At 35.6% G+C, this 72,089-nt stretch overlaps 1 protein-coding gene across 4 annotated transcripts; it reads left to right on the plus strand.

Moving 5' to 3' along the window:
- Positions 1-29,593: 29,593 nt before the first annotated feature.
- LOC133864474 (phosphatidylserine decarboxylase proenzyme 1, mitochondrial) lies at positions 29,594-52,576 on the plus strand. Of its 4 annotated transcripts, none has more exons than XM_062300816.1 (12): positions 29,594-30,108; positions 31,537-31,625; positions 33,025-33,078; positions 33,222-33,287; positions 33,696-33,756; positions 34,723-34,832; positions 34,939-35,192; positions 36,855-36,961; positions 37,727-37,794; positions 50,790-50,867; positions 51,346-51,477; positions 52,261-52,576. In XM_062300816.1, exons 1-12 carry the CDS (start codon positions 29,949-29,951, stop codon positions 52,420-52,422), a joined length of 1,341 nt encoding a protein of 446 aa, XP_062156800.1. In that variant the 5' UTR covers positions 29,594-29,948; the 3' UTR covers positions 52,423-52,576. The 4 variants fall into 4 exon arrangements, 3 of the variants coding, with proteins under 3 accessions (XP_062156800.1, XP_062156801.1, XP_062156802.1); XM_062300817.1 differs by having other exon boundaries at positions 51,346-51,468; XR_009899515.1 differs by lacking the exons at positions 51,346-51,477; positions 52,261-52,576 and adding an exon at positions 49,942-50,566 and having other exon boundaries at positions 50,762-50,835.
- Positions 52,577-72,089: the final 19,513 nt, after the last annotated feature.

Below are 72,089 nucleotides of genomic sequence, written 5' to 3' on the forward strand. Positions count from 1 at the left end.
ATATGGTGCTACAATATTTTCAAAATTTGATATGAAAAATGATTTCTGGCAAATCCAAATTGATGAGAAAGATAGGTATAAAATTGTTTTTATAGTTCCTTTTGGACACTATGAATGGAATGTTATGCTATTTGGGTTAAAAAAATGCTCCCAATGAATTTCAAAATATTATGAATGAAATTTTTATCCCTTTCACCAGTCTTTCTATTATATGCATTGATGATGTTTTAATTTTCTCAAAAACTATTGAACAGCATTGGAAACATCTTCAAACATTTGTTGAAATAATGAAGAATAATAGATTAGTAGTCCCATTTTATTGGAGTAAATTTATTACAAAATCTGAATTATATAGCTGACACTTTAAATGGCAAGCACTTAACTTTGCAGATTGACATGTTCTTTATATCAGGAATAATGACACCTAGAAGAATTCAAAATCCTAAGCGCCTCACTCCATCGAAGAAAGGAAAGGCTAAGGTTAGTGAGTATGAAGAATTTCCAGCAGAAATTCAACCGAAAATTCCTCAACGGATTGAGTTTCTTAATCCGAATCACACTAATAGTATCATCCTGGAAGAAGTTCTTCAAACTTTTGCCAAATCTTTAGGGGGTAATCCCACTAGTTACCCTATTCATATTCAGATACTATTAGATAATCTAACAAAAATCTCCATGAAAAATCTATGAAAGCCCTCGAATATCATTTAATCTGCAATGAGATTTTGTTACAATCCATTGCTTCTCCTAATGATCAGCCAGCGGCAAAGATCATTAATCGGGCCCGATCTCCCACTGAGATCTACCAGACTCAAAGAATTAGTCCTAAGGAAATGGTAAAAGTCCGACAAAAGGTTCTCGACCTTCCTGGCGAGATCCAAAATCTTATCTTTCATAATCCCTCATATACTAAATATTTTGAAAGATGGATTTAGAGAATGATGTTAATTGTCAATGGAGAAGATAAAGAATAAAAGAAAGTCTATGGCAGAAAGATTGTTAGAGTCTTTGAACCTCATTGTAGCTTTTCTGGATTAATTTATATTCTTGATAAAGATTATGGCATATCCAAGCAACGCATGAATGGAGACTAGGAACATTACGAAATAGGAAGCCCTGAATTAGGAGCACAACTTTTTGAAGAATGATTCTTATCTTATTATCATGTTAAGCATATTGAAGAATTACGTGACTTTCCTCCCATAGTCCATAACACTGTTAAAAATGTACAAAATAATTTACAAAAAAGACATTTGGGTATGGGTCTTAATCAGTCTACTATCCTGAGAATTTGGAATACAGTTTTAGAATTTGATCCAGAAAATTATATGGAAGTCAAACCGGCTCAACACTACATCCTAATTAACCCATCTGATAGTGATCAAGTTGCAGAATTAAGAATGGGATTCCTCTTAAATTGGATGATCCATTAGGAATTATGAATTTATGGCGAACTTTTAAGAAAAAATTCATGATAAATGTTGTCCAGGAATTATCTCCAGGAAGAAAAGTCTTAGCTAAAAGTGATAGAATTATCATTTTCGGAGAAGATGTTTCTTCTCTAGGAATTTGGAAACAACTTCTTCGTCAAAGCAAATATATTTACCAAAATGAGAAATGGTGGAGTCAGATAGACATAAATCCCAGGGATGTTATAGATGAGAGTATTGCATTAGATTCTAATGGCACGGAGAGTTTGGAATACTGTACATACTGTAATGAATGGGGACATGATACATTCACATGCGAATTTACAGAAGACGAATGGAGACCTACATGCACTGACAGTGATTATGATCTGTATGATGGTTATTACAGTGATGATTAAAAGGAAGTAGATTCAGTATTATTTGATGAAAGTGGGAAAAAATGGAGCAGAAACATGAAAGAATATAATAAAGTGAAGAGTATATATGAAAGGGCATGATGTGAGAAAGTGGAAGAATATGACAAAATGCACTAGTGGAGAAAGGCAAGGAATCTGATAATTTATGACAATGTGAAAAAAATACAAAAGACATGATGACATGAAGGACATGAAGACATTATGACATGAAGAACATGAAGGAAGTGAAAATTTATGGAAACACCAGCAGATTATGCACCACCTCTGCAGACACAAAAGACAAAATAATAGACTGACAAAATTTATTAGTATTCAAGAATTATTGCTGCATTTACTGTTCAAGTCTCAGAATCAGTCAGAAAATCATGCCAATTTTAACTGTTCAGAAGACATGCGGAATCTTTTCTACTGCTCGTGAATTATTGATATTTGTATTTTATCTATTCCTTAGCCTATATAAGGCCAGTATGATGTATGAGGAAGACAGAGTGAATTTCACAGAGCAAACTTGAGAGCAAAACACTTCTAGCCTTTCTACTAGCCTTGTAAAATCCCTGCAATTTCCTTTCTTTGTAATCTTCAATTTTCTTGCATCCAGTCCTTGAATCTTGTAACTATTTCAGTTTTGCTTCAATAAATTCAAGTAAGAATGTTTATCTGCTCATCTCGATTTCCACTATATAATTCTCCTTTATTATATGTTGAATTAGAAGTATATTTATTTGTTTATCCTTCAAGAATTTTTACTCATGTTTATGAATTATTTTATTATTCATTTAATTTCATATTTGTTATTTTATTTGCACTACATTCCCACAAGGTGAATTACCCCCTCATTCCATTATTATTTTGCATTGCATTAATTCTCTTAATTATTTCTCTGTCATTCTCTTTATTATCACTTAGGTTGATTTATGTACATAAAATTTTATTCAAATATATTTTACCACTAATGACTAAAGATATTAACATGTTAAAAAATATTTCATCTTCCAAGAAATTATTGTCATTTCTAAACAAATAAAAAACAGAAAAGAAAAACAAATTATGTTCTTAAAACAAGACTTAAAACACAAAAGGATAGAAGAACAATTAAAGGACCTACTATTACAACAAAAAATAAAAAATAAAAATCCAGACAAAATAGAATCAGAAATTTGTACTAATATTCCAAATGCTTTTTGGCATAGAAAAAATCATGTTGTCCAATTACCTTATAAGACAAATTTTGATGAAAAAATAATACCAACAAAAGTTAGGCCTATTCAAATGAATCAAGAATTATTAGAATATTGCAAAAAAGAAATCCAGGATTAACTACAAAAATGACTAATAAGGAAAAGCAAATCACATTGGAGTTGTTCAGCCTTTTATGTTCAGAAAAATACTGAATTAGAAAGAGGAGCCCCTAAATTAGTCATAGACTATAAACAACTAAATGAAGCTTTAAAATGGATAAGATATCCAATTCCTAATAAAAAAGATTTACTTTCAAGATTATATGATGCTACTATATTTTCAAAATTTGATATGAAAAGCGGATTTTGACAAATTCAAATAGATGAAAAGGACAAATATAAAACTGCTTTTACAGTTCCTTTTGGACACTATGAATGGAATGTCATGTCATTTGGGTTAAAAAATGCTCCCAGCAAATTCCAAAATATTATGAATGATATTTTCACTCTTTTTACATAGATGATGTTTTAATTTTTTTTTAAATCCATCGAACAACATTGGAAACATCTACACACCTTTCTCCAAATCATAAAAAATAATGGATTAGTAAATTCACCAACTAAAATTAATTTATTTCAGAATAATATTCATTTCCTTGGCAACAATATTGTTCAAAATACCATTACTCCCATAAATAGGTCTCTACAATTTGCAAATAAATTTCCTGATGAAATAAAAGACAAAAATCAGTTACAAAGATTTCTAGGAAGCTTAAATTATATTTCTGATTATTATGAAAATCTTAGATCATTTGTAAACCTCTTTATTAGGGATTACAAAAGAATCCTCTGCCATGGTCTACTCAACATATAGAAATTGTTAGGCAAATTAAAAAACATGTCAAAATCCTTCCATGTCTAAGCCTCCCTTCTCCCAATACCTTCAAAATTGGCGAAACAGATGCCTCAGAAATGGGATATAGAGGTATCCTTAAACAAAGAACTTCTAATTATAAAGAAAAATTAGTTCGCTATCATTCTGACATATGGAATACTGCACAACAAAATTATAGTACTATCAAAAAAAGAAATTTTAGCTATTGTATTATGCATTCATAAATTTCAAGATGATCTTTTAAATCAAGAATTTCTTGTCCGTGTTGATTGTAAAAGTGCAAAAGATGATTTACAAAAATATGTTAAAAATATCACTTCTAAGCAAATATTTGCCAGATGACAAGCAATTTTAAGCTCTTTTGATTTCAAAATTGAATATATAAAAGGAGAATCAAATAGTGTCCTTGATTTCTTAACCTGTGAATTTCTATAGGGAAAATGAGTAAGCCAGATAGATCCAAAATTCAGAATCCCAGTGATTATTCCATGAATAAACAATTGTCTCAGAATAATCCTTCTTTCACTTCTCCTTCCATGAATAATATTCCTACTCAGAATAAGTTTACTGTTCTAGGAAGTTACAGTCTCAAGAAAGTAGATACATAATTTTATATAGATAAGTTACAGTCTCAATTTAAAAATTTAGATCTAAATAGAATGACTTTAGGAAATGATCAAGGAAAAATGCCTAAGAATAATTACAAAGGAAAATATGCAACGCATACTTTTATAACTCGTAATTGGTATCATAAACCCACACCTCTAGATATACAATTTGAAGAAAGAGAGTTAGGAATAAGAATTGCTTACACAACTGATGCTTTATATGAATGGAATATAGATGGTTTATTAGAATATGAAATTTTGAATGTCTTACATGAAATGATGATGGTAGCAAATGTTTATAAAGGTGCGAAAAGATCAGATCATCAAATAGCAGGTAGTTTAATAACAGGTTTTACATGACAATTAAAAGGATGGTGAGATAATATTTTAACAGGAGAACAAATATCATATTTAAAAACAGCTTATAAAACTAATATTCCTATAAATGTTATAGCAAATGAGAATATTAATCAACCTATAGAAGATGCGGTTAATGCTTTAATATTTTCAACTACAAAACATTTCGTAGGAGATCCTGCAATATATAGAGAAAATATTTATTATAGTTTAGAACATTTAAAATGTCATACTTTAACAGATTTTAGGTGGTATAAAGATGTTTTTCTTTCAAGAATATTAGTTAGAATGAATAATAGAGCCCCTTATTGGAAAGAAAAATTTATAGGAGGATTATCCAAATATTTTGCCCATAAGGTTAGAGAAAAATTAAATAATGATGGTTACAATGATTATTCAAGTCTTACATATGGAGAAATTATTAATGCAATAAAACATATAAGATTAAATTTGTGTAATGATTTAAGACTAACACACCAACTAAAAAAGGATATGAAATCTGCCAACCAAGAATTAGGATTTTTTTTGTGAACAATATGATTTTTCCCCTTTAATAGCACCATTCAGTAAGCAAACACGTAAAAAATATCGTAACAAGAAAAGAAAATCATATAAGAAATATAAGAAATATTATAGATCAAAAAACTCTAAAAAATTTCGGCCAAATAAATTTAAACATAATAAGAAACAACCTATGTGTTATAAATATGGCCAAACTGATCATTATAAAAATAATTGCAAAGTAAAAGACAAAATTAAAGAACTTAATATTGACGATAAATTAAAATCTCAACTCTTAAATATATTATCTGAATTTGATACAGAATTTGAAGAATTATTATAAATTGATGATAATGATACTACATCCCAATAAGAATATTCTGATTCAAGTGAAGAAAATGAAATAGGATTTTGTTTCTGTAAAGATAAGGATATGTGCACCTGTAGAAAAGAAATAAATACTTTAACAAAAGAATAAAGAATAATATTATAACTTATACATCAAATTGAAGATCTAGAAACAAAAATAAAATATTTATCACAAATTAGTCAAAAAGAAAAAATAATTACTAATAGCATAAATTATAATTTTATTGATGTATCTAATAGATTCAAAAAAGAAAAACGTCCTATTACAGTTCAGGATTTACAATCTGAAATAAATAATATAAAATAAGAGATAAAAGTATTAAAACTTGATTTTAAAATCTCTAATGAACAATTAGTACAAGAAATTATAACACTAGAAACAGAAAAACAACAAACAAATAAAATCTTGCAAAATGATAGTGAAATTAAAATTGAAGAGATTCAAGAAAATAATGAAAACAAGCACAATTCAACAGATAATAATTTATTCATTAATCTTATAGATAGGATAATATTTCAAAAATGGTATGTTGAAGTAACATTAATAATTAATGCTGAATTTCAAATTACAACTGTAGCTTTATTAGATTCAGGCATAGATCTGAATTGTATCTAAGAAGGAATTATACCTACAAAATATTATAAAAAAACAGCTGAAAATTGCATCAAGCTAGTGAAAGAAGATTAAATATAGAGTATAAAATATCGAATGCCCATATTTGTAATGATGGAGTTTGTTTTAAAACTTCATTTATTTTAGTAAAAAATATTACCTCTAAGACAATACTAGGAAGTGCATTTTTAAAATTACTTAATCCCTTTGTAAAAACATAAGAAGGTATTAGCACAAATTAGAAATTCTTTGTTTAAAGATACCTCCATATCCTATTTCTGAGGCATCTGTTTCGACAATTTTGAAAGTATTTGGAAAATGGAGACCTAGACATGGAAGGACTTTGACATGTTTTTTAATTTTCCTAACAATTTCTGTATGTTAAGTAGACCATGGAAAATGCTAAACTTTTTCTTCTCTCTAACGCTCTATTCTTAGACCTAGAGTTGAAGCCCCTTCATCTGGCCCCCACTGGGTCTAGAGTTGTGTCTTCTTTCCAGTAAAAAGTGTTAAAAGCTTTTGATTACTGTTTCTTTTGTCTTTCTTCTCGGGTGATCTGATTCAATTGAGAGTAATGGAGGCCTTATCATCTATGTGGGGGAACTTTACTTTGTCAGAACGAGAAGATGCAGAAGTAAAGATCGGGGATGATTGTATTGAGCCCATCTCTTGTAGGGGCCAGTTCTGCCTTGTGGGAAAACTCTTAGCCGACAGAGTGGTCCCAAGAGACTACATTAGGGTCCACATGATGCGTGCATGGAAGACTCTCGGGGCGGTTGTTTTTAAGATGTTGGGAGATAACTTTTTCCTGATGGAGTTTGAAAACTCTTGGGAAAAGATAAATATCCTAGAAGGGTGACCATGGCTTTTTGATGGAAATCTTTTTGCTGTTATGCCTTTTGATGGTCTTACTCCTCCATCCCAATTGGTTTTTGAAAAAGCAGCTTTCTAGGTAAGGATGTATAACCTTCCCTTGGCATGCATGGGTTCGGATATAGGGAAACAAATTGGAGCAACTATGGGAGAAGTTGTAGAAGTTGATCAGAATGATGGGGAGGCCGAATGGGGGGAGTTTCTACGCGTTCGAATTATCATTGATCTTACAAAACCATTAGACAGGGGTCGAAAAATCAATATCAGGAACAAATCTACTTGGGTGAAGTTTAAATATGAGAAGCTGCCTAATTTCTGTTACCACTGTGGTGTGGTGCGCCATAGTAGGAGGGGCTGTGCTACAAAAAGCTTGAAGGGGGAGGGAAGCTTGTCTAGAGATACTCCATTTGGCCCTTGGCTTAGAGTTCCTTCTGTTTTTCGCAGATGGAAGGGGGACTCTGGTTCCGGGGGAAAAGAGAGTTCAAACCTCAGCTCCAAGCCCAAGGTTTCGAACTCAGACGGTGGGCTCATGGCGGCGGAGATGTCCTCGGGCGGTAACGGAGATTCACAGAATTCAAACCCTTCTCCAAGACAGCAGGATCGGCGGGAATCGTTGGAGAAACGTCCGGGATCTTCGGGATCGAGCGTTATGAAGCTTGATCTCCGGGAGATTAATTCCCTTCAGCATTTAATTGACCCAGTAATGGATGGAGCGTTACAGAAGAGGAAAGATCGTATGGCGGATTCTGAGGGAGTTGAAAAGGAAAAAACGGAGTATAAGGGATGCGGAAGAGAAGAAGCTGGGGCCTTAAATGGTCTTCTAATGGGGGGAACGGTTATTTTACCCTCTGACGATGCTTCAGTTAAATTCCAAGAGACGGGTCAAGAACCATTAAAAGGCCATGGGGGTGGGCCTCCTTCTCGGTATGTGGGGAATTGGGATTCAGAATTGGGCCGGATGAAATGGCAGGCTATGGGTGATGGGCTGCACGAAGTCCAGCTTCAATGGGACCCGAAAGCAGCTTCATACTTTCCTTCCGTTGTCCCTAAAAGTTCAAAACAGGAAGCCACGCGTAAGCCTTTTAATTCATTATCCAGAATAGGAAAAGAGGAAGGTTCAGGTGCTACTTTAAAGGACCACAGGGGAAGTACTCGGAAGTCTCTTGGGAGATTTTCTCATGGTCCAAGCAGAAACAGGCAGCAGAAATGGAAGCAACGGAATGGAAAGGTGCTGACGGAGGACTGTCTAGTGGGGACGTCTGAGGTGGGGGGAGAAACTCAGGATGGAAAGAGGAAGCTTGTTGTGCCTAACGACTGTGGAAATTCAAACAAACACTAGTAAGAAGGTACGTTCTCTCCTTTTGAAGCTTGGAATGGAAAATATGTTCGTTGTGGACTGTCGTGGAAAGAGTGGGGGCTTAATTCTCCTATGGAAGCACTCGGCTTTGGTTGAAATTCAGAACTTCAGTTGTGGTCATATCAATGCTGTTGTTAAAGAGCCAAATGGAGGTATTGCATGGAAGTTGTCTTGTTTCTATGGACATCCAGAAGTTCAAATGAGGCCTCAGTCATGGAGTTTGATATTGATAAGGAGAACCAGATTAAATATGAGTTGCAAAATCTCCTTCAGCAGGAAGATTTAAAATGGAGACAAAGAGCAAAGGAAACTTGGCTGCAATCGGGTGATAAGAACACAAAATATTTTCATGCTAATACAAGTCAAAAGCATAGAAGAAATGTGGTGGAAAGCATTATAGATCAATATGGGAGACAATGCTCTACTCAGGGGTCAGTTGAAGAGGCTTTTGTGGATTACTTTCAATCTCTTTTTACGGCTGGAAGAAACCCAGATATAGAGGCTAGCACCAGATTTGTTAAGCGTAAAGTGACGGGGGCTATGAACAGTAAACTTTTAGCAGATTTTACTTTTGATGATATTTCTACTGCCCTAAACCAGATGGCTGCCCTAAAAGCCCCAGGACCAGATGGCTTCACAGCTGGTTTCTTTCAACAGAATTGGGCAACTGTTCATGAGGAGGTTTGCAATGCTATTATTTACTTCTTTCAAACTGGTGTCTTAGATCCCAAGATTAATGCCACAAATATTGCTTTGATTCCTAAAGTTGATTCCCCTAGTAAGGTCACTGACTTCAGACCAATTAGTCTATGTAATGTTATTTATAAACTAATTTCAAAAGTCTTGGCCAACAGACTAAAAGAGATCTTACCAGAAATTATTTCCCCTTCCCAGAGTGTTTTTATTTCTGGGCGTTTGATCACTGACAATATTATTGTAGCATTTGAGATTATGTATTCGATGCAGACCCATATGTGGAGTAAGGTTGGGTTTATGGGGATGAAGCTGGATATGAGCAAGGCTTATGACCGGGTGGAATGGCCTTTTCTGGAAGCTGTAATGTCTAAGCTTGGCTTTCATGATCGATGGACTCATCTAGTTATGACTTGTGATCGGTCGATCTCTTATTCTGTGGTGGTTAATGGCCAATCGGTGGGCAATATAGTTCCTTCGAGGGAAATTCGACAGGGAGATCCAATATCACCCTATCTTTTTCTCCTATGTACTGAAGCTCTGAGTTCTTTGTTAAGCCAAGCAGTGGAAACAGGGGTCATTACAGGGGTCCCTTCTTCGCCTAGAGGCCCCCGAATAAGTCATTTGTTGTTTGCTGATGATAGCCTGCTATTCTGTAAAGCTAAATCCTAGAAATCTATGAAAATGGGTCCGGGCAGAAACTAAATCTCCAAAAGACTGCGATTCTTTTTAGCCGAAATACCTGCGAAGCCAAACGACAGGAGATTCTTAATTCTTCGGGTTTTTCTGAGGTTGAACGGATCGACAAATATCTGGGCCTGTCCTCTTTTATTGGGAAGTCTAAGATTCAGTCTTTCAACAGTATTAAAGACCGGGTGCAGCAACGACTCAATAATTGGAAGATCAAGTTCCTTTCTCAGGCAGGAAAAGAAATCCTTCTAAAAGCGGTGGTGCAGGCAATCCCTACATATAGTATGAGTGTTTTTCTTTTTCCTATCTCTCTATGTAGGGATCTTGAGGGGATGATGCAAAGGTTTTGGTGGGGGCATATGGCAAATGATTCTAGGGTGCATTGGATGAGTTGGAAGAGGATGGGAAGAGCAAAAACTATGGGGGGTCTTGGATTCAGGGACTTGATTATGTTTAACAAAGCACTTCTTGCTAAACAGGGTTGGCGTATTTTGAAGTTTCCACATTCCCTTGTTAGTCAGGTGCTGCGGGGCAAATATTTCCCTCATGATTCTTTTTTGTCGACTGAATTGGGAAATAGACCTTCCTATGTGTGGAAAAGTTTGTTATTTTCAAGGGAGCTGCTTAAAGATGGTTTGGTGTGGAGAATTGGTGATGGGAGCAATGTGAAAATCTGGAAGGATAGGTGGTTACCAACACCTATTACTTATGCTGTTCAATCTCCTCCCAAGGTCATTCCTGAAGATTCTCTTGTAGCAACCCTTATAGATCAAGAGGCTCACACATGGAATTTGGGGCTCATCAACTCCATTTTCTTACCAGATGAGGCTAAGGTAATTGCTTCTATGCCTTTGTGTCCTTCTCTTCCTCCGGATAAACTTGTTTGGCGGGGTACCACAGATGGGATTTTCTCAGTAAGGAGTGCATACCATATGGGCATGGAAAATATTTTTAGGGGGAGGGGAAGTGCTTCTGGTGAATCTTTTGATAACAGAATTTGGAAGACTATTTGGAATTTGGAGGTTCCAAATTCTGTTAAAATGTTCATGTGGCGGGCTTGTAATGACCTTCTCCCAACAAAGTGCAATCTTTTTAAGAGAAAAATGATGGAAGAGTGTATGTGTCCTTGCTGCTACAGAGAAGAGGAGACGGTGGTACATGTCTTATGGTCTTGTCCGGCTGCCCAAGATGTGTGGGGAAGTGGATCTATGATTTTTCAAAAATGTGCTTTTAATCAAGACATGATTATGCAGTTTATGGAATTTTGCTTGGATCGGCTGAAGATGGATGATTTAAACTTAATGGCTGTTATTGCAAGACGAATTTGGTTAAGGCGAAATAAGCTCATTTTTGAGTCATCGTTCTCCCACCCCCAGATTATTTATTCAGAGGCTGTGGCTCACCTTGAGGAGTATCAAAGATGCAATAAAAAGGGGGATTATCTCGCTTCTGTGGAAAATCTGCAGACCATTCCTAGTCCCCAAATAGGCTGGTGCCCCCCTCCTGTTGGTCTTATCAAAGTCAACTGGGATGCCTCTATTAACACCATAAAGGAGTGGGTTGGCATTGGTATTGTGGCAAGAGATCATTCTGGAAATGTCCTTGGAGCAAAGTCCCTTACTAAAAAGGTTGTAGCTGCACCAAAGTTAGCGGAGGCTATGGCAGCTTACGAGGCAGTGATATTTTGTAAAGATGTGGGATTTTATGAGATTATTTTGGAAGGGGACGCAAAACAAGTTGTAGATGAAGTGATCTCAAGATCCCCAAAACATGACGTTTCTGGTCTTTTTGTGAAAGGTATAAACATGGAAATGCAAGGACTAAGAGGAGTTACTATCGCTCATGTCAACAGAGAGGCTAACAATGTTGCTCATCTGCTAGCAAAAGAGGCCTCCACATTAGAGATGGATGGTGTTTGGCTTGAAGAGTGTCCTACTTTTATTTTGAATGTTGTACTTAGGGAGACTTTGTCTTCCTAGATCCCCTCTTGTTGGGATCAATTTGCTTACTTTAATGAAGATTGGCTACTTTGTTCAAAAAAAAAAAGTAGACCATGGAGGAAGATTATTTTGTAATCGCTAATAAAGAGGTTTACAAATGATCTTAAGATTTTCTTAATAATCAAAAATATAATTTAAGCTTCCTAGAAATCTTTGTAACTGATTTTTATCTTTTATTTCATCAGAAAATTTATCTGCAAATTGTAGAGACCCATTTTCATATTGTAGCACAATATATTCTTGAAAGTAAATCTTTTTTATTAGGGATTGGGTATCTAATCCATTTCAATACTTCATTCAAATGATTATAATTTATGACTAATTTTAGGGTTCTTCTTTCTAATTCAACATTTTTCTGGACATAAAAGACTGAACAACTCCAAGGGGATTTACTACTTCTTAATAATCATTTTTGTTATAATTCTTGATTCATTTGAATAAATCTAGCTTTTGTCGGTATTGTTTTCTCGTTAAAATTTGATTCATAAGGTAATTGGACAACATGATTTTCTCTATTCTTATTTGTTTGGAAATGACATTAATTTCTTGGAATATGGAAATATTTGTTCACATGTTAATATCTTTAGTCATTGGTGGTAAAATAAATTTGAATAAAATTTTCTTTTCCATAATTTCAGTGCTAATATCTTCTTCTTTTTTTATAAAAGGATCAAGTAATGTTAAAAATGGGTTTTCCAATATTATCTTAGAGGTAATATTTTTTACTAAAATAAATGTAGTTTTAAAACATATTCCATCATTACAAATATGTGCATTAGGTATTTTATACTCTATATTTAATATTGTTCCACTAGCTTGATACAATTTTTCAGTTGTCTTTTCATAATATTTTGTAAGTATAATTCATTCTTGGATACAATTCATATCTGCATCTAAATCTAATAAAGTTACTGTTGTAATTTGAAATTCAGCATTAATTATTAATGCTACTTCAACATACCATTTTTGAAATATTATCCTATCTATAAGATTAATGAATAAATTATTATCTATTGAATTCTGCTTGTTTTTATTATTTTCTGGAATCTCTTTGATTTTAATTTTATTATCATTTTGCAAGATTTTATTTGTTTGTTGTTTGTTGTTTTTTTTTTTTTTTTTTTTTTTTTTTTTCTGTTTTTAGTGTTATAATTTATTGTACTAATTATTCATTAGTGATTTTAAAATTAAGTTTTAATTCTTTTATCTCTTGTTTTATATTATTTATTTTAGATTGTAAATCTTGAACTGTAATAGGATGTTTTTCTTTTTTGAATCTATTAGATACATTAGTAAAATTGTAATTTATGCTATTAGTAATTATTTTTTCTTTTTGACTAATTTGTGATAAATATTTTATTTTTGTTTTTGGATCTTCAATTTGATCTATAAGTTTTGATATTATTCTTTATTCTTTTATTAAAGTATTTATTTCTTTTCTACAGGTGCACATATCCTTATCTAGTAGAAACAAAATCCTACTTTGTTTTCTTCACTCAAATTAGAATATTCTTCTTGGAATGTAGTATCATTATCATCAATTTATAATAATTCTTCAGATTCTGTATTAGATTCAGATAATATATTTAAGAGTTGAGATTTTAATTTATCATTAATATTAAGTTCTTTAATTTTATCTTTTACTTTGCAATTATTTTTATAATGACTAGTTTGACCATATTTATAACACATAGCTTGTTTCTTATTATGCTTGAATTTATTTGGCCGGAATTTTTTAGAGTTTTTTTATCTATAATATTTTATATATGGTTTATATGATTTTATTTTTTTGTTACGATATTTTTTACGTTTATGCTTAGTGGATGGTCTTATTAAAGGGGGAAAACCATATTGTTCACAAAAAAATCTTAATTTTTGCTTGGCATATTCTTTTTTAATTGGTGTGTTAGTCTTAAATCATTGCACAGATTTAATTCTATATGTTTTATTGCATTAATAATTTCTCCATATGTAAGACTTGTATAATCTTTGTGACCATCATTATTTAATTTTTCTCAAACATTATGGGTAAAATATTTGAGTAATCTTCCAATAAATTTTTCTCTCCAATAAGGGGCTCTATTATCTGTTCTAACTAATAGTCTTAAAAGAAAGACATCCTTATATCACCTAAAATTTGTTAGAGTAGGGCATTTTAAATGTTCTAAACTATCATAAATATTTTCTCTATATACTGCGGGGTATCCGACGAAATATTTTGTAATTGCAAATATTAGAGTATTAACTGCATCTTCTATAGGTTGATTATGCTAATTTGCTATAACATTTCCAGTAATATCAGTTTTATAAGCTATTTTTAAATATGATCTTTGTTCTTCTGTTAAAGTATTATCCCATCCTTTTAATTGTCATGTAAAACATGTTATTAAACTACTTGCCACTTAATGATCTGATCTTTTTACACATTTATAAACATTTGCTACTATCATCATTTCATGTAAGACATTCAAAATTTCATATTCTGATAAACTATCTACATTGCACTCATACAAAGCATCAGCTGTGTAAGCAAAACTTATTCATAGTTCTCTTTCTTCAAATTGTATATCTGGAGGTGTGGGTTTAGGATACCATTGCAAGTTATAGAAGTATGCGTTGCATATTGTCCTTTGTAATTATTCCTAGGCATTCTTCTTTGATCATGTCCCGAAGTCATTCTATTTAGATCTAAATTTTTAAATTGAGACTGTAACTTATCTATGTAAGATTTTGTATCTACTTCTGTTTCTGTTTCTTCATGTGATTTTTTTATGGTCAAAATTTCTTTATTATGATTTGATGTTTCTTTATTATAATTTGAGGTGGATGCATGATTTTTAATTTTTAAAGTATTTAATCTTTTAGAAATTTCTTCTAATAATTATGTATTATCATTTTTTAAAGAAAGCTGTAAATTTGGAGGGCTTTCATATGGTATAAATAAAGGTCTTTCAATTTCTTTTTCTTGATTTTTAATCGTTAATGGGTTTATCTTGTTTCAATTTTTTCTAGTTTTTCACCAAGAACTTTTATATATGTATTTGTAAAATTATTCTGTTGTATAATATTGTCCATATTTTTATTATCATCACTAAGACTTGCTTTTTTAAGAGAAAAATCAACTAATTGCAATCCTCTGTGTGTAAGGGTTATAGATTCATAAGGAGAGTATTCTTCATGAGTACTTTCATTACTTTGTAATTTTATCCAACTATTTTTAACTCTACCGATAGTATTAATTTCTCTAGTGTTAATTTGTTTATAATTATGTTCGGACCAAGGGAATAAATATATATATATATATATATGTTCTCATTTCATTAATTTGATTATACCATTTAGTTCTTATATGATTTTGTTCTATTTGTGAAAATGTATTAAAAAACCATGTTCTCTTATGTTCATATTTTGGAGACATAAAATCTTTTCGTAATTTTTCTTTATTTATTTTATATTCTCGAGTTATCATCATGATTTGTGGATCTTCCATCTGAGATTTAGTTGGAGAATTTGGATTATTTATCTCATTATAATTATTAAGAGGATTATTCATTCCATTAACATTGGCTGCTGAGGCTACAGAATAAAAAGGAGTATCTATAAATTTTCCCTTATTAATTCCTTGTAGATTAGTTTCTAATTGACTTAAACTATATTTAAGAGGGGAAATAGGCTTATTTATTATTTCATTTTATGAGGTAGCTCTTGAACATAATCTTCTATAAGACTAGAAATTTAATCCTATAGTACCATTTTTTCTTTGGGTAACATAATCCAAATCTGTTGCATTATTCTATACTTTTGGTAATAGAACTAAATTTTCTAAAGTCCACTTATTTGGTAAGATTATATCATCCCAACAAATTTGTTTTGGTGTACATATTGTAGAATTTTGTGTGTTACATTATAATAATAAAGTTTGTCTTTTTGGGCTTTCTAACAATGTCTGAAGTTCTAATGTTATTTTCATAAGTTTATAATAAATTTTATAAACAATAGTTAAAGGTTGTGATCCTTTTATCATATTGTAACCATGAGTTTTAATATTTAATTTTAAAGCATGTAGAAGAGTAGGGTTAAATAAGGATAATGAAAAATCGGGTGACAATTAAAATATACAGGGCCTTCATATAAAGATGATTCTATTTATCCTAATAACAAATCTCTACAATTTAAATGTCTACCATCCATTAAACATAATAAGACGCTATTATTTAATCATTGTCTTATTAAAGGTTTAATGTCCACATGGACAAGTCCTATATATATATAAAAGAATATTTTTGCTTATGCTTTTCAATATTATCTTTTGAAAATAATTTAATAGTTTCATATTCTTTATTTAAAGATAAAAAATTAAATGACTTCTAATATTAACAAATGTGTGCAAAAATGTGCAACAAAATATCAAAATGCGGAATTAAAAGAGACAAATATTTTGTTGACAAAGTGGAAAATCAGTTAAGAGAAAAACCACTCTGGAGCAGTCAAACCCAAGATATCCACTATTCAGAAGACAAGACTAGTTACAAAGCAGTAGCACTCACATAACCTTATGCAGTAGTCGTACCTTGAACTCTGACGTGTAACCCAACACGAACGCCTCCCAACTAAGTCTCCTACTTGAAGGGTCTTCAATGGAATCCTTTACCTTAGGGTCAACCCCTAAGATAGACTTCAGTTCAGCATAACAACAACACTTGGCAACGGCTTAACTCAGCACAATAACTCTAGAATATAACTCTCTGAGCACTACCAAATTTTTCCAATTCTCAAGCCTAGGGACCTCTATTTATAGGCTAAAGGTTCAAATGAGTGTCTGGCTTGAAATACCTAGGTGTCATCCGGATGGTAGACATAAGGCGTCCAGACGGACAACTATGCAATCAGCTTTCCAAATTTTGCAGAAATTCTTTTCTGAATTAAGTCGCATCTAGACGGTGTTGCCCTGTCATCTGGACGGTCGTACTTTAGGTTCATGTAATTTCCATATCAAGGCTTCGCGCATCCGGACCATAGGATCTGTCCTCCGGACGGTTGATCTGATGCATGCAATTTTCATATATGAAGCTCGAGCGTCCGGACCATGAGGACTAATGTCCGGACGTCTTGATTTTGAATGCACAACTTGCTTTATGAATGAGCGTGTCCGGACGGGAATTCACATTGTCCGGACGATTGCAGCTGTCTTCCCATATCTATGTTTTGGAAAGAAATCTCATAGCTGATCGAACACTAAGTGGCGTCCGGACTTGCTGCTGAAACGTCCGGACGAATGCAAGCTGGAATAGTTCAAAGCTACTCGACACAGGGGAAGGTTCGGACGAAAAGTTCTTGTCGTCCGGACGGATTATGCTTGGACAGTTGAGCGTCTGGACGGTATAACACGTCGTCCGGACAGATGAACTGGAATGCTAAAATCTTCTTGAACTCTAAAGAGCGGCCGGACGATTTGTTATTACGTTCGAACGAATGCAACCTTGAATAGTTTGAAGTTTCTAGACACTGATGGGCGTCCGGACGGTTTTGCCACCTCGTCCGAACGTAAGTTGCTGACTGATGAGCATCTGGACTCTTAGACTGGGTCGTCCGGATGGAAACATGGGATCTGACTTCTCTGAGTGGGAATCTGTACAGAATCTTACTTGAATACTGAAATAGCCTTCTTGAAGCTTGTGACACTTGCAGCTTGTCATAATAAGGTTATTTCCACATCAGAGAAATAAAACTCTGAATATTTGAAGATTCTGAAATATACGGCATCCCTGTGAAAGCAGCAACATTACATAGAAGTGATTTTGTCCAACAGAATGCAACCAACACAAAAACTAACAAAAGAAAATGTTCTTTCAACTGTTTCAATGTATGTATGTATGTATGTATGTATGTATGTATGTGTATATATATATATATACACTTAGAAGTAAGTAGTAGAAATTGTGGAATAGATGGAGAAATGGTGAGAGTAAGTGAACAGAGTAATAAGCATACATACTTTAAGATCAAAATCTGAATATAAAATTACAAAATATTCAAAGATCATAATAATCTTAAAGTAATGCTTGATTTAAAAACTTGATATGAAAACTTACAAATGAACTTATGGTGCTACCTAGGGTGGCAAACCGATTCACCATTTGGACAGGTGAATTCCTTAAAATAAGATCTTGGGAACTTAATTGGCTTGGGGTGACAAGTTCAAAAGGCATAGATTCTAGACTTAGTTTGGGCTTACTGACCGAAGCCTTTTCTTTCTTCTTATCAGCCATTCTTTCCCTGCAAAAACTTACGGATTAAGAAATCAAGGATTGATTTTTGACTTCCTTTGATGTATTCAATGTCAAAATCAAATATGCTTAAGATTGCTTGCCATCTTGCAAAAATCTGTTTAGATGCAATGTTTTGAACATCTTTTTCTAAAACATGTTTTGCACTTTTACAATCAACTCTTATTAAAAACTTTTGATTTAAAAGATCATCTTGAAACTTTGAAATACATAGTGCTATAGATAAAATCTCCTTCTTAATAGTACTATAATTTCTCTGTGCTGAATTCCAAATTCCTGAATGGAAACGAACAATTTGTTCAGGTTGATTGGAATGAATTTGCTATTTGAGAATACCGCTGTAACCAATATCGGAGGTGTCAGTCTCAACAATCTTAAAGGAATCAATAGTTGGAATGCCAAGACAAGGCAATGTCTGGACATGGAGCTTAATTTCTTTGAAAATGGAAGTATGGACATTAGTCCACGAAGGAGGGCTTGTTTGAAGTCTATTAAATAATGGCTTGCATTTTTTGCGAAGGTTTTGATAGAAATCTGCAACATAGTTAAGAGATCCTAGGAACCTCTAGAGCTGGGTTTTCTCAAGGATTTCATCAGGAAACTTATCAGCAAATTGGATGACTCGGCTGATTGGACTTATTTTTGATTGATGGATATTATATCCAAGAAATCAAATGTTGGTTTGAAATAACTTAATTTTAGTAGCAGAGATTACTAAACCATTAACCTTGATAACTTTAGAAACGAATTCAAATGTTTCCAGTGTTCTTCGATGGACATGGAGAAGATGAGAACATCATCTATGTAAACTATAAAATATTTACTTAGAGGACCGAGAATATCATTCATGATATTCTGAAACTCACTCGGGCCATTCTTAAGGTCAAAGGGCATTACGTTCCATTCATATTGCCCAAAGGGTGTGACAAAAGATGTTTTGTACTTATCCTTCTCATGAATTTGGATTTGACAAAATCCGTTTTTCATGTCAAACTTAGAAAAGATAACAGATCCACTTAGCCTATTGATGAGGTCTCTTTTGTTTGGGATTTGATATCTAATCCATTCCAAGACTTTGTTAAGGGGCTTATAATTGATGATTAATCTTAGAACTCCTCTTTCTAGTTCAGTATTTTTCTAAACATAGAAGGTTGAGCAAGGCCAAGGAGACTTGCTTTTACGAATTATGCATTTGCGCAATAGATATTTTATTTCGTTCTAGCAGAATTCCATAGTCTTTTGGCTCATCTGGATAGGTGTTGCCTTAGTAGTGATTTTTCCTTCGTCAAAATCTTTGACATAAGGAAGACTTACTGTATGCTTTTTCCTATACCAGAAGGCAGTAGGGAGGTCAAAACAAACTTCGCTTTTGGTCCTATCTTCAAAGAGTTGGATTTTCTGTTGGAGGGTTTTTTGACTTAGTTGTTCTTCAATTCTTTTGACCTTAATTTCTTCTTGTAAAAACTCTATTTGTTGAGTTTTTGACTTAATTAAGTTAATAGACTTAGAAATTGAATTGCTTTTGTAAGCATTTAATTGACTTTGGAAATTTCTTTCTTCAAATTGGATATCCGGAGGGGTTAGCCTAGGATACCAATTCTTGGTAAGACTTTTGAGGAAACTTAGGTTTATGTATCCTTTTCAGTTCGAGACTTGAAAGGGCTTTTCAACTTTTCTGATGTTATCATTAGAATCAGATTCCGAAGTGGATTCTGTTTCAGATGAATTCTCAGATGACTCAGGGATGGTAGCAACAACCACAGTGTTGGATGAACTGGGTTGCTCTTGTTTGGTTTTTACCAATTCTTTAAGCATTTCCTCAATCTTTTCAACATACTTATTTTTGTTAACCTTTAAACTTTTCCCTATTTTTAATTCTGGAGGCTTAATTAAAGGTTTCTCTTGCTTAACAGACTTATTATTAAGCTTTTCTTCAATTTTATCCAACTGGTTACCTATGAAGTTTAGGTATTGGTTGGTATAATTATTTTGTTCAATGATCTTTTTTACATCTGTATTCTCAGATGCAAACTTAAAGGGGGAAGCCTTAACCGTTGTTGTACGGTGTTTAACACTATGGTTTCTTGGGGAGGGTGGCTTGAGGAAACAACTGTGTTATCTTCTTTTACCCATTCTTCTTTGGAGATGGTTTTTACGGTGTTTTCAACAGGGTAAAATTCATCCACAAAATCGAAATAGAGAATGTCTGTTTCGACTTGACTTATGTGTTTCTTATAATGACTTAAGATTTCTTTCTTCTGCTCAAGGTTGAACCTTTTGCAGTAAATCTTTCTTCTTTCAAGATTTGCTTCAGACTCAATATCTTCATTAAGTCTTTTATAATCTATCTTGAAAGACTTTCTTAAGGTACATAGTTGGGGGGTCTACGGTTGTTTCAACTATAAAGTCAGATTCCGTAGGGGAGACATTTCCTCCTTGGGATTCTTCCTCTTCTAGTTGGTTGTCTACCGTATAGCAAGGATGGCTTACTTGAGAACTCATTTGTACTCCTTTTAACTTAAGGCTTCTTAAGTCTTTTTCTAGATCTAGATCTATTCGTTTTAGTCCTTCCATTGTGGTTGAACCGACAAACGAATGTCTTGCTGGGGTTTTATTCTTAGTTAGCCTAGACGAACTAGACCTCGGGACTTCTTCTATATGAAGATTTGGCTTAGGTCTGTGACCAAAATCTATCTTAACAGTACCATCTAGATACTGCTTAATATAATCTAGATTATGACTTACATTAACAGGGTTGAAGCTATCATTAGTTAAAGACCACTGTTGGGGTAAACTAATGTCAGTCCACTTAATGGTGTGGGGAACAAGAATGTTCGCAATATCTTGGGTACTTTGAATCAACAGAGTTTGATTCCTAGGACTTTTAAAGATAGCCTGGAAGTTCATGTTGGTTCTAGTACACTTGTAATAGATCCTATAGATTAAAGCTTAGGGTTGAACACCTTCTAGGATTTTGTATCCTGAAGTCTTAATGTTCAAAGTTAAAGCTTTTAACACATGAGGATCACTTAGGCTTACGGTGAAGTCTGGATAACAGTCGAAATGAATCGGACCATTATACAAACTTGACTCAACAAGACCGAGAAGACTATCACTAAACTCAGTGAATCGTGTGTCTCGGAGACCTAACAAGACTGAGGCATTGAGACCTCTTCTTGTTAAGGGCTTAACGGCAACTTGAACTAATTTGATATGGATAAAGTTGTAACCATCAGATCTATGTTTTCTAATGGCCTCAAGGCTAAAGAGCTTGCATATTTCATGCTCTTTGTTTATGGCATAGACTTGTTCAATGGTTTTGACATGATGTTCACTCCGGGAGGATGTCGTCAACCATTTTTTCCTATAAATTTCTTTACTAGGAACCTTAGGGATGTTCCAATCATCGAAGTCGATGAGAGAATCATCGGATTGGTACTCAACTTGTTCTTTGTTGACAATCTCTGGGATCGTAGCTATTAAGGACCTAGAGCTTACAGATGAGTTAGATCTAAACAATCTATTCATTTATACAAGTTTCTGTTTATCAGACTTAAACTTTTACTGTTTTCATCTCTCTACCGCACTTATCTCTGTAAATCAACTAAGTGTCCTAGATCATACACTATGTCTTATTCGTGTGTCCTCCCGACTTACCCGGCCTTCCCTCGACTCTAACTGCGCTGACGGCATGTTGACGGCAGTATCATCTTTCAAATAACCTAGAATCTTAACAGAAAGTAGAATGCAGCAAAAAATAGACAATAACAGTTCAAGACAAATAACCAGCCACTTGGGTGAATGTATAGAATAAACAGGAATGTAACTCAACTGTATGGCTATGAAACCAAAAGGGGGTGGAAGAAGATATACTTAGAAGTAAGTAGTAGAAATGGTGGAATAGATGGAGAAATGGTAAGAGTAAGTGAACAGAGTAATAAGTATACGTACTTCAAGATCAAAATTTGAATATAAAATTACAGAATATTCAAAGATCATAATAATCTTAAAGTAATGCTTGATTTTAAAACTTGATATGAAAACTTACAAATGAGCTTAGATCAGAGTTGCTCTGACTGATACAAGCTTAGACATAATACTTGAAAGAGACATTACAAGTGTTTAGCTTAAGAGAGGTTATGGATTACAAGTGTTTTGGGTTACAAAACTTTTTCGGAACTATCTCTATGATACCACTCAAATGAACTCTACCTTGAACTCTTGGGTTCTGCTTCTTAAATAGACTTAGGAAAGGAGCTTGAGTGCTAGAATTATGGGATGCCAGCATGCTTAGGTTGCTATCCGGAGTGCACCGAAAGCAGATTCTTTTGTTTTTACTTAAGTAATTCGCGCCAAAAGAAAGGCTAAAAGTAGGTGAATAGTGAAAAAGTCACTATTCATGAATAGTACCATGTCTAATGGGTGACAAAACACTGTTTACTTATTTGTCTTTTGTGCCGACAGGTATGGGCACTGTGGTCTTGAGAAATCATACCCATTGTAAGGGTCTTGAGCATTTTGGAACGGATCTATCTGAATTAGGTGAATGGAAGATTCTGCTATAGAGTCTTCATCTTCTTTTTCGTCACTTGCTTCATAAAATTGCTCAGCAAAGGAAAGGGCGAAAGCTTTAAGATCTTTCTTAGTGGGCTTCTTTCCTTTAGAGGAGGTAGGAGATTCCAACTTAGAAGCTGCTTGAGGGAGCTTGGCAACAATCTCAGGAGACTGGGACTGGGTTGCTGGAGCTTGAACTTTGGTTGTTGGGATAGCCATGGCTTTTACTGGGAACTCAACATTTAGGCGGGACTAGATTCTGGAAAAGTCGAACTTATCCCAACACTTAGCAGAGAACTGCTTGGCAATGCAGTTCTGGCTTAGAATATATTGCCATTTCACAATCCACGATACTTTGTAATGGGCAAAGAAGTGGAGTGTTATTGGCAACTGGGCTTATTGTTGTATTAGCTTCTTGACAGTGGAGAAATACCTTATTGCTTCTTGGACTTCTTCAGGGATGATCTCATTAACGTGACCATGAACTTGCCACCATCTGTGAAACTATAAAGGAATTGCTCATTTAAAGCTCTTATCGAAATTAATGGGAGTGGGTATGAGTCTCATTCTGGTGCAACAAGACTTTGTACCAGGCTTCAATGTAGTCATGGTAACTTAACTGGACTCTTTTATTCTCAAGGCTTTTGGAGGCATAAGGGGGGATTCCCCATTCTCTTTGGGAAATGAACTTCATTATGAAGAGAGAATGAAAAATGACTTTGTTTGGTTCTCTCTGACATTTGATCGAGTTGATCTTTATGGACTTAATTTGGAGGAGTACATCTCTATAAAACTTAATAGGCTTTTCTGGGTGGATGGCTAGAAAATGCCAAAGATGGGGGAAAGTAAACTTTGGCAATGGCTTCAGGACTAAAATCTGGCTCAACAAAAAATAGGTTATGACTTGGGATCTTATCATGGTAAGGGGAGGTTTTAGGAAACCTTCTGAAGGACTTTGGCGGTTCAATATCCTCAAAAGGATCAAAATGGCTTAATATATATATATATATATATATATATATATATATATATATATATATATATATATATATATTTGTCTGGTATCTTTATATTATAATATTTGTTGTGTTATAATATCATTGGTATTATAACATTATTGGTACAATAATATTATTAATGAAATAATATTAATTATGAGACGAACTAAACTTAAAACAGGTTTAAATCATAACCTTAATAAGTTAGATTAAATGGTATAGACTTGATGTATCATAATCTGTATGCTTGGGTGTATAATCATCTCGGGTGTATCATCATTTCTAAGCTCGGATCTTTCTTTTGGCTCGGATTCTATCAAGTTTACCTGTAATACCCCGTATTTTAAGATATTGAGTAAAATATCTTAAAATATGATTTAAGGCCTAATAATAGGAATAATATACATATGAATATTTGTGGAATAAATATTCATCAAGATAGGCATAAATATTTAAGAGATTAAATATTTATTAGAAATATATGCATAAGTGTATAAGAGTTAAAATGGATTAGAATTAAACTAAGTCTAATTCGATCGATCGATTATATAATTGATCGAGCGATTGTTTAATGTCTTAAAATCGATCGTGCGATTAGGGAATCGAACTCTTATTAGAAGCCGAAATCGATCGATCGATTAATTAATCGATTGAGCGATTTAGTTATATAGGTGTTAAAACGGATGAAAATTTGGTTAAGTATAATAGATCGATCGATTATTTTATAGTGTAAAAAGTAGATTGATCGACTTACTGTTCAATTAGATCGATCGATTATTTCATAGTGTAAAAATGCGATCGATCGACTTTCTGCAGAAAACATATTCATGCACCGAATCTCCAAAAATATGATATTTAATACCAAATCTCCCCAAATCTTCTCCCCAGCCGTTAGATGCGATCATTTTGGATCAATCTTGGCCGTCCATTTCACTATAAAAGGAGCCCAATCCATTCCTTCAATTACACATCTCAATTTCTCTCCCAATCTCTCTCAAATTCTATCTCTCTCTCTCTCTCTCTCTCTCTCTCTCTCTCTCTCTCTCTCTCAATTTTGGGTCCAGCAGCAAAGGTAGAAGAAATCCGAAGTTCTCTCTCTCCCGTGGGTAAGTCTTTCTCCCAAGCTCTTTCTCTCCCTTCCTCTCCATCTCTATTTCTCTATCGCTCTCTCTCGGCTTTACTGTGTAGGAAGAAGAAGAGAAGAAGAAGAGAAAAAGAAAAAGAAAGAAAAGAAAAGGAAGAAACATATTTGGTTTTTAATTAAAGTTTTATTTTAATATTGTGAATTTATGAGTTATTTGCTAAAGTAATCTAATGTTTTTAAGTTGTGTTTTAAACAGGATTTTCAAAGTGGAGTGATTAAATATAAAAATACGTCGTTGTGATGCCCAAGTAAAAATACATTATTTTTACAAAAGCGCCGTTATGCTGCCCAAATACTTTTAAGTATTTAAGGCATTTAATATATATATTAAAGCCGTTATTCTGCTCAATTTTTATAAAGATTAAAATAAGAAATAAGCACGAAGTTATTTTATTTCACTCATTTCTAAAGTATAAAGCTCGTTAATTATATTAATGTATTTATTAAGTTTATTTGATATAAAAATAAATATATATGATTTTTAATGATAAAGCTTTTATAATGCTATTTTAAATAAAATGATTATTTTGGTCATTATTTATAAATGATGTTATAATGCCCACATGAAATATGTGGCATTATAATCTATTATAATATGCCGTAATAAAGTTCGCATAAAAAGATTAGTAATAAAATGTAATTGGACTAATTTTACATGCTGTTACCATGACAGAAAAACGATAGAAAATTAAGTTAAGGTTTGGAGGTTAGGAATAAGAATAGTGTTGAAGTGTATTGTTAATGAATTATATTAATTCACTATTGTGTGCATTAAAATGTATTGCAATGTATCCTTGTGTGTTCGGTTTATGATGTTAATGAAAGGGAAAAGAATGAAGAAAACAAAAAGAAGAAACACCTTGTTGCTCTCACGAGTTACATCTCTTTTAAAAGGAAAGGAGAAAAATACTCTGTTTCATGTGCTACAGCAAGGGTGCAGTTTTAGCCCTTTTTCTAGAAGCCTTTGTCACCAATTGTATGGAAACCCTTTTGGAAGCAAAAGAAGGTAAGTATCTTTATACTTACTGAGGACGAAGCTGATGAATTTTTCCTATAATATTGTGTCTACTGCTTTATTTACTTGTTTGCGCATGTGACTTTACATATTTTATTATTTTAATAATATGTTTAATAACAAGCTGGGGATCTAGATCCACAGTGGGTACATGCGGCTTCACAGGAGTTCCTAGGTTCTCGGTGAATGAGGAGGAGGTACCCGAAAAGAGGATAATAAACAAGCCACTGAAACCTTAGGATTTCAGCTATGCTGGAACCGTAGGATTCCAGTAAAAGATTAATAAAACTTGGGAGATAACTCGTAAAAGGGGGACCGTAGGATCCCAATCAACACGCTAATACGGACCGTAGGATCCATCACGAGAGGAGTGCTTCAAAGATATAATTAAAACTCTGCATATAAAACTGTCACGCCATTTCTTTATTTATTTATATATACATATACATATTCAATCTATGACTATGACTTGCAACCATAGGCCATAAATTGTATATATATATTTATATATAATCTTTATTTTATTTTATTTCATTATGTTGCATTTCATAAATAAATCAGCATTCATTATATTATTGGAAACAGCGGATTCACTTTGGTATTTTTGTATTGTTATTTCTATCTGTATTATTTATTAATACAGGGTTTGAGAACGAAAAGTATCAGGAGTATCCAGATGCTTAGATGGATCTGAGTAGCAGTCTTTTGAGGCTAAGTTGCCTCCTGAGTTGTGGTCTCTTGGATGTGATGGACTACCCTGCTTAGTTTATCATTTCATGCACCGGTGTCAAACTCTTTTTATATGTCTCTTCGATGCTACGATATTTTGGTATTACTAATACTTTATTGAGTGTCGCTTGTGGCACGTATGTTATTATTCGAGATGTATTTATATTATCAGAACAAAGGTTATTATTTTATATATTGAGGTTATTCAGTCAGCTCTAATGTGTCATTGTAAAGAAAAAAAAATAGATATATTCCACTGCCAATATTTAACTCTGATGATGTCGTAATGTTAAGTGGAAATCAAAATTTTCACTTACGCCTTTTTGTAAAAGGCGGGGCGTTACATTACCATATGCCTCAGGGGACATTGATGTGACCTATGTCTTGGTTGGTTGCATTTGAAACACTTGTCTGGATTGGGCCATGCGTACAGATTGTTTGTTGGTTGTCTCGAGATGATTGAACTGCTACTGGCTCATTTTCCTCTGGAAGTCACTGGTTCGCTTGGTGTGACCATAGGGACTAGAGGTTGTTTTCTCCAACCTTGTGTTGGTCTCGTCAAATCGCTCAGGGTTCGCTCCCAGGTTAGTGTACTAGTCCTCTCCAGTTGCTTCTCTGCTCGGGTTGCCAAACTAATTGCCTCGTTCAAAGTAAAGACAGGATGCATATAAACTTTATCTTGTATTGCCACACGCTGTCCACCAATAAACCTTACAACTTGTTGATATTATGTTTCCATGAGATCATTTCGGGCAGATAGGCAATAGAAATCATCAACATACGCCTGGATGGTTTGACCTCCTTGTCGACACTCTTGGTATTGCTGGAATAGCCGTTGCTCAAAGTCCAGTAGTAAAAACCGTGCTTTGAGTAGCCACTTCATCTTCAACCATGAAGTTACAAGTTCCTTCCCTTGTTAGGCTCGGAAAATTTGTAATTTCTCCCACCAAGCAAAAGCTCCTCCCTTGAACTTGTATGCCACTAATTTCACATTGTGATCCTTGCAAATACTCATATAATCAAATAACCTCTCTACCTCCATCACCCAATCTAAGAAATCTTCAATTTGAAGATGCCCGTTGAATGATGGAAGATCAATCTTTATTCGGTATTTGTGGGATTCCTTCCTACTGTGATCCTAACGTTCGGGTTGTTCTCCATAAGCATCTTGGTAGCCAGCGCCTTCATAGACATTCCCCATATGGCTAACTCGATCGCACTCATAACTTCTGAAGCCTGCGCCGCCACGACCGGTGCCCTTATGTCCTTCACCCCGTCGATCTACTCCAATGTTTTGTCTGAACACTCCTTCAACGAAGTCTTCATCGTCACTAAAATCCTCATAGACCAGTGGTCGGTTTATGGGTGCAGGTCGTTGGTGAGGAATAGGCCTCACTCGGATCCCATCGTCATCATGGGCATTATTTATTTTATTTTTTTTGGATGAATTAAATCTTTATAAACCAAACTCAAAACGATTACAAGCCCTCCAGTGAAAACTGGAACAAATTCTCAAAGAGAGAATACAAACAAAACAACCCAACAGACTGCTACATCCAACAGTAGCCCAACAGAACACAAGACAAGCAAGAAAGCGAAAAGTACCGCTACCCTCTCAGCTTCTTCTATTGCTTGCTTCAACCTGCTGTCTTTACAATCAAACAACTACAAGAACATCAAAACTCCAACCCCATCTATTAACAAGAAACTCTGTACTCAACTCTAACCCGCACCTCCAATTTGACTGAAGAAAACTTAACAACGGATAAAGCTGCAACTGATTTCCTGCAACGGATAAAGCAGAAATAGTAGAAGACGATCCTGCCCACCAGAATACCACCATACAGAGCATCCCGCACCAGACAAAACTGCATCCTCAAACCAGACTAAAAGAGGAATGCAGATTCCAGCAGAAGACTAAGGTATGATTGAGATCCTTGAACATCATGGGCATTATTGTCCCTGTGATTACGATTAGGACCTATGTGCATGCGCTCCATCATCTCCCGCATATGGCGCATCTCATCACATCTCTTGTTGCATCGTTTGTTGGATCTGCTGGAGCTCTTGAAATTCGGCTCTCCTAGGAGCCTTCCTTTCCTTTCTTTCTTGTTTAATTAAACGACAAAAGTGTATATTATAATCAAAGTGGTCACTTGTTAAGCCACTTTCCTGCTTTTATGTGGTTAAAAAAGCAAAGGAAACCAAACACCAAATGCTAAGCGTTTGGGACAAAAAAAAGATAAGTGGAGTACGGCCACATCAACTGCAGATTCTTTCAAAAACATTAGCTTTTCTCTGACTTATATTCTCTATTAAGAGAACCATTCACAATGATTATTAACTCATAATTTTATTATTATTATTATTATTATTTATTTTGTCATAATGAAAACAGATATCTATGTCTAAAGTTGCATTAACTAAATTAAGCTTTTTTTTTTTTTTTTTTTTGAGTTTTACATAATAAGCAAAGCCTATTTATAGAAGATAAATAATTGTAGAGAAAGTAAACATAATCCTGATAGTAATAGTAAAAACATAATCCTACTAGCAATAGTAAACCTAATCCTAAAAAAGAAAAGATTACAAAATAAATAAAAATTATTTATTTCTTTTATGTCTTTAGTTTGGTAATTGTGTTTTTAAAAAATTGCGATTTAAAAATGCAAAAAACTGTTTTTTCAAATCACGGACAATTAAATGCTTTTTTGAAAACACAAAATTTTAAAGACTAACCTGAAATTTTAAAGGTCAAAATGTAATTTTAGCAAATGCTTAATTACATTTTTTAAAAAATGACACAATTTAAAATAATTATTTTTAAATCGCACTTCTCTTTATAAAAATCCTAAACGCACCTAGGCAATAAACATCCCCAGAGAATACTACCGATACGAAGGTTTTCGCCTCTACAAAGAACCGTTGTTCCATAAACCACTCCCACAGAACACAGCCTCGTGCAACCTCCACGCGTCTCTTACATCGACGCCGGCGAGCGGAACGACGACTGACTCACGCCGAAAACCACCCCAGACAACGAACCCGCAAGAAAAGCAAAAAGATTAACCACTCTTGTAATAGATCAACTCCTTCTGTGGTCACTTTTCTTTGAGAATAGTTCTTCTGCTAAGTGAAATTCCTACTCCTAGGTTTCCACTTTCCTGAGTAGGTGCAATTACTGACTTCAACAGTGTTAAATTATAAAACCCTGAAAGCGGGACACCATTGTTTTTCAAACATGAAATTCAGGGCTTCGCACAGGCTCCCATTATTCCCTTACCATACTCGCCACGGTTACCTCCATAGCCAGCGTCGCTGCTTCAATTCGTTCTTTCAAAAGTTCCGAACAACCACTCAACCGCGAGCTTCTAACAATGGCAGAAGTGGCAGTTCGCAAGGTCAGTCACTTCTCCTATTGCGAGCTTATGTTGTTTATTTGGAATTTCAGAAACCTAAATGTACCTGTTTGTTTGTTTGGTTGCTGAGAAAATCGAAGGAGAACAACTGAAATAGGAATTTTGTAGTTTTACATTCTTTGCTGTTAATTTTCTATGGTAGTGCTTCGTACTCAAAAGCTACTCTCTTTTCATTTTTATTAAGAAAATGATGGTATATTTTGCTATCAGATGCAGTACAATGTATTATATATGTCAAAATGACAAGAGATGCCTAAGAGCATTCCCAATAGATTATGCATCTCTCACTTTTAGCTAGAATAGCTAAGCAAACTTATAAAAAAGCCTTCCATCCCATATCTGCTAAAAATGCAAAATAGACTTGTCTTGGATTTGTGACAAATGCATCTTTTTTTTCTTTTTTTCTTTTTTCACAAATAGCTTGTGATTATAATTAATTAGTAGTTATTTTTACTTCTTCACAAAAAAAAAAAAAAATATTTGTATAGGCGTTTATAGCCTTTTCCAATTTCATTGATGATATTAGTTTGAATTGAACTTCGTCATTATAGTAAAACAGTTCAAGGATTGCAATTCTTTCTATAGTAGGGTACATAATAGTAGTGATCTTTAATGGTAGTTAGAAAAATGACTGTTAAAAAAATTATTGCGTTAGAAAAATGACTATTTTAATGAAATGACATGCTAAAATATGATCGTTAGAAGAAAAATGTCCGTATGAAAAAAAAAAAAAGGTTTGAAAAAGAGGACAGTAAAAAAAAAAAAGTACAATGTACTGTAAAGGAAAAATGAGGGGTTCATCTCTTGTATATAAAGCCAATGTACTGTTGGTTTATTTTATCAAGCAAAATATAACTTGTTTTGCGGAGTTTTTCAGTTTTGAGTGATATTTGGCTCATAACTTCTTCGATCCTAAAAGATGACCCCTGCTTCTTCAATCTTGTGATGCATGATCGTTATTTGGTTTCTTGTGATGGTTTTTCAGTGATACTGTTTTGGTGATGATGGAGAATAGGGCAGTGATTATACTACTAGAGATAAGAGTTTTATTTGGTTTTTTTTTTTTTTTGGTAGAGATAGGTTTTAATTAAAATGAATAAAGTATTCTAAAATTTATTATTGTAATAAAATAGAGGAGTTTAGATAAGCTTGTGGAGTAAGGTCTTGAAAGGTGGTTAGCTAAGTTAGCAAAAGTGGGTTTTGGTTAGTCATTTTGCATAAAAATTTACGTAAACCATTGTGAATGCATAAAAATTTACTCATTTTGCATTTAATGAGTAAAATCCTAGAAAACTCAGTTTAATTCAGGTAAAAATTTGCACGAACAATATGGAAATTAGTGAATGTGATATTAGCTGCTTAGTTGTTTTCTGAGAAGCATGTGAAGCTTATAATTGGGGGTGTATGCAGGTGATTCTTTTCTGGTGCCTGGTGCAACCGTTGCTACCTTACTAATGCTTGGTTTTCTCCATGCGCGTCGGCTTTATGATGATAAGAAGGTTATTGGTTATATGCTCATTCCAAACTCATAATGCTTAGTGTATCTAGGAAGGTTGAACTGCATTTTTTGGGTTTAATGAATGCTAGTAGCCGCATTTATGTGCTCATTATGGACAAGACTGATAGAATTGCGTATGATATAAAAATGATTACAACTGTTTGAGCAAAAGCATCACTCCTGACTGATTCTGTTCAATAAATGGAACATATCATTCAATGAAAGCTCTAGAAACATGGTGCAAAGTGGGGTAGTTATTATCTTTAAATCTTAGTTCCCTTCTAACGATGTCAGAGTAAGTGCTCATTAATTCTGTAGATTGGGCCCTATGTTCAGTTTGTTGTATAAGTTTTAGGGTGAGGACACAGACAGAGTAAGGAATTTATCTTTGGTTTTTGGGGGGAGGAGGGTTGGAGGTATGGATGAAGCCATGCTTTTTATGAAGGGGGTTGGTTATAACTCTAAAATAAAATATTAAAAAATATATTGTTAAGCACTTGATTCGACTAAATCTTCAAGTTCTTATAATTACTTATCAAAAAAAAAAAAAAAAAAAACTTCAAGTTCTTATACAAAATCATGCTTTCTATGGTAATCCATGTCCAAAAATTATGTATAACTCAAAATACATACAAAAATACATATGTTCAACTTACTATTGTGTTTGAGAAGCTTCTTCATGTTCCGTTAGCACAGTCTTTGGGTGTTCCTTCTCAGCCCCCTGTCGGGGCCGTGGACTAGTACTCAATGGTGCTAGGTCGGGGAGGGGTTTCGGTTGCCCAGCCCTTGTCTGGTGGTGTTGGGCCTACTTTTTCATATCCGTTTGGCGTGGGGTGGTTCCCTCCCTCTTTTCAGTGGGTTTTGTTTCCATCGAGGCCATTCTCCTTGGTGTTGTAGGTCACTGTTGGGTGTGGTGTACTTCTAAAAGTTTTAGAATGGGTTATTAATTTTGATTTGTATTGAATATACTATTTTCCACTATAGTGGAAGCAAATAGACTACTTATTAACATTTAGGTTTCATTTTGTCCTGGTTGGTCAGCAAAAGGACAAAGAACCCTAATTTTGGAATCACAACTGATTAGTTATCTTGTTTTAATGTTGTTTCCTCTACCTCTTTCTTAGAAGCAATCTAACAGAATTTAAGCTAAATGCTAAGTTACATTGACATGGGCATTGGGCACTAGACATATGAACACATGTGTGCCTGCAGAGAATTTAATTCTGAAGGTGGACAAATATTTTGTTTGATAAGTAAGACATAGACGCACCAAGCACATGCCAAGTACTATATAACTGCATGAAACTAATGCATTTGTGTGTTTTGTATTAGATTTGTCCTACTATCATTTGTTTAGGTGGTTATTCATTTGTTTGATCTCACGTTCCCCTTGATGACAGATTGAAGAGGCACGAGAAAAAGGAATTGAATTCGAGTTCCAACCTGATGTAAAAGTAATATCTCTATTAACCCCACCCAAGTATTTTCGTTTTGTGATGCTTTCAGTTATTTTATGGCTAATATTTTTCAACTACACAGATGTTGTAGTCATCTTGTTCAACTTTGACATAAATTTTTTTCACCCTGCCATCCTTAGGCAACATTTCTGAGATTGCTACCCATGCGCTCTATCTCTAGATATTGGGGTTTCTTGACAGGCCTGGTGAGTAATCTTCCCATTTTATAAGCTGACAGACTTTTTATTTTTATTTATTTTTATTTTGTAAAATAAGCTGATAGACTTAGTCATGCTGATAATAAATAAAATTAATTGATGTTTCATGAATAGGTTTCAAAAATTAGGCTAAGATTGCTCTGGGGAATTATATAGGATTTGTTCCATTGAAGGAAGGCTTTTAAACTTTATGTAGCTTCAAATAGAGATTTATTTATTTATTTTTTAAATTTCATCCCTTTACTTATCAAGAAAAAAAAGGAGAGATTTTTTTCCTTTAGTATGAAATTCGATTGTTATAAATTTTAGCTCACATTTCTCACATACTTGTGTGATCCTTTTATGATACTATGTTATTTTGATGTGAATTTACTGAGTGGAAGAAAATGTTCTTAGGAACTTCCTATCTGGCTGCGCCCTTACGCATACAGGGCATGGGCTCGGGCATTCCATTCAAGTATGACTTTTTTTTTTAAAAGTATATTTTCCTTGTCAAGGCAATGAATTATTGCTTTCTTGTTACTGTAGTTGGGGGTTGATATTGCTTAGTACCTCCAAGTTTCAACTAGAATTTCAATTAAGTCCTTGAATGTTTAGATTTGAGCAATTTGCTTCTCCAAATTCCTTTAGTGTTTTAATCTAATCCTATCGCTAATAACAGTTTTTAATGAAGCAGATAGATTTCCTTTCTTTAGATATTTGTTAGTGTCTTCTAGGGAAAAGGCCCTGTTTATCACCGCATGAAGAAAAATTGGAGTTCTAACTGGTGTCTGATGTGGATCACAATCTAAGGCTGTAATGGAGATTTATTTAAATTCCTCATTCTTTCAAAACAAAAATCTTCATCACCAATTTTTCATCTCTCTTCGAAGTAAAGAACTACAATAAATACTTTAATTTTGGTACTCAGAGGAATGAAGATCTCAAATTCGCAATTTGACATTTAAAGAATTTTTTTCATCTAACTTTAGTTTCAATGTTGAAAGACTAGGATAAACGTCTTTGGTCTCACTGGTGGAAAAAATTCTACCATTGCCTACCATTGCCTCCCTCTTCTTTTCTTCCTCTCAACTTGTCAAGTCTCTTTATCACATAAGGGATAAATATTGGAGAAAGTCTACCGAAATGATAATGTGACTGGTATATTTTGTGTGGGAAATTAGTGAATTATCTCAATTGAAAATAAGTGATGAAATCGCATCCAATTCGGCTAGAGATTGTTATGGACTAAATTACTGGAACATCAGGGAACTTTTGAGAACTTTACTGCTCTAATTGAAACTTCAGAGAATCATTGAAATATTAGCATAACTTGAAGGTAATAATGTTTAATGTAGCCCCTTCTTATTTTGAGAGAGTTAGTAGAATCTATGCACTAATTGCTAAAGATGACATTAGAATTATGATCTTCTTTGCTTTATAGATTTAGAAGAAGCAGCTCTGCCCCTGGACGAATATGCTTCTTTGCGGCACTTCTTTGTCCGCACCTTGAAAGAAGGCTCGAGGCCTATTGACTGTGATCCACGATGTCTGGTAACTGGTAACCGACTTCTTGGACATCCTTATGTCCAATTTGTTTAACTCTAAATTGTTGCTAACTGTACCGTAACCTGTATGACTGTGTTCTATTTGATCATAGGTTAGTCCTGTGGATGGTACCGTTTTAAGATTTGGGGAGTTGAAAGGAGCAGGGGCTATGATTGAGCAAGTCAAAGGGTTCTCCTATTCTGTTTCTTCTCTTCTTGGTACAAGCTCTTTCCTTCCCATGATAGTCGAAGAGGACATGCAAGAAGAGTGTAGTGAACTGGAAAGTAATTCTAAAAGGAAGAACAAGAAGTCATGGTGGAGATTTTCATTGGTGTCTCCTAAAGCTTGGAATCCTACGTCAGCATGGTAATAAGATATTCACATCTAATAATTTATCAAAAAAAAAAAAAAGATATTCACATCTAATAATTGTTTGCTATCCATCATTAACATTGTACAGATATGGATGTTCATGATCTTAAGTACATGGTTGATCACTAACAAGCATAGATTGATTTATCTTTTGGATTTTTTCCTAGATTACTGTTTGAACATGTCACTTATAATGCATCACTTATGTGTCTAATAGAGCCACATTTTGTAGACGGGGAGAGAGAAATGTGGAGGAAGTGATTAAGAATAGGATTGTCATACATAATTCAACTCCTTACACACACACAAAGAAGACTTATATATCCCCATCTACTAAGCTTATTGCAATAGTGACATCTAACACCCCTCTACAAGCTGGAGCATGTATATCATATAAGTCTATCTTGGAACAAATAACCTTCAATCTATTACAATTCAAAGATTTTATAACCATATTGCCAGTTGATCTTTAGACTTCACAAATGGTGTAGACATATCTCTACTTGGTATTTTATTTCGAATGAAATGACAATCAATCTCAGTATGTTTAGTCATTTCATGGAAACCTAGATTAGAAACTATCTAAAGGGTGGCTTGATTATCACAAAATACCTAAACAAGAGTTGGAGCGGGAAAACTAATTTCTTAAATGAAATGTTGCAACCATGTTAACTCACTAGATGTTGGAGTCATTTCCTTGTACTCTGTTCTACACTAGATCGTCCTACCATGCAAACAAATTACCTTTTAAAAAAGGTATTATACGGAGCAGCATCAAGAGGCTCCAGTCTCCACTTCGATACTTTCTTGGTATTAAAAAAAGGTATTTTTCCCGTAAGGTTGAAGGCACTTTATGCATGTCATTCTTTATTTGTTTATTTTATTTCTTTTGTGTGATAAGGTAAGTTTTATATTGAAATAGAAGAACTGTACAAAATCATAGGGGGCGTATCCCAGAAAAATTGACCTCACTCCTGAGGGAATATCTTCTTTACCACAATACCAAGGAAACAAAAGTACAATAACTCTATCAAAATGCCTCCTCTGAAATCCCCCGTGATCTTGAACTCATCTGTTTTCCTGAGATGATGATTCAAGGCCTTGGAGGGTATTGATTCTAACTTTAACACAAAAAGTAGCGTTTTGTCATGGTAGGTTCTTGCATTTCTCTCTCTCCAAATAGAATATACTGTTGCGGCAAACCTTAATCTGCATGTCATTCACTTTTATGTAAATTTTATGGTAAATTTGATATTGCTTGTTTTATTTAGGATCTCACGACATCGAGTAATTATGGATTGAGTCCACATTCTGAATCTTTGCAATGAAAATGTCAAGCTTTATTCAATTTGTCTTACCAGACTTTAAATCTGTCATATATGATGAATTCAATGTGAGTGGTACTTGGTTCCATGAAATCGTCTCATTCCCCAGTTTAAGAAATTAAGGTTGGCTTAAAATGGGATCTAACACAGCATTGCCTGCATATTTGTACAGAAGTCTCTGTTTTTGCCATCAAGTTTACTTAGCTCATGATTTTGTCTTTACTTTTGATAATTGATTTATATTGGTCTTTATGCCGATATGCAACCATGTTTATTTTCTGCCACAAAATGAAATGATATGCAAGTTAATTTATTTGTTAAAACCTTGCAGTCCAATGAAAGGCCTTTTTTACTGTGTAATTTACTTGAAGCCCGGAGACTATCATCGCATACACTCTCCAGTTGATTGGAGCATCCTTGTCCGCCGGCATTTTTCAGGTAATTATTTAATTGAGGGAACTTATACATTAGAGTACATGGAAAGATGGTTCTCTTTATGTAGTTGTTTCTAAGTTGTGTTATATGGCTCTATTCTGTTAATTAAAATGTTCTTTATAACTAATATTTTTAGGTTGCTCAGCTTCCTTTTTGATTTGTTTGTTTGTCAATAATTTCATATTGGAAGTTATTATTATTATTATTTTAATTTTGTAAGAAGAGAAATCTACCACAATTGTGTTAAAAAAATAGCAAAAAAAAAAAATGGAAGTATGAAGCAAAAAACATGGGCAAAACGCTGAGGTGGTGTGCTTGTCTTCAGAAAATCTCTTCTGGAGATAAAAATCACAATTAAGTCTCTGTGAGTTGGTCTCTAAGAGAGTGTAATTCATGTCTTTTAGTGATCCATTGTCATGAGTCTCTTCATCCCCCTCTATCTGCAGTGCTCCCTGCCAACAAAGATCTTTCAATGGGATGAACATGGATAAATATTACCATTTTGTGCATTATTGTTATCTAGTGAGTATGTGCAAATGCTGTAGAAAACTGACTGCTTGTGTCTGTAATTATTTGCACATCATAATTCAAATTGCACATCATGATTCAGAGTCAACCTCAGCCAACAGTCAGAATACTTAAGAGTATTTTATTATTGATCTATATTTCACTTGATGTTTTTAGTCAAATTAGTTCCTATTCTATTAATATAGGGCTAATCTGATTTCTTTCCATTGTTATTGTGTACTATGATAATTTTCTTTCCAGGTTGCCTATTTCCTGTAAACGAGCGTGCTACAAGAACAATCCAAAATCTTTATGTTGGGAACGAAAGGGTAAATCTGATTTGTCATTTTATATTGAACATTCCCCAAAGTTCAAAATTGTTGTTTGTTATTATTGCTTTCTTCCTTGTACAATAATGGATGATGGGTACACATAAAGTTATTGTCAATAATTTAAATATCTACAAAAAGGGGGATGGGACCTAAAATTATATCTAAAATGGACATGATGAAGTTGAAAAGAAGAACAAAGGAGGAGATGAAGAGAAAATAGTACTATTCGATGGTGATTTTTCTCATTCGATTACATGTGATCCAATAGAAGAGAATACAAAGCTTAATATCTGAATAAAAGAGTAAATAAGATTGTAATAAAATCAAGGAGGGAAATCAGGGAGAGAATAGTTTCCATTTGACACTCCCCCTCAAGCTTAAGCATAGATGTCTTGCATGCACAGTTTGCATAAGGCTGAATGAAGAACAATACTAGATACTCCATTTGTCAAAATATCTGCAAGTTGTTCTCCTGTCTTCACATATGGTGTATAGATGATACCTTTTCGGAGTTTTTCTTTAATAAAGTGCTTGGTTCGATCATGTTGAACTGGATTGTGATCAATACTAATTGCAGCTTGATTGTCACAATGCAATCTCATAGGATCCTTGGAATCAAACCCAAGTTCTTTCAAGAGTATCTTCAACCATAATATTTCACACACTCCATGAGTCATGGCTCTGAATTCTGCTTCTGCGCCTGATCTAGCAACCACAGATTGTTTCTTGCTATGCCATGTAATCAAATTACCTTCCATAAATGTACAATATCCTGACGTGGACCACCGATCTGTAATCAAGCCAGCCCAATCTACACCTGTATAGGCTTCTATTTTCAAATGATCATGTTGAGAAAACAACAGTCCCTTACCTGGTGAGGATTTTAAGTAGTAAAGGATTCGGTAAATTGCTTCCATGTGAAGCTCTCATGGATAATGTATAAATTGACTTACTACATTAACAACATATGCAATGTCTGGGTGAATGTGAGATAGATAAATCAATCGGCCAACCAATCGCTAATATCTGCCTATGTCCACTAGAAGACTCTCACTAGTTTCTCCCAATTTAATATTCACCTCCACTGGATTATTAGTGGCTTTACATCCGAGCATCCCCGTTTCTTTGAGTAGGTCAAGAACATATTTCTGCTGGGAGAGGAAGATACCATGTCTCGATCTTGCTACTTCAATAATCAGAGAATATTTCAAATTGCCCAAAGTCTTTTATCTCAAATTCACTAGCCAAATATTTTTTTCAACTTCTATATTTCCTCATTATCATTACCAGTCAACACAATATCACCTACATAAACAGTTAAGGCAGTTAACTTTCCCTGTATAGAATGTTTGATGAATAGTGTATGATCTGCATGACTTTGGGTATAGCCAAATCTTTTCATAGCTTGGGAGAATCTCTCAAACCAAGCCCTCGGAGACTGTTTCAGCCCATATAGGGCCTTCTTCAATTTACACACTTTACCTTTGGTTGAGAGGAATTGGGGACCAAGAGAAAGTTCCATGTAGACCTCTTCCTCTAAATCTCCATGAAAAAAATGCATTTTTCACATCAAGCTGCTGAAGTGGCCAATCTAAATTCTCTGCCAAAGAAAGAAGTACTCGAATAGAATTCATCTTTGCTACCAGAGCAAAGGTCTCCTCGTAGTCTATCCCATATGTCTGAGTAAAGCCTTTAGCAACTAATTTGGCTTTATATCTTTCCACTGACCCATCGGCTTTATGCTTCAATCTAAATACCCATTTGCATCCAATTGTCTTTTTTCCACTAGGCAACTTAACTAGCTCCCATGTGTTAATTTTGTGTAGAGCTCTCTCATCTCTTCATGCATTGCTTCCCTCCACTTTGGATCACTGATTGCCTCCTGTACATTTTGAGGGATAAACGCAAAAGACAATGAATGTGAAAGGTGATTATAGGATACAAAGTTAGATAAAGGGTATTGAGTGTAAGATTTGACCCCTTTGCGTTGAGCAATAGGCATATTCATATTATCAACATGTATTGAATTTAAATCAGAGGTAGGGTTACTATTACTTGAGTCAGGGTCAAATGTTAGGCAAGCAGCATAAAAAATAGTCTTACTTTTTTAGCGTCTGGAGTAAACTCTGAGCTCTGCCACTGGTAATGGTGGCTCATACAACTCATAAGTAGGGGCAGGGATAGGTAAAGGGCTACCCATAAGCTTCTCTTCACTCGGACTCTCCCCTTGAAGAGGAGTTTGGGCAGATGGAAAATATAGTTGTGACTCAAAGAAGGTAACATCCATTGAGACAAAATGCTTCCGAGTGGGGGGGATGATAACATTTATACCCCTTCTGAGTAGGGAAATAACCCACGAAAATATATTTGAGAGCCTGGGGATCTAATTTACCCTGAGTCGGACCATGAATGTGAAGAAAACGAACACAACCAAACACCTATGGAGAGAAATCTTTGGAAGTAGATAAAGGTGGAGACAATACTTCCAGAGGTGTTTTGAAATCTAAGACACGTAAGGGCATCCTATTGATGAGATATGTAGCAGTGAGTAGTGCATCACCCCAATAAGATTTAGGAACATGCATATCAAGCATTAAAGATCAAGTTACCTTAAGCAAATGTCGATTTTTTCTGCTCATCAATGCCATTCTGTTGGGGAGTATCAACACAAGTGGTTTGATGGATAATACCATGGTCACAAAAAAAAGTACTTAAACTACTAGACATATAATCGCCCCCATTATCGGAACGGACAACTTTGATAGATGCATTAAATTGGGTTTGAATCATGTGGTGAAATATCTGAAAAATAGAGGACACCTCACTTTTATCTTTTAACAAATAGACCCGCGTGGTTCGAGAAAAATCATCAATAAAAGAGACAAACAACTGCTTACCAAATAAAGAGACCACTCGTGAAGGACCCCAAACATCAATGTGAACCAGAACAAAATGCGCATTGCTTTTTGTTATACTAGGGGAGAATGACACTCGATGATGTTTGGCAAGTTTACAAGTTTCAAATTGAAACTTAGAAACATGATTATGCAAAAATAAGGAAGGAAACATTTGTTGCAATAAAAGAAAAGGAGGATGCCCTAACCGCTGACGCTAAAGCCAAATTCTTGCTGCAGAATCATCTATCCGAACAAAGTGATAAGCTTGTGTGGATGAGCATCTAGATTGTACAGACCATCTCTCAAGCTACTACTGCTGATTATCCTCCCCGTAACTAGGTCCTGGAAAAAGCAATAATCAGAATAGAATATTACTCCACAATTTAACTTACGGGTAATACAAGCAATGGACAATAAATTGGCTGCAAAATTAGGTATATGAAGAACAGATGACAATGACATAGAAGATGAGACAAAAATGGAGCCTTTACCAGACACTAATGATAGGGAGCCATTGGCAATTCTAACCTTTTCCCTGCTTGAACAAAGATTATAAGAAGAGTGTAAGGAAGATATACTAGTCATGTGATAGGAGGCCCTGGAGTCAATGATCCAAGAATCATCAGATGTAGTAGATGCATTTAGAGAGTGGTGGTCAATTCACTGAGGATGCAGTAACAAATGTTTCCATTCGAGACATAAGCCGATTAAGTGTGTCTATATTAACGCACATATGACTCCTAGTTCTCATCCACTTCGTAATGATCAAGTCAAGAATAAGAGTCCAAGTGAATCTCATGATAAGAATCCAAGTGATAAGGCATGGGAAGATAAGTATAAGAAGAAGAATTATGGTTGTACATTTATCAATAAATAGAGTCCTAACTAGATGTGTATCAGAGTTAGAGTTAACTTGTAAATAACCTCATCATGTAATCTATATATATATATATATATATATACATACAAGCTCACTTAGATGAGCAAGGGAGAATATTGATCATTAACCTAATATTCAGAGTTCTTATATCGTATCAGAGCGGCAGAGCCCACTATAGACTAACGTCTTTTTTTTCTTTTGGCTCCCTCACTATGTCTCAATCTGGTTCCACAACATCCTCCACTGCCTCCCCACCCCACTCCATGAATCCTTCCTCTGTGATCTTCACCATCCCCAATATGAACCACTCCTTGAATATCAAGCTCTCTAACGAGAACTTCATGACTTGGAGAACTCAAATGTTGGCTTACATTAGAGGCCAAGAGCATATGGTTTCCTAGATGGCATCTCTCGACCTCCAACCCAGACCATCCCCAATACTAGCACCGATGCTGGTGCTCCTGTCACTATGGCCAATCCAGAATTTCTTTCTTGGTGTCAACGGGATCATATGATCCTCAGCATATGATCCTCAGCGTGCTGATATCCACGCTCACAAAGCTCCTCATCGTTCATGTCGTAGGATGTGCTACTGCCCGTGATCTTTGGACAACATTGGTAACCATGTTTGCCTTCCAAGCAAGATCTCGTGTAATGCAGATTCATTACCAACTTGCCACGTTCAAGAAAGGTAACTCCTCCATCACTAAATATTTTCAGACTATCAAGGCCATGAGTGATAACTTGGCTGCTGTCGGACAGCAATTGAACGATTTTGAAAGCATTTCATACCTCCTTGCTGGCCTCGAATCAGAGTATGATCGTTTTGTTACTTCCGTAACCACTCGTTTGGATCCATTATCCATAGATGAATTGTATGGACACCTTCTTGCCCATGAGATGCGTATTGAACATCATCTCTCAACCAATGAGCAATCACAACCATTAGCTCATTTTTCTGCTTGGGCTCCCCTGCCTCGTGGACGGGGCTATCGAGGCCGTGGTTCTTCCTTCAATAGACGCAGCACCTATCGTGGCCGCGGTTCTTCCTCCAGCAGCCGTGGTCGTGGCTCCTACTTCTCACAAGATTCAGCCTCATCTTCTCAGCCTATCTTTCAGCTTGTGGAAAGATCGGTCACACTGCCCCTAGGTGCAACCAACGACCTGATCCAGCATCAACGTCTGCATCTCATACCCACCCTCAGGCTTTTTATTCGTTTCCATTACTGCCCTTTGAGGAAAACTGGTATTTTGATACTAGTGCCACTCATCACATCACAAATGAGCTCCAGAATCTCAACGTGTCTTCCGAGGAATACACTAGCCCCATTAATCACATTGGCTCTGCATCCCTTTCCCTTTCTCAACACAAATTTCTGCTCAAACAATTGCTTCATGTTCCCTTAATCTGCAGAAACCTTCTTTCAGTACGTCAATTTGCTCTTGATAATTCAGTTATCTTTGAATTTTATTCCTCTCATTTTGTTATCAAGGACTGCAAGACCGGGACTCCAATCCATCAAGGCCCGCTTAAGCATGGCTCTATCAACTCTCTCGTTCGCCTGTTTCTTCATCAATAACTCAAGCACTCGTTGGTGAGAGGACTACCGCCCATTGTTGGCACAAACGCTTGGGACATCCAGCCTTTCGGATTGTCAACCACGTTTTATTTAAATTTCATCTACCAGTCTCCACTCATAAGGCAACCACTCCCTGCACTGCCTGCCCCCAGGCTAAGGGCCATCAACTGCCATTTTTCAGTTTATAATTCCATTATTTGTAATCCTTTGAGTTAATTTTTTCAGATGTTTGGGTTGGGCGGTCGAAGATCTTGATTGCCCGTAGAGGTGGCAACAAAGATGGCCGGTTCTTAGAGGCGGCAGTGTTTGGGCTGGGTGGTCGGAGAGGGATCATTTTGATCCCTGAGGGTCGTGGAGGATGGGGTTGGCGCAAGTTTTCCAGCGAGTTGAGGAAGATTTCTGCCTTTCTCTCTGATTCGATGGGCTGTGGGAGGGAGTCCTTGGTTGCGACAGTAATTCGGGGTGCAAGTTTGGGTACGACTCCAAAGTGGACGGGGCCTTCTTATGCAGAGATGGTGAGGTCGGATCGATCAACCCGGTGAAGGTGTCACCCACCGTCGAGGTTGACGTTTTAGGTTAAGGGCTTCGTCGGTGGAGCCGGTTTCTCTTGATATTCTTCCGATGGTGAGGCATGCAGAGGCAGACACGAGATCGTCGGTGGATTGCTTCACTTTAGAGTCTCCTCAGCTTGATCTATTGGACAAAGACCGGAACTTTCGTCCACTGGGTAAGAAGCTTATACCACGTTTGAATTCAAAATTCGAAATTTCAAACGTGCACACGTGGAGCAAGTTGGGCATCGGTTTTGACTTGGCCTTGGGTCGGGCAATAAGGAAAATTCTAGGCCGGTTTGCAGGGTCTGGCCTGGATCGAAAATGTTCAGGTTTTCGCTTGGCCGGTCTTATGTCAAAACCTAAAGTCTCCCGTCCGTCGAGACTCCTGGTGGAGATGATGCCAGAGTCTTCTTCTGTTATGGGTCAGCCTCCTGCTGGAGGCTTGGAGGCTGCTTCGTTGGATACCATAGAGGGTGCAGGTCCGGCAAAATCGGTTTCTCTTGGGTGTTCTCTTTGGCCGGAGCAATCGTTGCCGTCAGTTCCTGGAGCGGTTCCAGTTCTGGCTTCTTATGGGGGTGGGTCATGCAGCTCGCAGGTGGCTCCAAGCCGGGTTACAGCCTCTAAGCAGTTTCATATCCTCCCTTGCTGGTTTAGAATGTGATGCCTTCGGCAACTCTACATGTTTCTCCGGCTCCGGTTATTGTTCCTTGTTTTGCGATGGGCTCTGAGGGTTCTACAATGGGTTTTGTCGGGTCTGCCTTGGGTCTTAGAGTTTAGCTTGAGATGGGATCGCCGGAAAGGAGGGCTTTTCCATTCTCTTGCTTGACAGAACCCACATCCAAGCCTATGATTCAATACAAGCGTAAAGGGAGGAAGTCGAAGTTGGCGGTGGGTCAAGGAGATCACGAAGATGTGGGCTTTCTCAGGCGAGGGTTTCTAGAGTTGATCTCATCCTCTCTTCCTCAGGCAGATCGTGTTTTCTCAGGCGGGGGTGGTTCTAGTCGAGCTCGTCCTATCTCCCCTATGGAGTGGTCTTTGGTTTGCTTTGAAATTGGGCTCAGAACTAAGGGACAAGAGGATAAAATTGTTGCTTTCCTCTCTGCTCTTCATGAGGAACATAGGCGGTGGGATAAGTTTGAGGATTGAGAGTTCTAGGGGCTTAGGGTTGGGTTGTTTTGTGGGTTTTTCCTTGTGGGTCAGTGGTGAGGCTGTTGCCTCTTGTATACTTCGTGTGTTCTAGGGGCGCCTTATGCTGGTTTTTTAATAAAATTGCACTTATCAAAAAAGATATTTGGGGTCCTTCCCCAACTCTTTCTATAAATGGAAATCGCTACTATGTTTCTTTTATTGACGCCTTTAGTCGGTTTACTTGGGTGTTTCCCATTCAATTGAAATATGATGTTATGTCCGTCTTGATCAAATTTCAAACCATGATTGAACGCTTACTCAACTCAAAAATTAAAAGTGTACAAACTGACTAGGGTGGAGAGTTTCGCAACCTCAGTAAATACTTTCTATCCATTGGAATTGTTTATCGTGTTTCCTGCCCCCACACGCATCAACAACAAGGGTGCTTTGAAAGGAAACATCGACATCTCATTGACACGTCCTTAGCTCTACTTGCTGATAGCTATCTTCCCAAAACCTTTTGGGATGAAGCTTGTTTCACTTCATGCTATTTAATCAATCGGTTACCCACTCCCTTGTTGAAATTTTTTTCTCCATTTGAGAAGTGCTTCTCCCATTCCCCTGACTATAAATTCCTTAAGAATTTTGAATGTGCTTGCTTTCCTTAACTCAAACCCTATAATTCACATAAGTTTTCCTTACGCTCCAAACAATGTGTCTTCTTAGGCTATAGCTTGCATCACAAAGGCTACAAATGTTATCATCTCGAGTCAGGCCGAATGTATATCTCTCGTGATGTGGTCTTTCATGAAATTGTGTTTCCCTTCTTTACAAAAACATTACCATTTGTTTCGTTTGCCCCACACCCAACCCCTTATAGCTCATTCTCTCTTCCAATAGCTTCTCCAAACCTCTCGGGTTATCCTCCCATCTTTACCTGATACTTCCATCATCTCTCACTCACCTTCTACTTCTCCTTCACCTCGAGCCACATGTCTCTCCCATCCAACCTCTGGACTCGGCTCCTCCTACACTACCTCCTATGCGAACAAGATCTCAAAATAACATTTGAAAGCTATGGCAATTCATAGATGGAACTATCAGTTATCCTTTACCTCGGGCTTTACTGTCCGAATATGCACTTATAGAACCTACTTGCTTCTCTAATGCCGTCAAGATCAGTGAGTGGCACAAGGCGATGCAAGTTAAGTTCAATGCATTACTCAAGAATCGCACATGGTCTCTTGTTCCTCCAATGATGGCCAAGAATGTTGTGGGCTGCAAATGGGTGTTTAAACTCAAGAGAAAGGCTGGTGGCTCTGTCGAACGCCACAAAGCACACCTTGTTGCTAAGGGATTTCATCAACACGCTAGCCTAGACTATGGTGAGACTTATAGTCTTGTTGTAAGAACAGTCCCAGTGGATTCGCTATCTTTAACTTTTGGTTAGAATAAGTAATAAAAAGACTGAAAAAACGCCTCCATCAGATTCTGTAAACCAAAATGTAAAACTCGTTCATGTATAGTGTCATGCCAGATGAGGTGTGACACTATACATGAATGTATCATTATTTTATTTTATTTTATTCCTTTTCTCGTTTAACGCACTGGTCTTTCTCTCTCCCAGCATCATTTAATTTTCTTTTCTCTTTCTTTTCAACGAGTCTCTTCAACGCACCAATCTCTCCCTCTCTCACAACAATCACTGCAGTCTCTGTCTCTCTCTCCCAGCAAGCCATTGTTGGAGTCAATTCCTCTTTTGGGTTCATCTTCAATGCTGAAAATTCCTAAAAGAGGACCTGTCTCTTGCTCTTGTTATTGAAGTAGGAGCTTCTCAAGGAGGAACCTTTGACATTTCTCTTGTGCTTCATCTCTTTGTCTCATGGATTTGCTAAGCAGATCTTTGAGATGAAGTAATTCATCATCTCTTTTCCTAAGCTACTCTTGAACTGTCAACCTTGTTTGCTTTAGCTCCATGATTTCGTCTAATTTACGATTTCGCACCAGAGTTAGTGCCTGAGAAGCTATTTAATTGATTTTAATTTTTGGTTTTAGTTACCCATTTAATTATTTCAACTTCTTTCTTTGATATGTTGCGCATCTTCCTTGGGGTTAGTTTTAGTTACCCATTTAATTGATTTACCTTTCTGGTTCGTCATCTTTCTTTGATATTGGGTTGGGTCATCTTTCTTTGATTTTCATTTATGTTTTTCGTCTGAGCTTCAAGAATAGAAATTGTGGGATATTTGTTCTAGTATTCGTTCAAGAAGAAGGTTGTTGTTTTGGTTTTGTTTAATTTTAGTTGAAGAAGAAGGATGCTATTTGTTCTGGTTCTGTTTGTGGAGATGAGTGGATACAAGGTTTTAACAAAAAAATTACTAAAAATGATTATTTTGATCAAATAGATAGAAATTTAGATAATCGGTTGGAGGGTAGTTTTAAAAGTGGTTAGCTAAACTAGCAGAAATGCGTTTTTGTTAGCTATTTTAGATAAAAATTTACGCCATCCACTGTGAATGCCCTAAAACCTACTACTAAACGCATTGTATTGTCCATTGCATACTTTGCAGGTTGGTCACTCAAGCAAATTGACATTTAGAATACGTTTCTTCATGGTATCTTGTCTGAAGATGTATATATGGCTCAACCATCGGGCATTGTTCATCCAACCCATCCTCACCACATTTGCAAATTGCACAAGGCATTATATGGGCTAAAACAGGCCCCCTGTGCTTGGTTCTCTTGTCTCAGTGGACAACTACCCAAGCTTGCTTTTACTGGCTCCAAAGCTAACTCGCCTTTGTTCATCTATCACACAGCATTTGTGACTATGTATTTGCTCATCTACGTCAATGATATTATTATTGCTTCTTCTGTTCCTACTGCAATTGATGAACTGTAACAGCTTCTGTGTGTTGATTTTGCGGTTAAAAACTTGAGAAATCTCCACTACTTCCTTGGGGTTGAAGTACTACCTGTGAAGTCTGGTCTCTTGTTCTCCCAACAAACCTATATTTGTGACTTGCTACACAAAACCAACATGGTGGAGGCAAAGCCAATCACATCTCCCATGTCCTCATCTTCAGTTTTGTCTGCTTTCATGGGTGACCCTATGGAAGACCCATCTCTATACCGCAGCACAGTTGGCTCACTCTAATACTTGTCCCTCATTCGCCCAGATTTGGCTTTTGCTGTAAACCGAGTTTGCCCATTCATGCACAGACCAACTAAAGTCCTTTGGCAAACTGTCAAGAGGATCCTATGGTACCTCAAGCACACAGTCTCTCACGGGTTGCTACTTCATACAACTCCTTCAACCTCCTTCCAAGCCTTCTCCGATGCAGATTGGGCAGGCTGTCCTGATGGATGACACTCTACATGAGCCTATTGTGTCTTCCTTGGCTCAAACCTCATTTCCTGGAGTTTTAGAAAACAACCCACAGTCTCACATTATTAGAGTACAAATCTGTTACCAACACTGCAACTGAATTACTTTGGATCCAATCTCTCCTGCGGGACCTTGGAATTAAACTGTCTTCTCCACCAAAGCTTTGGTGTGATAACATTGGTGCCACATATCTGTCAATAAATCCCATTTTCCATGCACGTACCAAGCATGTGGAAATTGATTTTCACTTCGTTCGGGAACTAGTTGCTGACAAATCATTGGAAATTCTTTTCATTCCAAGCTCAGATCAACTGGCAGATGTGCTTACCAAGTCGAGAGTCTCAAAAAGATTTCATCTCTTATATTTCAAGCTCAACGTCCGTTCTCCCCCGCTGAACTTGCGGGAGGGCATTAATGTACATATGACTCCTAGTTCTCATCCACTTTGTAATGATCAAGCCAAGAACAAGAGTCCAAGTGAACCTCATGATAAGAATCCAAGTGATAAGGCATGAGAAGATAAGTATAAGAAGAAGAGTTATAGTTGTGCATGTATCAATAAACAGAGTCCTAGCTAGATGTGTTTTAGAGTTAAGAGTTAGAGTTAACTTGTAAACAACCTCATCATGTAATCTCTATATTATCATTTTTTTTTTTTTGATAAGTTGTAATCTCTATATTATCATTACAAGCTCACTTAGATGAGCAAGGGAGAATACAAATCATTAACCTAATATTCAGACTTCTTATAGTCTACATCTTCCTTGCTGAAAACACCAACAGATGTTTCCAATCGGGACATAAGTCAACGAAATGTAGCTACCTCTTGCATGCTTAGAATACTCGCATCAGCAGAAGTAGGAATGGAAAAATTCTTTTCTTCCATATAAGTATGATTGGCCTTGAGGCCTAGGTCCATCTCCTGAACGACCCCCTCAACCTCTTGCAGGATGGCCACGAAATCTCCAACAAGTCTCCCGACATCTTGAGCCTCGTGTGTGGAGAGTTGGATTCTCACTATGGGAGGTCACCTAACTCTCTATCCCCTTTTTGTGAGTTTCTGAAGTCTGACTTGTTTCTAACATCTTGAGTTCAAACATCCTACCAAATAGCTCCAATACACAACACTTGGGCTCAAGTAATAAAAGGAGATACTTAAACTCAACCATAATACTCAAATTCAACCATCAAAAAATATTGATCAATCTGCAATCAGCATCTGCAGGTCTTTTTTTTTTTTTTTACAAAATGACCTGCAGTTTAGGATTAGTTGTTGGTGAAGAACTGAATGACCAGTCGTTTTTGCAAGAACTGAATGACAGCACATAGAGAGAATTTGAACAACATGTCGTTTTTCATCATCAATAAAAATGACGTGTCGTTTTTCTTCTAGACACAGCCTCACCGCACCTCTACCGGAGAGTCAACGTCCGCCACCGGAGGATACCAATGATCCTCAAATCTTGAGGAATACTCCCAAAAGCCATTGAATAAGTAAAATTTCAAGGAGTGCTGCTGTTTGGAAAATGGCGCCTATTTGTATCTTTTGGTGCTTATGGTGGGAAAGAAATAATAGGAGTTTTGAAGACTTGGAAAGATCCTCGGATGAGATCCTTTCTTTGCTCTATCACTCTTTGTATTGTTGGACTTCGGCTTATGTCCATCCTTTGTATATTTTTTTTTTGACTTTCTCACTTGCTTTTCTATTTCTTGATAGGTATTTTCCCTGTATACTGCCAGTGTACTAAGGGGCGCCTTACGCTTTTTCTATAAAATTGATCTCATACCTATAAAAAAAAGAAAAAGAAAAAGAAAAAAACCATTCACGATCGAGTCATCAAGGAAACAAGCACCGGTGACCTCAAATCTCTGCTGTTCACCGGTGGGTCAGGCCCAAGCAGATGAACCTAGATGAAGCCAATGAACATCCAGTCGTACCACCATATAGACGCGGTGCACCAGTCCCACTATTAGTGGCAAGACAAAACACGATCCAGGAAAAGGAAGGAACCCAGATCACTCTGATACCAAGTTGAAAAGAAGAACAAAGGAGGAGATGAAGAGAGAATAGTATTATTCGATGGTGATCTTTCACATACGATTACAAGTATTAAATAGAAGAGAATACAAAGCTTAATATGGAAAACAAGTATTAGGAGATTACACTCAGAATAATTGAGTAAATAAGCTCGTAATAAAATCAAGGACAGAAATCAGGGAGAGAATAGTTTCCATCTTCAACAGATGATGCCAAAAAGTCTCTCCTCAATATGTGCCATCATATTGTCCTTTCCCCCCCATTTGGAACAGTTGGACCATCAACTGTTGATATACTGATTCAGGTAGATGTAACTTAATATTGCTACTGTATTTGCTGGTTCCTGCCAAAATTCTTTTTGCATCTGTCATTGCCATCAACCATCTGCCTCCAATTATTCATGAATGTTTAGAAGTTGTGTTATTCTTCAATGGCAATTAAAATTTTAATTTGTAAATGTTTGGCTGAACTATTGTTTACTCTTCTCTGTGCATTTCAGAGATTCTCTGTAATTCTTATGTCACCAGGTTGTGCTTGAAGGTCTATGGCAAGAAGGGTTTATGGCAATTGCTGCAATTGGTGCGACAAATATCGGGTCAATTGAGGTAAGTGGCTCTTTGCAGATGAGTTGATACAATATCTACTTCCCCCCCTCCCCTCTTTCCCTCTCCTCCCTTTCCTCCTAGAACGTGAATACATTAGAAGGCCTTTTCTACAGTAGTGGGGGTTACCAATCAGTAACGAGAAACTGCTAGGAATTTAATCCTACAAGCAACAACCTTAGCAATGTGCGGACCGCCAAGTAACTCATTCCAATGGCCAGTAGTGCATGGTATTTTAGGCTTTTAGCCCAAGAAAGTGCTCAATTATGGGCATTTACATTCAATGTACCTTTAAGGAAAATGAGATGGGATTGTTGATGAGATTACTTTCTGCGTAGGTGAAATTTGACACTGAGACAAGATGGCTGATATGCCCATCTTTGTTGAACAAAGATCATGATTTATTTGAAGTGAAGTAGCAAAGTAACTACTTTCATCTATTCCCTCTGATTTGACGTTTGTGTGAACTTGCATATGCCAGCTTTTCATTGAACCAGAACTTCAGACAAATCGACCAAGAAAGAAGTTACTGCACTCGGAGCCTCCGGAAGAACGGATTTATGAACCTGAAGGTGTTGGTGTGATGCTCAAGAAAGGGGACGAGGTTAGAGATGTACTGATTCTTTCTGAAATTTGATGCTTGGTAAATTTTGCTTTAAAGAGGACAAACTAAAAATAAAAAAAAAAAATCCGTTTTGAACTAAAGTGGGTATTATTTGATGAGTAGACAGCCATAGATGAAGCTGGAGGCTACCTTCTGTTTTATTCTTTTCTGAACCTTATCCTTTCTTGGTCAAAGAAACTGATGCAGGAAATGACTAACATTAGTGTTGGTTTATTTTTTTTATGCATGTGTTTTAGTTTTCATTTTCATTAAGGATTGCGTTTTTTTCTTTTCCATTAGGGTTAGGTTTTCTTTTTCTAATTATGCATGTGTTTTAGTTTTCCTTTTTCAATTAGGATTTGTTTAGTTTTTTTCCTTTTTCCTTGTTAAATTAGGAGTGTATCTTTAGTCTATATAAGGGATGTACACTTAATGGAACAATTCTGTTTTTTAGTATCAATAATATTTCAGTCTTCAGAGTTATTATCTGTTTGTTTCTTTAGGGCGACTATGGTCTTTTTGTTCCTAAGTTTTTCTTTTCAGTCTTCAACTTTTAACTTCTGCTACTATCGTACGCTCTCAAAACAATTTTAGTTCTGCGCGGCATCAAAACCTTAATTTTCAATTATTTTTCTGATTTACTGGAATTTCTTTTGACCATTGCCTCAATATGGAATTCCAAAAAGTATACAACATTGATCATAGGATGTGGATGCATTCTTGAACCTTTCCTTTTAAGAGATTAAAATCAGTTGTGGATATTGGGATACATTATTATATTCGTCCTTTCAGGTAGCTGCTTTCAACATGGGATCAACAGTGGTGCTTGTCTTCCAGGCCCCCATATCAAACTCAGTTGAAGATGGAGATTCCTCATTGGAGTTCAGGTTTTGCATCAAACGTGGAGATAGAATCCGAGTTGGCGAAGCACTGGGGAGGTTCCACGATCGGTAGCAACAACATTTATGAGTCATGATGCTAAATTGTTAACAGATATATAGTTTCAGGCAGGGCCCATCCCTCCTTTAACTATACATTATTTGACATGGAGTTTTGCACTATTGTATGATTTTATCATTATATTTTCCTTTTCTTTTCTTTTCCCTTCCGATTAAGTGTCTTAGTTTGTGGCACCCAATTCTCATTCCTTGTGCACTTCCTTGGGGCTGAGTTCGTTCCAGGCCATGAGACTCTTATGAAGTCTATTAGTTTGTTTCGAGAGTAGAGGGGAATGAATCTCTCCATGAGTTGCACTATTTACCTGAAGCCAAACGAGATCCATGGCAATAGCAGCGGAACAACAAAAAGGAATGAGAATCCTTATGATTAAGAAGATTAAGATTAAGTAAATTATTACGGTATAAGATAATTCTTATCCGTTCTTTAATATTAAAGGCAACAAAAAGATAAAGAGTGGAGTAGTGACAATTCAAGAAAAAATGTTCCACAGTTTCTATCTCTAAATGGCAAAGGGGGCATAGCAAGTCATCTTCTTGGAGTTGTAGAAACTCCTCTAACTTGGCTTTAACAGGGAGAACCTTCCATACTATATTCCATATAAGGAGCTTCAATTTGTCATGAATCTTACCCTTCTAATGTGGTCGTATTGTAACGTCAATAATAATTACTACTTACAATAGTACGAATCAATGTAAGATAGGTCTATATTGAGGGTATCGAATCTCAAAGATTGTGTTGGTTGCATTATCAAGTCTTAACAAAATTTACTTACTTAATTCTCCAGAAAAATGATTTGTAATTTTTGTTTTGAAACTAAGTGCTAAATTATAAATTGAAATGCAACTGAATGAGAATAGATGATATGGAATTGATTTCACCACTAACCTCGTAACGATGGCTATCGTATCAATTAAGGGAAACTCATTCTATGCATGATATTACATGTGTGCTTGTCAAGCACACAACAATGTTGTCAAGAAAATACCATCATCGAAAAATAAGTATAACCCACCTTTGATTAGCACGGATTGTCTACCTAAGCATAGATTATCAAATTTCTAAACTTAGTTACAAACAATCAAGGATTAAGAATAACTCATATTTGGTTAGCACAAATCGTCTACCTACATTACACTAAATTATGGTGCAGTACGATTTGTCTTCCTTAGGCATGGACTATCCAATTCTCATGATTGTATGTCAAAGAAAGCCGTTGCATAACCATTATTCGCATAATCACAGATAATGAAAATAATTTGAGTACAATCAAGATAAAAAGCTTTCTAAGACAATATAAGTATTTCATCAAGATTGCATATAATCATTAAAACCAATTACAAAAGTTGCAATCCTTTAGGATATACAACCATCATGCAATATGCAGAGAATCCCAAAGAGAAATCACAATTTAAGCCATTGATACCTGGAAAGGGTTACATCAAAACCCTATGAAGAGATTAGCTACTCATGGAGGTGCTGGAATTCACTTTGGTTGAAGAGAAATCCATCCAAGAGTTGTTGTCCACGACTTCCTGCTGAGAGAAGCTAAAAAAACTATGGAAAACTCAAAACTCTCTCTTTTGATTCCTGTGCTCGATCATCTGGCTGTGCCCTCGAGCACATGTGCACTCGAGCCACTCTGGTTGTGCGCTTGAGCATATTGCCTTGGCAAAAAACTTGTTGCCCCATTTTAAGCTCAAAATTGATCACTTCATTTATCTTTTTCCTTTGAAACCTGAAAATGCTTAAAACTCAAAAACAACACAAAACGTTATACTACAGAGAAGCCAAGGGGTTAACAAATGCGAGTTAAGGGACTCGAATGTGCAACATTCAGTGCTTATCACCTTCCACAGGTTCTCCCAAGCTTAAGAGTCAAGTGGGTCATTAGAGGGGGAGTCATCCTGGACTAGAACGTTATAAGCTAATTTAACAGCAAAAGTCCTTTTGTTATCCGACACCCAAATTTCTTTTTGTCTTAAATAGAACTCTGAAAAATATGAGTTTTAAGAATCTTTTCAACTAAGTTTTTACCAAACAACTGAGAGATCTTCCTTTCATCCCAAATTCTTGTTGGGAATATGATTGCAAAAACATGAATGCGCAGTGAAAAATAAAAATTCACAAAACAAGATTGAACTTTAAGAAGAATAAGTGAAGAACTATGATATTTTAAAATAATATGCCAAAGCAGAAAAACACTTGGTGTTTCGGCCTCTCATTGGTTTTTGGGCAAAATCTTTTCTTCTTCCTTCTCCAATGAAAATTATGTGTAGCCTCAGGGATTTGGACACGTTCACATCTTCTTACCAGTTACTAAATATAAATGAGTGTGTGGGCTCTTAACTTGCTCCACACAATATTTTTTTCTTATTCTTGAGAATAATTGAAGAATATTAAGTTTTTAGTAAACAATAAAAAACTAGAGTGAATTGGTAAATTGTGAGAGCCACAAAGCTATCTATTTATAGGCTTAGCATACTGAGAAAAAAACAATTCCAACCCATGTGGGACTAGGAGTATAGTTTTAATCCATGTGGGACATGGAGTAGCAGTAGGCGTAGGAAAAAACAAAATCCTAGTACTACTAGAATTCGACCACAAGGAGAATTAACCCCTTATGCCAAACAACCATAGGGAGAAAAATTATCCTCACGCACTTAGGACTAGAGCTTTTACTCTAGTCCAATTCCTCTTAGCCCAATGCTTGGGCTTAGTTTTTATCCCTGGGTCAATGGGTCAATGCTCATTTCCTTGTCTGTCTTATGAATTAAATTCTTCAAGTCCAAATAAAAGCATGTATCTGGTTTGTAGGTATAGTTTCTGGTATGGTGACGTAAGCCTTAATAAAGACCTTCGATTGCTACAAAACACAAAATGTAAACAAACGAGGTTGCCGGAGGTGCCAGCTCGATCACGCTCCGATGCTTAAGTTAGTTTCTAGAAAGCAATTTCTATCAGCTGTAAAGTACAAAAATTCGTCTGTTTGATACCTGATAGTCTTCACCTATTTATAGGCGAGGCTTTAACTGTCATTCTGGACCGGGTGGGAGCTGATTCACTAATTCCAAGATTTCCTTCCAAGATTTTTGGGATCAAAGCTAATATCAGAATTTAGAGCGTCCCGAGATGTTCTGGTAATTTCGAGAGTGATTCATCTCGAAACTTCCTCCATATATATAGGGATATGATATCATATCAGTTGAGATCTTCTTATTGAATACCTGTCTCCTGGATAACTTGATGCGCATATTTCTCCCAATATTCTAGAAATTTGACAATCCCGAGGTACCCTTGGTGAACACCGTTAGTGACTGCGTTTTGATGGGCTTTTGCTTATTACCTTTACAAGCATGTGTCTTCATGGGCTTATATAGATTCGATAAGCCCATTCCTTGGTGGTTGTGGGAATATTTCCTAACAGTTAATTTACATTAGCTTTGTGAGGACCCAAAGCAAAAAATAAAACTAGCTTAAATAGGCCTGTGACTCAGTTATCTCTATAACTGTCACCAGGCTCCTATTTAATTTCATTTAATTCCACTAAAAAAAATGTAAATTCCACTAAAAAATGTAATTGCATTCTAGTATTTATTTTTTATTAATATAATTAAGCCTTTGGACATTATTAATATTGACATTTGATTCCTTCATGAAATTTTTCCTAGCTGAATTAAAGTCAATGGCACTGTCACTTTAATTCTCTACCTCTTTATCCTTGAGTAATCAATTTTATTTATTATTTTCGAACTTGTGAAAGCTTGATCACTATGTACATAGCATTGTGGTATTCCTTACCAAAATGCCCAAGCCACGGATTGAAAATAATTCAATCAAAATCTATCTCAAGGAAAAATTTCTTATCATTTGAAAAAATGACTTAGATTCTTTCTTGAGAAAAGCATTCATACAATGCTACATGTGATCACCCAACGCACCGAGAATTTTGACCTCAGTAAAGGTCTCACTCTAAATGGATCAAAGTGACCTTCACTTGACATCTGAGTTCATAATCCTCTTAGGATTTAGAATCAATATCATAAAACGTCTCGGGAGTTACAGCCATTCCTATTGTCTATTGATAGTATTTTTGAGAAAAAAAAAAAAAAAAAAAAACAACAACTCCCATAGTTCGTTTAGTGCAGTACACCTACACATCAACTCGAAGCCTCCAACTTCGCTTGATCAAGATAAATCATCATGATTGATGTGTAACAGTCTCCTCAAGTGGAATGCCCAATTCTATTACTGACTGAGAACAATTAAAGATTTAAGATTATAAGGTTTATGGACTCAGACCTTGTGTGATAACCCCATTACTCACACCATAGAAGGACCTTTCACATGGACAATATACATAATCATAATAAGCATGTAAAAGATTATGTCATATGGTCAAATAATGTAATTGGTGAATAACAAATTATATTCATTACAAACTTTTAATGTCAACATTATCTTTGGGATTTAGGGAATAATCCCCAACAAACTGCCACTTGTCATTAATTCTATTTAGGCATACACTTGACTCACATTCCTTGTAAGTGAGATTTGAAAATCTTCTATGACAAGGTCTTAATGAACAAGTCAACCAAATTCTCAGCCGATGGAATCTTTGCTAGTGTTACATCTCCTCGAGATACTATCTCTCTAATTAGATGATACTTGTGCTTGATGTCTTTCCCTCTCCTATGGTTCATTGGTTCTTTCGACTGTGCAACTGCTCCACTATTGTCTCAAAACAACGTAATAGTAGACTGCTCTATCCTCATAACACCAAGATCTACTAGAAACTTCTTGAGCCATATTGCTTCCTTTGCTGCCTTACAAGCCGCAACATATTCAACTTCCATAGTGGAGTTAGTAATACAGGACTATTTAACGCTTTTCCAAGTAATGGCTCCTCCACCTAGGGTAAAGGCATACCCTGAGGTAAACTTCCGGGAATCACGATCTGACTGAAAGTAGAAATCTATGTAACTAGTTGCTATCAAATCCTTACATTGGTAGACAAGCATATAATCTCTTGTTCTCCGAAGATAATTGAGTATATGCTTCACTGCTACCTAATGTGGTGGTCAAGAGTTTGGCTGATATCTTTTGACCATGCAAACTACAAACATATGTCTGGTCTAGTACAAAACATGGCAAACATGATGCTTCTTACAGGTGAAGCATAAGGAACAACTCTCATATGCTCATCCTTTTGAGGTGTCTTAGAACACTGCTCCTTGGTAAGAGGAACTCCACATAAAGGGAAATAACCATTTCTTAGAGTCTAGCATGCTAAACCTTGCTAAGACCATATCTATGTATGCAGCTTGGGATAAGCCTATCATCCTATTTCTACAATTTCGGAAGAGCTTGATCCCTAGGATATAGCTTGTCTCTCCCAAGTCCTTCATATTAAACTAATTAGGAATTAGATCTTTACTGTTGATAATGTCTCCACATTGTTTCCAATCAGCATGATATCATCAACATACAACATCAATAATGTTACTATCTTATCTTGACACTTCTTGTACATATGGCTCATCAAGGTTTTGCTCAAAACTGAAATGTTTGATTGCCTCCTCAAAGCTGATGTTCCATGATCAGGATGCCTGCTTAAGTCCATAAATGGACCTTTGCAACTTACATACCATATTCTCTTGGTTTTTAGCTAACACGTCTGGTTGCATCAATACAAATTATAATGAAACAAAATAAACTTGTCAACATGAAACTATTCTCAAATTAAAATCATCCCCAAAATTTAATCATTAATCTAAGAAGATCAAGTAAAATAGTCTCACGAACACATAATACAAATACTAGGCTTCACCTCTAGCCTTATCTAGAGATTTAGATACTCATAACTAGGGGTGTACAACCGATTGCAGTTGTAGTTGTGGTTGCGGTTGCGGTTGCAGTTATTTCCTCATAACCGTAACCACAACTGGAGCACCTAGCCATTCCCATTTTAAAAACCGCAACTACAACCGTTTTTACTGGTTGCAGTTATTACCAACCTCCGGTTATTAACCTAGTAACCGGTTTTCATACATTGTACCACGTATCTGATGTATCCCTTGATGGCTCCTCCTATCTAATTGCCGATGCTACTGAAGTGGCCCTCCTCAGGACTGCCTTCCCTATCCTATTTGCCCGAAAGGACGTGTAAGTGTATACACATTACATGGATACACCTCCCTCTGAGATTATTTTTCAGTTTTTTTGCCTTTTCATTTTTTCTTTCTAGGTTATGATGCTGGTTTCTTGATACTGATCTCATTTGTCACGCCCCCGTTTTGGGAAATAAGGGGATACGTGAACTTGAGAAAAATAAAATCATCCACAAATTCATTTAAAGAAAAAGGGCAATAATCACAAGATGTAGATTAATACTCATAATTTCATATATATTTTAGTAACATTTCAGTTAATACAAATAAGTCAGGGATCTCAAAAAAAAAACACTGTTCATATACAAAAAGTTAGTCCGGTCTTTGAACTATTACTTGGGGGGAAACTTCTACTATCTCCAAAATAGTCAGAACTTGCAGTGTCATTAACTATACATAAACAAAAAAAAAAAAAAAATAATCCCTGATTAAACACTAGATCACAGGCTATCAAAACAAACATAAACCCATTGATCTGCATCAATGGGCCAGAACTGTGGATCATCATAGGTAGCGACCCCTATGGGTACACCCGCTATGAGGACAATGATATGAAGCGCCATCTGAAAAGAATTGTAGGAGTAAGGGGTGAGTTCAACAACTCAGTAAGTAACACAACAAAACATAAGATACAATATAAAATTTTAGTTTATAAATTTGAAACTTTTAGAGTTCACATATAGAAATATCAGTATCAATAAGAAATGTGCATATATAATCATCATTTATAGTGTGTAAGTTTTATCTACCACTGGCCTACTTCCGCATTTTTACCATGAGCGGTGCACGTTAGGCTTGTCCATAGGACCGATCTCGAAGGACCCATAGGCTCATCCTGTCGTTACAGGGGAGAGCTGCCGGGTTAGGAAGCTCCCTAGGTGAGAACCCCCCGGCCAATAGCCCCACACTTTTAGTGTGGTTGCCCTGCTACCCATCATCATCATTATAAGATCTAGATCACATCATTATGGTGCCGTGGGATTAAACTTTATGTGATACATATAAAACATACATTCATGTAAGTGAATCATAGTTTCATCATCTTGTTCGTATAGTGCACATGTAATATATATATTTTGAGAATCATAATCTCATCATCATCTTCATTCATACCATGGTCTTCTCATTCATTCGTGTGGTTCATAGGTAACATATTCATTATTTCATAGAACAAATAATATTCAAGTAAAAGAGTCTTTTGAAAATTCCCGACGTTTTCCTTTTAAAAATGTTTTATTTAAAATTTTGTTGGGATTTTAAAGTTGTGTTCCCTTACCTGGTGCTATTTGATTGCACGAGTACCTCCTTCCTAGATTAGATCACAAAAATAGAATAGGTTTTTGGAGGATATCTTTGAGAAATGATCAAATTGGGTGCATATGACATTAAGGTAGAGTCATGTATTCGAAATACAATTTAAAATTTCTAATCTATCACACAAGGGGTCATCGCATCGCTTGTCTATGCAGAAATGTTTTTAGCAACATATAATTAAATTTCAGTAAATTATATAATCCTTTTTACTAGAGTTTTTGGTCACCTTTGTTTAGTTGACTTTCTTTTTCCAAAAATACAAAATCGGACATGAATTATAGAAACAGAATTATTAACCATTTGGTCATTAGCAACTGAATAAATTTTTAAGGGAAAAGGAAACTAAATCTTTATTGGTCATTCATAGCAACTTTACATAATGAGTAGACCATGAAAACATACCACTATTTGTGGGGTATCTTCTATTTGGTGCTATTAAGGAATAATATTTTGTTTAAGAACATTTTGTTTAGGTTGAGTAACACTGTACGTGGATAGTGGATAATACAAGTTATCACAACAATGTCTCAATACTATAACCCAACTCAGACTTCCATAGTCAATATTGAAACTATTCACAGAAGCATGTATTTGAAATTGAGTATTTAACAAATCCTATTCTCAAGAAAGGAAATAGTCAGAGGAGAATTTCAATTAAACTATCATAATCAAATCAAATAATAAGCCAAAAATCCCACACCCTTACGGTTTCTAAAAAAAAGATTTTACACAAACAACTCAGAAATTTTAGTACCCATCAATTAAAAGACACTCACTCATATTCTATATAATAGTTTTAAGGATAAACTAGAAAGCATCCTAAATCAAAAGAAATGAATATTTTGGAACCAAAATAGTATTTACACGTTAGTTTTAGCAATTTACCAAGTTTTCTAAAATACCACAAAACAAGCCAAAAGATTTCACACAATCAAACACCAATATGAACAAATAAGAACCCATAATTTTACTAGAATCTAAATCATCTAACAATCCAAATTAAGACTACAAAACTCAGAAATTTTCCATCTCAATCGGTTCCTCTACCACGAACACAATCTGGAAATTTTTCAGAAATTTCAATACCCAGTAGTCTCCCTCTTCTTCACCGAAAATCAGAAAATTCTCCTCCTAAATTTTCCACCCTAAACCTAAAAATCAAAAATCCAGAAATTAATACTCACAGGGAACAGATTTCTTAATCTATGAGGACCCAGAAGTCGCCGGAAAATGCCCTCCGATGGCGTCGCCGGTACGGGGCCGCTGTCTGTCGGCCCGGCGTTACCGTCTGCCCAGTCCGGTGGCTAACCCACCGGCTGGGCCTTCTCCCTTCCCCACTTCCCTCTCTCAGCCGGTCTTCCCCCTCCCTTCTCTGCTTCTCAATCCCTCCCTCATCTCAACTCTCTCTAAGAAAAAGGAAAAGAACAAGAAGAGGGAAGAAAGAAAGCAGGGGAACGAAAAGAGACACAAAGGGGGGGGGGGGCGTCCAACCAAAACAAAGGGGAAAAAAAAAAAGATAATAATTACAAGAAACTTAGTACCCAAAAGCCAAAATAATCGAAACCCATCATCAAAATTTAAGCTTCAAACTCAACAACAACTTATTTGATTTTATTCAGAAAATTCTCAAAACCACAATACTCCGAATCACCAGAAAACAATCACAAAAGCTTTTACAAAAGAAAACAGAGAAGAAGGGATACCTGCTGGGTTGAGATTTTGAAAGTGAGCTGAGGATTTGAATTTATGCCGATGCCTTGAAGCATGGCGAGAAGGGCGATTAAATAGGGGAAGAAGGAAGCTATCGTGGCTTAAAGGGCGATGTATGAGCTCAACGTGTAATTGTTTGGACTGAAATGTGGCGAGAAGGGTCAGATGGCTTTAGCAAAGTGTCAATGGTTTTCAGCCTTGTAATGGAAAAGTGGCAAGGCTTTCTCTACAACGTGTAAGGGAGTCTGCGAGAGAGATATGAGGTTTCAAAAAAAAACGACGACGTCGTCCAGTTGATCCCTTTTTTTTTTTTTTTTTAAACAGGCTTCACATTTTATTGCCACATGGGTGCCAAAGGATAATAAGTGTTTTATCTCATAGGCTTTTTATGGCCTTAGCCAAATTGGGTCAGTAAACAAAAATAAGGACCATTATAAATCATGGGCTACACTAACAAGAGTAAAAGAGAACCCATAGAATAATTTTGTATAATAAATTGAAAGAGATAAAATTTTCTTCTTCTTCTTCTTTTATAAATATATATATATTACTCTTTTAGGTCCAAAAATATTGATAAAATTTTGGGGGTGTTATATCATTCATATTTGAAAAATAAAGGAATTCTAATTTAACCGTGTGTGTGAACAATGTATAAAAAAATATCTAAATGCGGAATTTAAATGAGACAGATATATTGTTAATGAATTGAAAACTCAATTAAGAAAAAAACCACTCCGGGGCAGCCAAACTCAAGAATTCCATTGTTCAGAAGACAAAGATAGTAACAAGACAAGAACACTCACATATCCTTATGCAATGATCGTATCTTGCACTCTGACACATAACCCAACGTGAACGCCTCCCAACCAAGTCACTTACTTGAAGGAGTATTCAATGGATTCCTTTATCTTAGGGCTCCTCCGTAAGATAGACTTCACAATTTCTACCTAAACACCCTCTCTAAGTAGAGAAGAATTCAATACTGAATTCGTGATTATTACATGCCTAGAGGCCTCTATTTATAGGCTTAAGAAAACCTAAGTCGAGTTTGAATTGGACTTCTATAGGCCGGGTCCGGAAGGAGAACTGCAACCGCCTTCAATACCACACTTCACGCGTAAATTTCAGTCTCAGCATCTGGACGATTGCTAGCTTTTTCCGTGTCTGAAAAGGAATTTCGAAACTTCTCAAACTCTGGAGAGCGACCAGATGCACTCATTTTCCGTCTGAATGCTTGGCCATCTAGTTAATGAAGTTGTAGCATTTTTTATTAGCTTTCTAACGACACCAATTTCATTTTAATCCGATACTTGAGCAGAAAATTATGATAAAAATATTGAGACGTCTGCAGAATCTTCTTGGAAACTGAAAATTGCCGACGTGTGCAGAGCCTTCCTGAAAACCAAAAATTGCCTTATTGATGCTTGTGACACTAATACTTGTCATATTAAGGCCATTTCCATCTGAAGACTCTGAATAAAACGGCAACCCTGTATAAAGTAGCAACATTACATAATAGTGATTTTGTCAACAGAATGCAGCCAACAAAACTAACTCCCCATTTGGCCATTCTGGGACAAAAATCACTTGACCGGTTTTAAAATTACAATCTCGGTCCAAATAAAAAATACTCCCCATTTTAGTCTCAAAAGGACAAAGGATAAACAGAGTATAGAAAAATCACAGTTAAACAGTTCCAAAGTCCAAACACAGGAAAATAGAGAACTTTAAAAAGTCCAAACAATCAGAAATTTGTAAACAATTGATAGAGGGAGGAAAAAAAAATCCTCAAAGCACCAAATCCTATTGATCCACTGAACCAAGTAACGAAGACAAATCCGTTCATTAATCTGGATTTGTGCCACATCGGCTTCTAGCTCTGAAGTCGGGAACCATAGACTGAAAACCTTCAGTCACTTGAGTTTGCAAAGCCTGAAATTGATTATCTGCATATTGAAATCATCTAGTCAACTAGTCTACAAAATAAATGAGAAGATTCACCACTGAACCTCTAACGGGTGCAGATCTGGAGGAAAATGCTATAGAAGGCTCTGCATGAGCTGGGGAAACAAGCTCATCTAAATCTTAAGACTATTGGAATTTGAGCATATGACTTCAACAACAGTCTGTTTTTCAAAGGATCTATCTGTCGGAAGTTGTGCTGGGAGCCGCTCGCTGACATATTCCTGAAATGATTTAAACATAAATATTTCTAAAAATACCACTACCAATAAAGATTAGATCATGTTAGTTCCAAAACGATGTAATATTATGACGGCTGTTAATTAGATGCCAAAATTTACATAAGCAAATATAGCAACCTAAATGACCCAGATATATCAATATCAACCCAACACACAAACAATAGGATTTTCATACACAATATCTCAAGAAAATATTCCAATATTCTAAAAAGCACAAAAACTTAAAAGAACAAAGGAAGACACAAAGAATATCATGGAATGAGAAGAGATGTGCAGAGAATGCCAAAATCTCGAGAGAAAACTGTGAGAGAAACACACAACATGTCATGATAAATTAATAAAAATGCAGTGGTATGCAGCTAGTTTTGAAAGTAAGCGGCGAAAAAAATACCTGTAAGGATCTCGTTCGGATGTAGTACCAACTCTTTCGGACGATCTACTGCCAGATTTGCAATTGGCAAGGCCTCTTGTGTTTAGACTATAAGCCAAGTCCGTTCGGACGCTTCACACTGAAAAGCTAAAAAATAGAGAAAAATTTGGAGAAAAATAACTTTTCCCTAAAGATAGCTTCAGAACACGCATGTATAAATAACTAATAAGACAGTCAAATAGCAATTCAAAAATATGCAATGATATAATTGAGAGTTAAGTAATCAATGAGCACCAATTTCCCTGCAAATAAAAATTTTAAATAGATTACTCAACTCAAGCTATACATGTGTGTGTGTGTGTGTGTGTGTGTGTGAAAGCTTTCTCAATTAGGTATGAAGTTCGTTGATATGATTTAAAACAACTGAATTTTATAAACATGAGAGAAAATCAATGTTAGATTAGTCAAAAGTCAACTTATTTTACTAGGATTTAGCCACCCTCATCTGATACACTTCCCCTAAGATGCAGCATTTTTCTTTTACTTAGTCCTTTAGTGACCGTCTATTTCCAGAATGATTTTGTCACTGACTGTTTCTATAGGGATAAGTTTAAGAACAGATTTATAGCACAATATGTTTAGCACCCCAGATTTTAAGTCATAAAATAAAATGTCTTAAATTAGAATTTAAGACTGAATAAAATAGACAAGTTTAGAATTGACATTCAATCTACAAGACTCGACGCTCGAACGACTTAATATTGTAAGAAACAGTAATCACATCCTGCAATTAATAAAACGTGTGGCTTAGGACATAATATTTTATCTCCGATAAATTAATAAGGTTATATGAATATTTATGAAAATAAATATTCCTTAGTCTTATTATTTATAAACCTTGATTTTATAAATAAAGAATAATATTATTAGACCCTAATAATATTATTGGATTACTAAATAGATAGACTGAATTTTTCAGTGGGCTAATTGATATAATAATATTGAAGAATGATATTATTGTGTAATATTTACTATGTATAATATTATTGTGCAATATATATATTCGGTATTTATATTTATGGTATTATAATATTATTGGAATAATAATATTAACAATGAAACGAACTAAACTCAAAACGGACTTATATTATAATCTTAATGAGTTAGATTAAAATACTAAAGATCTGATATGAAAATATCCGCAGTAAAAATGTAATTAATAAGTTTTGAATAATATCTTACAAAACTTAATTACTAAATTTCATACTAAATATCTCACAAAATTTAGTAACCAAGTTTTGTATCTTATATTTTTGGGGTAATTACCTTTTCTCCCATGGACTACCAAAAAATGCGCAATGCCCCGACAAACTACCAACTCAACCAAAATAGAGCATTCAACTACCAAAGACAACCATTTTCCCCCTTCCGTCAGTCAAAGGGGTTAAAACAAACGGTCAACGGGTCACGTGACTGTCACACGCCATTTTACCCTCATTTTCTTCCTCTTTTCCCCCCATGAACTACCATTATCTTCCTCTTTCCCCCCATGAATTACCACCATCTTCCAACATGCTCCCATGTAAAACGGCACATGACCCGTTGACTGTTTCTTTTAACCCCTCTAACTGACGGAATGAGAGAAAATGGTTGTCTTTGATAATTGAATGTTTTATTTTGGTCGAGTTGGTAGTTCATGAGGCATCGCGCATTTTTTTGATAGTTAATGGGAAAAAGGTAATTACCACTATATTTTTATAAAGCAACCACCGTCTCTCTCTCTGAAATTCTCACACACACTGGTCCTTCCTCTTCTTTCTTATTTCTCTTCATATCTTTCTTCTTTCCTTCCTTTCTCTTTTCTTCTTCTTTCTTCCGTCCGAAGCAGAGAGATAGAGGACGAGAGAGTGAGACTGAGAGAGAGAACTGAGAGATGGAGATCGGCGAGAGAGAGAGAGAGAGAGATAGCAGAGTGAGAGGGAGAGAGACCGATCGGAGAGAGGGAGAGGGAGCCAGAGATGGAGTCGGACCCGGAGAGAACCCGAGAGATCCTGGAGCCCAGAGGAGTCCGATTGTAACGCCCCCAAACCGGATAAGCTTAGGGTCGTCCATACGCAAACTCATAGGCACAAAAATCATAAGGTCTACCAAAGCACTAAACTAGGATGCATGATTTCTAAAGCGAACAAAAATGGTCAAATTCATAAACTTCATTACGAGCGGAAACGATTATCAAAATAACAGTTAAGTCTGACAACATAGATAAAAGCCCGAGGGCATATGTTCGTGCAAATGCACTAGAGACAACAAAAGAGACATGCAATGCTCCTACTGCTAGCCTAAATTCCCAAATTTCCAGCCACCTAGGTCTCACTGCTCAAAACCTGAAAACAAAACAAAATAAGGGTGAGCGAGGAATGCTCAATAAGGAAATCCTCAACCATAAAACAGTTGAGTTAAATTCTTTTCTTTAAAAATCTCAAAACAATTTATTTTCTGACGCAGTTCAAAGCATAATTATCACTTATCACTATTTACACAAGATAACCTTCTTATTAAAATTCTCTCTTAAAACATTGAATCTAAAACAAACTGTCCAAACTTCTTGTGTCATATCATTTATCAATTGCAATTCAATTCTCAATAACCAAGTTAAGACCCATTCTTTTATACAAAAGATATAATTTATACTAATATACTTAAAACTGAATTCTCATAGGGCCCATGTACACTATTACGCCCTGTGTAATTAGGGTTGCGCGGTCTTTGCTATGACCATGGCAGGTAACTGTGGCCATAGGCCTGCCCCGTCAGCTAATTAATTGAAGTGCACTTAGCATGACCTAGAGACGGATTACCGCATTCTCAACGTTCTTCAGCGGGTGCGCTTCCATCTCAAGCAACGGTACCGAGCTTATCCTCTGTGAATTTTTGTCAATAACTCTGGGGCCAAAATAGTCTCCTCCATACACGTGCCCTTATCTCAAAAATTTCTCCTTTATTTATCTCATAAAACTTTCTCATTCTTTTTCTTGTATATCTAGGGGCGACGTGTAGGAGGGTTTTACAATTTTACGCTTCTCTTTTCGTCACTTCTAAAAGGGGAAATTTCCCATCTCGGGTAAAATAATAAATTCTCTAAGATTGCAAAGTCCTTTAGAACCGAGGTTTTTCTTAAAATCACTACTTTCCAAATATCATTTTTCACTAAATAACTTTCATATCAAAACCAATTTAAGACAAATCTTTCATGCAAACAAAATAAGTTGAAATACAGAACAAGAACAATCAGATAGCAATTATGCAAATAAAGGAATAATTAAAGTAATACAACATAAACAATTTGAGAAGGGGTAGAGGGTCCCTTACATCTATGAACGCAGCTACTAAAATTATCTGGCTGCTAGCTAATCACCTGAGTACAGGTTCAAACGATCCATTAGCATAAGCTCGCTACTAGACAACGTACTAACATATCTACAGCTTGGTTTGCTAGCATATTGAGAATGGTTTCCAAATTATATGTATAACAACCTTAACGAAATAATATTTATACCATTTAATAGGTAACACATATATATTATTAGAGTCATGAAATTCGAAGAAATTTGGTGAGTTTAATCAATTCAGAAAATAGGTTATAGAGAGAAAAGAAATAAAAGTAAAAGAAATAACTAACAATTTCCAACACATTATGGTTATGCAAGGGAAAAGAAGTAAAACTTTTAATAAATATTGGGTGTCAACTTTTACTGTACAACATGGTGAAAGAAGGAATAAATTAGATAGACACATGAAAAATTTTGGAAATCCACAAGCCACGGCTAAAGGCAAAAGAAAAGAAATAAAAAAAAAAAATTAAAAGCTTTAGGAAGGAAAGCTGAACAGTCATAGTAGGAGATAAAATGGCTAGAACACAAGCAACAAATCTGAGCAATTCCGGTTCAGATAGAAGAAAAGGGGAAAAATTTGTACAATAAGGGTCTTAAGTACCTTATGGAAAGAGAGATAATAAAAGAGAAAAAAATATGGAAAGCAAAAGTCAAGGTGCATGAAAAGGTGGGTGGACCTTTCTCGTACAACAAGAAGAGAAGAGAAAAAAAAAAATCAAGCAACAAAAGACCAAGGGTCCCACGTTGAACAAGGGAATGGGGAAATTTAATTGAAGAAAAATAAAACCCATGGAGAGGTATGAACGGCTGGAGCAAGAAGGAAAGAAAGGGAAAAAAAAAATGAATAAACAACATGCAAAGAGGGAAATGACCTGACAAGGAAATCCCATAAATAATAGATAAGAAGAATAAGGAAAAAGCAGGTTGGAGGCCAGATTCTTGAAGGAAGAAACATCATCAACAACAAATAAAATAATGAAGAGCTACCAAAAGGACACAGTTCGTAGTGGAGAAAACGTAATAAACAATAGAAAAAAAATATAGGAAACACAGCCCATAACAGGTACAAGAAGTAAAAAAAATAAGAAAACTCCACTGAAGCACAAGAGTACCGGTACAGGTTGAAACAAGAAGATAAAGTCAATGAGTAGTAATAAAACCACATGCTGGAAATGTACGACTAGTCAAGATTATTTGAAAGAAAAGTGAAGAGGAAGGTACAAGGAGCTTACCTACAGTGGTCCCCAACAGAGAGCGAGTGAGAGAGAGTCAACAGGAAATGCTTGGGTGAAAAGGGTGAGGCGGCAGATTGTAAAAGAAAAGGAAAAAGAGGGCTGACTCAAGGACAAATTTATAGGGTTAGGGTTTTGGTATAATATTAATATAATATTAGTAAGAGAAAAAGAAAACAATTTTACAATTTTACTTAATAAAATACAAAACCGATTATCTGATAAAATTCTAATTTAATATATATATATATATATATATATATATATATATTAACCATTCTCATTGCTAGACCAATCCATTATGCCTAGTTTCTCACTCAAGGAAATTACAATTCTATCCCTTAAAGAGGTCAAGGATATTACACTGATCCTCCTGTGGGTGATGCCGTCGAACCAGAGACGACTTTCGGCCGTTTAGAGGATGCGATTTCTGGCAAACTCGTGACCCAGTGACCAATTGACCAGAGACCCGACAGCTTGAAGGCCGATTTTCGGCGATTCCATGGTGAATCTCTGGTGACTTTTTCGGTGGTTTTCCTTAGTTCCAAAGAGAAATCCGTAGGCAATTTCTTGTTAATTTCTAGTTGAAATTCTGTTGATTTGGGTTTGTGTGTTTGAGTGTATTTCCCCTGTTTTGGGTGTTTCTGCTGATTGTGGTTTTTTGTCGGATGAATATGAATAGATTTCTGTCAAATATGTGTTTTTGGTGTTGATTGTTCTTGGCTGAGTTCCGTTTCAAGTTTTGGGCATTTTGGCCATGTGATGTTTCGGATGTGTTGATTTTGTTATTTGCCCGAACTGTGTTGTGGGCTTAATCTTGTTGATTTGCAATTAGGCTAAGTTTTGATAATTATTGGGTATTTTATATTACTACGATCTCCCCTGTGATTATGTATGTGGTGTTGAACTATTTTAGCCGATTGAGTGTGTGTAGGTGTATGGCAGTGGCTATGTTTTTGGTATAGTGTCCCTTGTTTTACAGTATTTTGGTAGGATAGTTATGTGTTTGTGATATTGAGGATTTTGAGTATTTGGATTCACTGTTTAGTCATGTAACCGATTATGTATTGCGGTTTCTCTTGAAGTTTCTATGTATGGATGTTTTGAGCTAGTGATGATGGTTATTTGGAAAGGGGTTTGCCGTGAGTATGTGTGAGTAATTGTGTGGTGCTTTGGGTTATGGATTATGTTTGGTTGTTGATAATTAATATGTGATGTTGTACCCAGTTTCTTGTGGTGTTCTAGAATTAGATATTATTCTAGGGTATTGATTTTACTGATTGGGTTAATTGATTTGTGATATTAATACTATGTATTCATGCTCTAATGATTTTTAGTTGAGTTGAATGTCCTAAATTAACAGCTTAGATGTTGTTTAATTTAAGTACTTGATTAGCTGTGAAGCTTTGGAATTATGGTTATTTTTAAAAGTGATAAAACATGATTTTCATGGTATATTCGATTGGGTATATTTTGTTGAATTCAGTTATTAAATTATAGTTGATTGTTGTCCTTGGAGTTCTTAAGTTAATTAATTTTTAGTAATGATGTTGTGTGATTAAGGTTTGTGTTTAGGTATGAATTTCTAAAAGTAATGATATCAACCTTCTATGCACATATGAATGTATTTATTACAGATGATGAACTAAGACTGCACAAAAGGGCTATAAGTACAAAATACTTACTAAGGGTAGTACTGAATTTCAATAGTGTTATGTTTATGTTTTATTTTAACTAGATGCGTGTGAATGATTATTGCATACTGTGAATAATAAATCTATTAATATTGGGAAATAACGGTGTTCCCAAAGGTTCAGATGAGGAAATTCCTGAACCGGAAACCATAATAATCATATTGATTGGGACAGCTTTCAAAGTACTAGAAGAGAGAGGTCTCTGATAGTACGAAAATATGTTAATAAAAAGTAATGTAGGGGGGACGACTCCGAGGATAGCCGATAATCGAGTGACGCCTCAATACGAGTGGAGTGAAAGAATTAAATTGAACTGTCTAACACTTTGCATATAAAACTGTCACTACATCATTATATTATCTGTCTTTAAATAATGCATAATACATGATATTGTTGAATGATAGTTAGCTCACTTATGGAACTATAGGGTTATAGTAATAACCACCATCTCATAGATGATTGTGCAGGTTCTGAAGATTATGGATTGGATTAACTGCTAGCTTAAGAGATCTAATGCTATTGTAGCTAGGTGTTAGTGCTTTGTAATTATTATTGTTTGTACTAATTTGTCTGTAATATGTTTAGTGATTTACTTGTATGTGGTAAGTTTCTATATATGCTTTCGTGTCATATATGACACGTATTTTATTGTAATTAGTGTAAAGGAAATTAAAGGACTTTTAATAAATGTTTAGAGGAATTTACTTAATGTATTGTGTTATAATTGCCAAGTCTTTATGTAAAAATTATATTTCGTTGCTATTTTATAACTCTAATGACGTCTTAACGTCATGTGCAAAATCAAAATTTTCACTTACGCTTTTTTTGTAAAAGGCGGGTCGTTACAATAAGCAGTGGATTTTTTTAATTATTCATATGTACTAGGAATGAATGTTTTTTATCACTTGGTGCTGTAACCTAGAGAGAATGCTAGAATTTATGGGTTTTAGGTTCAACTAGCGAGTTGGTCAATTTGATCATTTTAGCAAAAAAAATCTCACATTAAAATTTTCAGAAGCTAAAAATCAGAGATTAAAAAACATATACCTTAGGAGAACTTTGAATAGTGCACAATTTTTCATCGCATGAGAAAGTAGCTATCTAGCATTAAGATGCACAGGAAAATTTAATAGATATCAGGCATAAACTCTCAATCATATATAAGCATATTTAATCAATGCACAATGAACTGAGATATCAGGCAAAAAGTCATGCAATATCTGAAAAACTATCAAAAATAAAAATTTTGTATCTTCTCTCCCTTTTTTTTTTTTTATGTTAAAAAAAATAAATAAATAGAAAGACAACAAAGTCATGCTATGAGGGAAAGAAACAATATCTAGTCCTAGCATGTGAGGTAAAATCAAACTTGTCCTCAGGGAGGTTTAGAAATACCAAGACAGAAAAGCAACCGCCCGACGTGCTTTATCTATTATCCCCAAAAAAAATATCTGCAGAAGTTTCTCAAGACAACAAGAAAAAATATGGGGATAGAATAAATGGTTCCTCAGACAAAATGCAATGCATGAATAAGATATGGCATGATAAATAATGCAATGCAAATGTACCTGATATGCA

The sequence above is a fragment of the Alnus glutinosa genome, chromosome 3 (genome assembly GCF_958979055.1).
Source record: "Alnus glutinosa chromosome 3, dhAlnGlut1.1, whole genome shotgun sequence".
Lineage (NCBI taxonomy): Eukaryota > Viridiplantae > Streptophyta > Magnoliopsida > Fagales > Betulaceae > Alnus > Alnus glutinosa.

What these genes read in the sequence shown, in the direction of transcription:
- LOC133864474 (XM_062300816.1), top strand. Translation starts at nt 29,949, where the DNA reads ATGAAATTCAGGGCTTCGCACAGGCTCCCATTATTCCCTTACCATACT. An exon ending in CAGAAGTGGCAGTTCGCAAG is followed by an intron (nt 30,109 to 31,536) that starts GTCAGTCACTTC and finishes GGGTGTATGCAG; the next exon opens with GTGATTCTTTTCTGGTGCCT. An exon ending in TGTCCGCCGGCATTTTTCAG is followed by an intron (nt 36,962 to 37,726) that starts GTAATTATTTAA and finishes TTTTCTTTCCAG; the next exon opens with GTTGCCTATTTCCTGTAAAC.